Source organism: Phacochoerus africanus, chromosome 3, assembly GCF_016906955.1.
Source record: "Phacochoerus africanus isolate WHEZ1 chromosome 3, ROS_Pafr_v1, whole genome shotgun sequence".
NCBI classification, from domain to species: Eukaryota; Metazoa; Chordata; class Mammalia; order Artiodactyla; family Suidae; genus Phacochoerus; species Phacochoerus africanus.
In genome coordinates, this window is record NC_062546.1 from 8471080 (window position 1) to 8542341 (window position 71262).

The 71262-nt window shown below is 45.8% G+C and overlaps 1 protein-coding gene across 5 annotated transcripts; it reads left to right on the plus strand.

The window, feature by feature from the left end:
- Nucleotides 1-12408: 12408 nt before the first annotated feature.
- ZNF217 (zinc finger protein 217) lies at nt 12409-55336 on the plus strand. Of its 5 annotated transcripts, XM_047770834.1 has the most exons (7): nt 12409-12511; nt 26011-26093; nt 40347-42137; nt 46665-46781; nt 47999-49510; nt 50954-51085; nt 53141-55336. In XM_047770834.1, exons 3-6 carry the CDS (start codon nt 40727-40729, stop codon nt 51061-51063), a joined length of 3150 nt encoding a protein of 1049 aa, XP_047626790.1. In that variant the 5' UTR covers nt 12409-12511; nt 26011-26093; nt 40347-40726; the 3' UTR covers nt 51064-51085; nt 53141-55336. The 5 variants fall into 5 exon arrangements, with proteins under 5 accessions (XP_047626790.1, XP_047626791.1, XP_047626788.1 ...); XM_047770835.1 differs by lacking the exon at nt 12409-12511 and having other exon boundaries at nt 25997-26093; XM_047770832.1 differs by lacking the exons at nt 12409-12511; nt 26011-26093 and adding an exon at nt 29414-29613.
- Nucleotides 55337-71262: the final 15926 nt, after the last annotated feature.

Genomic DNA, 71262 nt, shown 5'->3' on the forward strand with positions numbered 1-71262 from the left:
AGTGATGAGTCAGCTCAGAATCAGGGCACTGAAGAATTGTGAAGTATCCATGAAAAATGATACTTTTTTTCCTACTTGTGGTTGATTTTATTGCTATCCAAACTTGTTTTATAAAAGAGGACATATTACACATGTTGAAAGATTTTTAAAAATTGTATATTTTTTTCAATGTACAAGAAATATTTATGTATACATATAAGTATATTTCTAGTATGTATTTAAAATGCATAAAAGCTGAAACAAAGCTGTTCTTTGTGGACATCTGAGTAACCAGAAAATATAATTAAGTAAAATATATATTTTTGCGAGCATTATGGCTAGATCGAATTTGTTGTTTGGTCGCATTATTGATTTGTTTCTAGTGTGCTTATCAATTGCTGTTTTTTTTTCAAGACAGGAACTCCAAGAGTCCTTCAGCTAGTGAATAAAATCATCTATGTTATAACACTTTTCAGTTTAAGTTTTTTGAGGCATTTAAAATGAATTGAAATGAATCTGGTTGATCAAAGCTAGAGTAAGTAGCACTCACTCTTAAAGACAGGTCTTATGTTCTAGCTTATCTGACTTAGTAGCTAGGGAACCACAACCTGTTGGTGTTGCAACAAATGATTTGGCTCAAGGGTTTAAAGGAAATATTAATGTGTAGAAATGAAGTGCTGATGGAAATCAGTGTCCCTCACCTTCTCTTTTTCAGGGGGTCCCAGCTCTCTGTCGGATGCGAGTCTCTGCAGGAGATTTCCCCCGACTATCACCTATACTCCTGTGACTTTAGGAAAAAAATTCTGCCTCTGGGACAAAGGTCAATGAGCTGACTTCCTTGAAGGTGCACTGCAGGTTGCATTAGTGCCTGGAGGCAGCAAAGTATAATGGGTCAGAGCAGGGCTTCTTGCTGTGTGATCTGGGGCAGGTGAGTTGACATTTCTGTGCCTTTTTCCTCCTCTGTAAAATGGCACCTGCCCCACTGGGCTGCAGTAAGGAGACACAGAGCGAATAGGTATAAAATGCTTAGAACAGCCCTCTGAGACATGGTGATCGAGGCATAAAAATGTTGGCCAATATTACAAAATGAGTGGGTAACACCCCCCCCCCCCCCAGCCCCAGTTGGGAGGGACGGACCTTTGGGGGAAAGTCATTACTGAAAGAACAAAGTTTTCTTTCATGTGTTTTGAAAATGGAATCCTTCACAGAAGACAGCGCTTCTGCAGAGTAAAAATGCCAGTGGAAAAGAAAATGCTGACTTCTCCCAGCCTCTGGCACCGAGGAGGAGGGACTCTTCAAGCCAAAGGGACTTTTAGCTGAGTTATAAAGCAATATTCCTGGTGAACGCTACCCTCTGTCCTTCTCCCTGGATTGTAAAACTCTGTAACAGAATGTTCAAAGTCTCCTAGGTATTTTACAAAAATCACCGGAGAAAGACTGCCCCCACATCATCAATTTTTAACCAGTGCTCCCTGGGCATATTCTAAATAAGGGCTATCTAAAGAACACATTGCTGGTTTGTTTTCTACTGGTGTTAGCAAGAAAATCCATTGTGTGAATTACACCATATGAGTGACACAAAAAAACGCTAAGATAGTTTAAAAATAATTTTTCCCTCGGTAACCAAAAAAAAAAAATCATTGTAAACAAATGTGAAAAATAAATACACATACACAGAGAAAAATAAAAGTACTGATGATTATTCGTAACATGTTAGTAGACAAGAAAGGGGTTTGTTTCGTTTTGTTTAAGAAAAATCCCTCATGCAGTGCAGAATCTGGGATTTTTTTTTTTTTTTTTTAGGTGTCGGGATAAACTAAGACAAAAATAAATTCAAGGAGAAAACAGAGGAAGTCATTCTACTTGAATGGCAGAATCAAGACTGCTTCCTCCTCAAACAGGTACATCCTCTGTGGTGAAAAAGGACCAGGATCTTCAAGGGAAGGGGTAGAAACAAGACTTGTGTATTCCTTGGGAGTTCCAGGGCTTGGAAAGCCCAGGCTTGCTGTAAAAGCAACAGGCATAGGAGCTTGCAGAGTCTGGATGTACAGAAGGGGACATCAAGACTCAGGTTACAAGGCACCAGGCATCCCAGGGACAGGCCAGCACTCTCGGCCAGAAGTCCTGGATTTAAGTTTGAGCTCTGTAATTGACTAACGGTGTGACCTTGGAAAGGTCAAGGTCTCTCTGAGCCAGCGTTTCCTAATCTTTGAAATGGGACAACACACTTCCCCTTTCTACCTTGCAGAGTCATATGAAGATAATCTATCTGTGAAATCCTTTTAGTGGTACAATGCGGACATTCTGTTAAAGAGGCACCATTCCAAGCTCTTCTGTATTGTTTGGATCAAAACATGACTTCCTTGTCTACATTATTTATCTACATGGACTTACTGGTGTTTGCAAAGATGAAGTAAGCTGCTTCCACGGAGCCTGTTCAGAAACTTGGGTTGGTTCAATTCTTTGCAGATGTATCTCAAGTCATGTTTTTAAAAATTCGTCCCTAGAAATACTCTTCCTCAGCTGTCCCGAGGTTAAAACCACCTCCCTCACTGTTTATTCCCGACTCCTCGAACATGGGCTGACTGGTTTTGGACAGGGTTTAATGGCCTAAGCTTAAGCCCTCTTGATAAATGGATCGAGAGGTCCGTGTGTCCTCGCCAAACACATTTTCATCTGGACTCCATCTCTGCCCAAATTCTGTAGGGCTATGGCCATAAATATGTAACGCCTCTTAGGAACATGGACCTGCCTATCTGTGGGCCCACGCCCCTCTGCTGTTCCATATGAAACTTGGAGGCAGGCCAGGGTATGGCCAAGTAACTACCGTGTCTAGTTCATCACAGGCCCTCCAGAGCAGGGGCCGCAGAGGCCCCTCCTCTCTGGACCCGGGTGCTTGGGTGGGACTGTGATCCCCTGGGGCAGCGGGAGCCTTTGTGAAATTGCCACAGCATGGACAAATTTGGTGCCGGCTTCCTGGATTTAGGCCACAGTTACTGGTTGGCTTTTCTGAGCCTGTTTTTGGCACAGGTAGGAAAGGAGGAGAAAAAAAAAAAAATGGTGTAAGCGTGTTTCGAAATCTTAGATCATTTCATGAATGACTCAGTGTTTCCTTTTGGAAAAGTGCAATAATTGGCTTTCATGAATAACTTAGCTTTGGGAAAAAAAAAAAAAAAGGTTCTAAATATTGAGGAGCCTTTTGTGCTATCTGAACACAGCCATCCTTCCATCTTCGTTTTTATAGCTTCCAGAGGAATTTCATTCACTTGATAACGTGAACTTGTTGAAAAACAAACTGTCACATACTTCCTCCTTCAGGCTTCCTGTTCTTTCTGAGAAAAGAATTGAGGTTGCCTTTTCTTTCTCTCCTTCTTTCCTTTTTTTTTTTTTTTCCCATTTAAAAATGTAAAACAGAATGTATCAAATGAACTTGTGCAGTAAAGCTGACACAGTGTTATGTGTCAATTACATCCCACTAGAGCTGGAGAAAATATTCAGAAGACAAAGCTATTACCCTTTATACGATGAGTTCTATTCAGACGAAGAGAAGAGCAAGTTCTTTCTCTCTTGACACCATGAAAATGTCATACGGTGTATATTTCTTTAGGGTACGAAATAAATAACAAGGTATGTTTTCAAATATTATCCTTAATTCATTTGGGCCCAGTTCCGTTTTAGAATTAAACAAACAAACCAAAACAGCAGCCTCTCTCTCTCCTGTCTCTCTCTGCACAGAGAAAACCCTGAAGTTTTAAGGCAGAAGATACCCATTCTTCCGGTATTAGCACTGTTACATCCAGCTTCAGAATATAAACCCAGACGATGTCTCAAATGACTCATTACTGGAATAAATGTTTCTCATGTTAAAGGTATGCAAATAGAGCTTGATCGGTGAAGGAAGACTCTGCAATTCAATAAATAAGGTGGAGAATGTTGCTGTGGTTACTGGGGACTCTATTTGCATACAGGCTTATCTTGTTTTTAAAGCAGTAAGGAAAAGAAAGGAGGGAAAGGAAAATCCCAACTTTCACCACATGTTCTCAAAATACAGTCTTACAATAAGGCAACCCCAGTTCAGGCCCTGTTCATAAGCCAAAAAAAAAAAAAAATGCTTAGTGCGGAAGAATCCAAAACACATTAGAATCATTTTCTAGACTATAGAAAGCAAACAAGGCACTAGCCTCAGGTCATCTTACTGAGAAAATTACACAATCAGACTTTTTGTCACTCACGTCTGGTGGGTTAGACCAGGACAGATTGGGTGACTCCTCTGGTTTCAGGAGTCTGCCCTGCTCAGGCTGTGGGCTAATGGCTATGCTAGTTCTGCAAGCCAGACAGACAGTCACACTGAAATAGAATAAAGATAAAAAGGAGGGAGCCCCCAAGTAGATTCTCATGCTGTCTATCAAATCCCAAATCTTGCCACATTTAACACTGTGAATTAAAGCCAGAATCACTCGTCCTCGTTTTGCAAGAAAAGCTCATATTGTACAAGTGTGTAAGCACATATTAGCGTTATGTGCTCCCCAAGAAACTGTGCTTTCCTGGCATCGCTCATCCATGCGTGGTGGAAATAGTTCAAGGAAATAGATTGGGCAAAGTCCATACTGACTCAGGAAGAGAAAGGATTTAAAGCTTCAGAAAATGTCTGGAGTTCCCTTGTGGCTCATCAGGTTAAGGATCCAGTGTTGTCGCTGCTGTGGCATGGGTTCGATCCCTGGCCCCGAAACTTCCACAAGCACAGCTATAGCCAAAAAATACATAAATACGTAAAGCTTCAGAAAATGTCTCAATTACTCCTGTGGTGGAGGAGAGAGCAGGGAAAGCGCATCACAGGCTGATACAGATGCGCTGGTGCAAGGTGTGTGGCTCCCACGGCAGAGAGCATCTCCCCCTTTGGTGGTTTTTTTTTTTTTTTCTTTTTGGGCAAGGCTAGGGGTCAAACTAGAGCTGCAGCTGCCAGCCTACACCACAGCCACAGCAACACAGGATCGAAGTCGCATCTGTGGCCCGCACCACAGCTCACCACAATGCCGGATCCTTAACCCACTGAGCAGGGCCAGGGATCGAACCCGCGTCCTCATGGATACCAGTCGGGTTTGTTATCGCTGAGCCACGATGGGAACTCCCAGCATCTCCCACTGTGGACAGCAAATCCGACACCCCCTCACCTTCCCACAGGGATTCACTCTCTTTGAGGTCAGCCGTGCACAAGAATGGGTGACAAATGCTTAGAGTAGCAACAAATACAGATGCTTTAAAGACCCATTTCATAACCAAGTGTAGATATTTCTATTTTACGCAGTTAGATCATCTAGCTTCGGGGACGTTGTCAAGGCTGTTCTGACAATTTACTCCTGGACAAGATGGAGCAGTTGTCCTATTTTTAGTAATTGTGCAACCTACCCCCCCAATAAAGTTTGATTCTGAAGTGGAAATTGAGAAAAGAGCACTAATGAGAGACTTAGGTGGTGAGAAACAGAGGTGGTAGGCTGCTTCTTTAATGAACTTGGTCCCTTAAGTCTGTAATACAGACATGCATTACTGTACTTAAAAAAATCTACCTATGTATCTTTGTCCTAGTTCACACCTGTTTCTGCTATCAAGTTCAAGAGGTACAAAGGGGACACAGAGAAGAAACCTGTTCCCCTCCCACTGGGGTCCCCCAGCCTCCCAGGGCCCCTCCCTAGAGGTCAGCACTGTGGCCAGAGTGAAGATTTTTTAAAAAGAAGATAATTACCCTATCAATTTGGTTTTCCTTTACAATGTGAATACCTCTTTTGTGGCCTTTATTCCTGGCTAATTTGCTCTGAAATATCTTAGGATACAAAGGGAAAAAAAGAGTTTCAGTGGTATGGTAATCTTTACCTATTAGGGTTTTATTTCAACTGTCAGTGAAACCTTTTTTTTCTTCTTCTTCTTCTGTTTCACTTTTCAGAGCTGTTCTGCACCCTTCTGCCGACCAGAAGGAGGTGGGGGTGGGTGTGGGGGGAGCCTGTACAGCATTTGTATTTTATACATTTTTATAAGAGAAAGGACACAAGGCCTGATTTAAGAAGCTAACATTATTTACAGCACAGGAGAGAAATCATCATTGTGAATGATGAGGTGAAGAAAATCAGAATAAACCCAGGTACTATGCCATGTTTCCAAAGTTGCACAGGAACGCACCAATTTAGGAACCCTGGTTGTTTCTGAGGGTCGTGTGTTGGGTTTCTGGGTATTTTCTGCATTTTTCAAATTTTCTGTAAAATGAACAGTAAGTCTTTCTAATCATAAACAGCAAAAATTATCTTGTAAGGATTGTGTGCTAGAAGAATGTACTCTCTGGACTTTTCTCGGTGATCACATAAAATTTCAGAACTCCCGTTTTTGAAATATGGCAGAGGAGGAGTTCCTGTCATGGCGCAGTGGTTAACGAATCCGACTAGGAACCATGAGGTTGCAGGTTTGATTCCTGGCCTTGTTCAGTGGGTTAACGATCCGGCGTTGCCGTGAGCTGTGGTGTAGGTTGCAGACGCGGCTCGGATCCTGCGTTGCTGGATCCGATTCGACCCCTAGCCTGGGAACCTCCATATGCCGCAGGAGCGGCCCAAGAAATAGCAAAAAAGGCCAAAAAAAAAAAAAAAAATACGGCAGAGGAGTTCCCTGCTGGCCTAGCTGTTAAGGATCTGGCATTGTCACTGCTGTGACTTGGGTTTGATCCCTGGCCCAGAAGCTCCCACATGCTGCGGGCATGGCCAAAATAAAGGAATAAACAAACAAATGAATAAAACTTTAAAAATACATATAGCAGTGCATAGGCCTAAGAACAGTATTTTTCTACTTATTGTGGAGTTATCCTGAATATTTCTGATTCATCTACTGTGGCCTCCACAATATCCTATTTACTATTTATACTTATTCAACATATAAATATATATTCTATATAGTTTAATCATACAGATAACCTGCACCTATCCCTACAGTTTGGAAGTTAGTATTTTTAATACGATGCAGGTCAATAAATAGAAACTAAATTTGAATATTGAGGATCTGGCCACCCTTCCTTAAAAGGTTGGTCTTAACACCTAGATGAAGCCTGACAATGGATTTCAGACACTTCCTCTAGTATTTTACAGAGACTCTTGGCAGTAGCTTCTTGGCTTGATCGGCTTAATGATTCATTTATATTGTAATGCTATTTTTCAGTTGTATGCCTCAAGTAAAAAGGACAAAAATAAGTTTGAGGGGGGGAAAAACATTTTAATAGCTTTCAAATGTTCCAATAAACTCAAACCCATATACTCTTGCTCAAGAATTTCTTTGCTAGATTATTACATAATTGCTTGCCAAATCTCTCTGGTTTTTTCTCTCTCTCTTTTTTTTTGTCTTTTTAGAGCCGCACCCACGGCACATGGAAGTTCCCAGGCTAGGGGTTGAATCGGAGCTGCAGCTGCCAGCCTGCACCACAGCTCACAGCCACGCAAGCAAGATCCTCAACCCGCTGATCGAGGCCAGGGATCGAACCCGCATCCACTTGGATACCAGTTGGGTTAGTTACGGTTGAGCCACGACGGGAACTCCCTCTCTTATTTTCTTAATCTTAGGAACCATAAAAGATATTGTACTGGTCAGAAAATGTAAATATTTTCAAAAGATTTAAACATTCAAATGTCATAGGAAAGATTTTTTTAAAAAAAATCAAATCTCTCCTTGTAAAAAACAATTCATAGCTGAAGAATCCGAAGATGGCAAAACGATCTGAAGCCCCCAACAAGAAAGCCTGTATATATATTTCACATTCGTGTTTAATTTTGTTATCTTCAACTGTAGTTCCTACTGCAAACATCCCAGTAAACGGCCAGTCTCTATGACTAAGGAAATACTCCAACTTATGATCTGCTGATAGGAGAAGAAATATCAACAAGGCCAGCAGGGCTCCTGCGTCCTTATCTAACAGATGGTGGCACCAGCAGCAGGCCCGGCTCCATGCTGAGGAGCAGTGGTTGTGCCCAGACCATTGCGCTCTGCTAAGATGCCCCTTGAACAACTCCTGGTGGGCTCCACTCATACCGGATCCCAGGTAACCCGAATACAATAGGATGTGCATGAACAGTGGGTGCCCTGTGTTCCAAGTGGAAGCTTTGAATTACCCCATGTTGACACTGCAGTGTTTCTCTGATGCATTTTCTAGTGTTTTGCTGTATATTTGAAAACTCAGAAAGACAGAAAATCTTTAATAACCTGGAGAAATAAAGAGGAGGGCTCACAACTTTGTAAATCACACTTAAAAAAAAAAAAAAAAGAGGTCCCACTGTGGCTCAGAGACAGCAAACCTGACTAGTATACATGAGGACAAGGGGTCTATCCCTGGCCTTGCTCAGTGGGTTAAGGATCCATCCGGTGTTGCTGTGGCTGTGTCATAGGCCCACAGCTACAACTCTGATTCAAGCCCTAGCCTGGGTACTTCCATATACCATGAGCGTGGCCCTAAAAAGACACACACACACACAAAAATAATAATAATAATTTTTTTTGGCCCCATCCATGGCCTATGGAAATTCCTGGACCAGGGATCAAATCTGAGCTGCAGCTGTGGCAACATCTGATCCTTAATAGCTGGGCCACCATGGGAACTCCCAGAATTTTCTTTTAATACACAGACACGGAAGGAAACAAAACCCGAAGGTGAATTCAGGTATCATTTTTTCACAAGCAAAACTCTCACTTAGATATAATCTCTAAAATAATAATAACAGTTTTATTTCAATCATGATTTCTTTGACAGTGAAAGGAGACAGCTTTTGGGGTTCAGGATCCTCTTACAAAGTACTGTTTTTGTTTTTTTTTTGCTATTTCTTGGGCTGCTCCCTCGGCATATGAAGATTCCCAGGTGAGGGGTCCAATCGGAGCTGTAGCCACCGGCCTACACCAGAGCCACAGCAATACGGGATCCGAGCCGCATCTGCAACCTACACCACAGCTCACGGCAATGCCGGATCGTTAACCCGCTGAGCAAGTGTAGGGACCGAACCCGCAACCTCGTGGTTCCTAGTCGGATTCGTTAACCACTGCGCCACGACGGGAACTCCAAGTACTGTTTTTATACACATTATTTTCAAGGAGAAAATCTGGGACATCTTTACACCAGATCCTTAACCCACTGAGTCACAAGGGAACTCCAATACTTGCTTTATCTCGAGGTCTAATACTGTGAGCTTTTCGTACCTATCTTCTTATTTATAGCTACGGGACTTGATAAAAAGTTAAATATCAATCTATCAACCCGATGGTCAAAGAGAAAAAAAAAATCTTTGAAAAGCCAGAGTTGAAGGAAGAGAGGTCCAGAAGAGAAAAACGGAATAATGGCGTCATAGAGCAGATTGAGGACCCCTCAAAGTGCAAAATCATGTTTTCCAAATAGCTTTTTAAGTGCTTGTCAAATCTGTCAATCACCTGCTTAGGGTTATTTTACATTTCTCCCAAACCTCTGAAGTTCAAAGTAAATAATGGTTAAATCCAATATTTACAAGGAGCATGTTTCCTGAGAATTTGACATTTCAATTAAGGTTGCAATGGGCAGCCACTGCCTTTTCAAAGATGATCAAATATATCCCACTGGAAAACCGTGTAATCTCGTTTGGAGCCCTGCCTCATGCTCCAGCACCCTGTAAGGGATCTGCCAGGGAACTCTAATACAAATCAGAACCTTAATTCAAGTAAATAGTACTAAAAAAGAAATCTCTGGCACAGTCCTTTGACTCTTTGGACTATTAATAACCGAGAAAACTGCTTTTCTCAAGCTGGTGCATCGTTCTCTTCTGCTCCCGCCTTGATCTCAATATTTACAGGGTGGTTATGCAGTCGGGAAACAGAGACATGTGTGGTATCATCATGAATTTCTTCAATCTGCAAAACATTTGCGTACAACAGAACACACTGATGGAATGGTGGAATAGAATAAACTAGCAGAAAACAAAACGAAACAAAGAGTAAATTAATAAAGTAAATTAAATAACACTATCTGTGTTGCCAGGCTTGATGGAAATCTTCCACATGAACTCGTGGGGTGTGTTGAGCCAGCTGAGTAGCTGGGTGAAATGGGAAACTCCACTGCAGGAAGTGGTGCTTTTCTGATGCTGCTAATTAAGGAATGTGGAACCCTTCCTTCTGAGTCAGCTTGGCTGGTATGTGGAACTCTGTGCTACTTGCTGCTTACACGATTATGGCATGAAAGTTGGGAAATAAAACCAGAGTATCTTGCCATTTAACACTTAAGAGGCAGGAGGTGGGGTGTGTGTGTGTGTGTGTGTTTAAATGGTTCCTAATCTTTAAAATGGTTTGCTGCAGCTGGCCTTGTTATCAGCTGATCGTACTTACGGCATAGTCTCAGTTAGCCATGCTGCCCACAGAGAGGATTTGAACCATTTATGAGCTCACATTTTAAGGTACCTCGGCTTATCACAACAGTCTGAGGATTTGCTACTATTACACAGCAATAAAAACATCTCTGTGGGACAGTCAGCTCTTTCTCTTTTTAATTTCTTTTTGGTAAAATAAAGACTCCTTGTTTTATTTCTAAGGCAATACAGGCATACAATAGAAAATAATGTGAAGAAAATAGGCAGAAAAAGATTATGCATATCCCATGATCAAAAAACCATTTAGGAGTTCCCTGGTGGCTCAGTGGGTTAAGGACTCAGCATTACCACTGCTAAGGCATGGGTTCCATCCCTGGGCTGGGAACTTCTGCATGCTGTCGGGGCAGCAAAAAAATAAAAAATTAAACTAAAATAAAAATAAAAATTTTAAATAAAAAATTTGAAATGAGGAGTTCCTGTCGTGGCGCAGTGGTTAACGAATCTGACCAGGAACCATGAGGTTGCGGGTTCGATCCCTGGCCTTGCTCAGTGGGTTTACGATCCGGCGCTGCCGTGAGCTGTGGTGTAGGTTGCAGACGCGGCTCGGATCCTGCGTTGCTGTGGCCCTGGCGTAGGCCGGTGGTTACAGCTCCAATTCAACCCCTAGCCTGGGAACCTCCATATGCCGCGGGAGCGGCCCAAGAAATAGCAACAACAACAACAACAACAAAAAAGACAAAAGACAAAACAAAAAAAAAGAAAAAAATTTTGAAATGAATGTAAAAGTAGAGAAAACAGTAAAATGAACCCCCCCATACTCAATACCCAGTTCTGCAGTTTCAAGATGTGAACCACATTTGCTTGAATTTTCCCCTTTTTAAAATTTGCTCAAGTGTTATAAATTCCCATTCTCCTCCTCTTCAATATGTCTCTAAAAAAATGTTCATTTTTTTTTCCTAGTGATTCCTAATGCCCTTATCACATCGAATGAATTAACAATAAGTGCTTGGTACCACATAATGCACAGTCCATACTAAAATTTCCCTGATACGGAGCTCCCGTCCTGGTGCAGGGAAAGCGAATCTGACTAGGAACCACGAGGTTGCTGGTTCTATCCCGGGGGCCTTGCTCAGTCGGTTAAGGATCCGGCATCGCCTTGACCTGTGGTGTAGGTCAAAGATGCGGCTTGGATCTGGCGTTGCTGTGGCTGTGGTGTAGGCCAGCAGCTATGGCTCTGTTTGGACCCCTAGCCTGGGAACCTCCATATGCCTCGGGCGTGGCCCTAAAAAGCAAAAATAAATAAATGAATAATAAAATAAAATAAAATAAAATCTCCCTGATAAGAAAACCAATTTTAACAGCTTTATGTGACAGAACACTGTAAACCAGCTATAATGGAAAAAAATAAAAATCATTAAAGAAACAACAGCTTTATGTGTGCTTTTTGCTCTGTACTCTTTTTGCTTTACTAAGAAAAAGACATAGCTTATTAAAACTATGATTTTGCTTCTTGATCATTTTCCACTTGCTCTCATAGCTCTTTTCCAAAGGCATTATTTTCTAAAACTTTCTACTTGCAAAATGGCCACGTGCAAAGGTGGGGAAAAGTTGCATGACTGGCTATTCCTCTGTGTGTCTCCACACAGACGTCAACCGAGAGAGCGGGCGTGTGTGTATTTTTCTTCCCTTTATAGTAAATCTTGTTGCCACGAATGTCTTTGTTCTTAACACCTTTTCCTGGATTAGGGCTCTTTCCTTAGGATTGATTTCGGGAGCGTCATTGCTGCACCCAAGTGTATGAACATGTGTAAGGTCCTTGGCTTGTCTCACTGAGTTGTTTACAGAAGGACTGTACCAATTTACACTTGCACTTACAAAGGATGAGAGAGCCTCTATTAAAATGTTTAAAGGCAATGCTTTTCAGAGCTCTTATAAATCATTGGCTAAGGCTGGCTTCTGTGTCATCTGGTCATAGCCATCTCAAAATAAATAAATACCCGTTTTCTATAGCCAGAAAAAACCTGGCATGCGCAGACTGCCAAACAACCACAAACCAACTTTGATTAAACGAGGAAACCGGTCTGCTTGTTGAAAATGTGGTAATGAGATAGTTTCCACCCAGCGGGAAGCCCAGTCGTGGAGGGGGAGGGGAGCCTTCTACCCATCCTGGAGAAGGTAGAAACCAACAGGTCAGCAATTTCTTCTTGTCCTTAACGATTTTTTTTTTTTTTAAAAGTAGAGTGTTTTATTTGCTTCCATATGGCTAAATTGATGATGTAAAAATACAGTTGAAAGTGGGCTGAAAACTAGCAGAAAACTTCTGGTGGCAGGCGTTTCCTGTAAACGCATCGTACCGGGTAACAGAGGATTAAGGCAGAGCCATTTTAGCTTGGAGTCCAAATTCGACTTTGTGTCCTTGGGGACACGTCGTTCTTACTCCTTGACTTCAAATAAAACTGCTTCGGAAACTGTTTATTTCTGTTCATAGCCTTCTTTGCTTTAAAGGACACAGCACATCACTTACCAATCATTATAGAGAATTCACTTGTATTAGTTTGGAGAAATTTATGTGACAGATTTTTTTTCCCCCTTGAAGCAGGGAGAAAGAAAAACTATCTTATTACTTTCTTGTTTAGGGGGGAGGAAAAAAAAAAAGGAAGGAACTTGATAAGAAAATACTTCACAAGATGATCTTTAAAAGCCCAGCATTTGAATCTTTAATTCTTTGCTTTTTCTTTTGTTTTTCTTTCTGAAAAAGTTCAGGAAAAATGGTCCTATTATCCTCACTGGCTTTTATACTGTTTTCATCCCACTTAGCGACGCTGAAGCTGTTCCTCAAAGCAAGTGGGAACAAAACATAATCTCTTAAAATGTTTTTAAGAGGACACGCAGGCTTGGTATTTGTGAAAATATGTCAACAAAATGTGCTAACCACGTTTGAAAAAAAGTTTGTCAAAGAAGCCAAGGGGATTGGTTAAGCTGAAGGGCTGTTTTAGGACAGTGAAGAATGGCTAATGTCTTTTTGGCTGCCGTTTACCAAGTCAGTTTTACGATTCCTAAGGTCTCATCTCCATGAGCTCGTTTAACCCTTCACTGCACCCCACGCAGAAAGGACATTATTCGTCCCATTTTACAGGGGAGGCGGAGTGGCTAAATCATAGCGCTGGGGTCTACCGGCAGCTGAGCAGTGGAGTCAGAACTTGGATCCAGCAAGGCGCTGGAGACTCTTCTATTCAGTTCCGGTTTCTGGGAAAACTTGCTGGGTTACTGTTGGGAGCCGAAAGTGAAGTGATGGTTTGGGATTAACTTGACTCCAGACTTTTTTTTTTTTTTTTTTTTTTTTGCTTCTTAGGGCCATATTTAAATTCCCAGGCTAGGGGTCCAGTCGGAGCCACAGCCAGGGCAACACCAGATCTGAGCCTCATCTGCGACCTACACCACAGCTCATGGCAACACCGGATCCTTAACCCACTGAGCGAGGCCACAGGGACTCGGAACTCGCATCTTCATGTTCCTTAACCTCTGAGCCATGAAGGGAACTCCCAGCTGTCTGATCTTAGGTCTAGACTGGGAGATTTTTGGTCACTCTCAGCCTGTCAAGGGCGTGGCTCTGACCTTAATCTCCTCTCCAGCATTTTCCCCAAATCCCAGTTTCCTCTCGGAGGGTGTGGCTTGAGAGCGCACACCTAAAGTCAGGAGACTTGGAGCTGATTTATCCCACATCCTTTCCTGCTGCCACCCACCTCTGACCTCTGCCTCCAGGGGTCCCTCAGGCCTCCCCTGACCTTCACTTTGGAGAAGATGCCCAAGGAACATTGAAAGGTGGTGTGTCTCCGACCTTCTGGGAGGATCACCCAGATTGAGGTATCTTTTTCTCAAAGAATTCCTCCACTTGCTTAATCTATGTTGGGCGGTCTAGCGGCGGATAACTGAGAGCGATTCAGTTCTAGAAAGGACGAATCTGGGTCCGTATCCATTTGTCTTCAAATGGAGCCTTTTTTTTTTTAATATTTTATTTTTATTTTTTTTGTCTTTCTGCTGTTTCTTGGGCTGCTCCCGTGGCATGTGGAGGTTCCCAGGCTAGGGGTCCAATCGGAGCTGTAGCCACCAGCCTATGCCAGAGCCACAGCAACCTACACCACAGCTCACGGCAACGCCAGATCGTCAACCCACTGAGCAAGGGCAGGGACCGAACCCGCAACCTCATGGTTCCTAGTCGGATTCGTTAACCACTGCGCCACAACGGGAACTCCGGGGCCTGTTCTAAACACACTCGCTTCTTTTCTCCAACCTATGAAGAAGTGCCCTGGCGGAGTCCTGCAGTGAGGAGCTTCTGTGACTCTGGGCCATGACTGGTACAATAGCTTGAGTTTTTTTTTTTTTTTTTTTGGCCCTCCCGAGGCATGTGGAAGTTCCCGGGCCAGGAATACCCGGTTGTATGTCTGCGGGTTAAGAATCTGACACAGAGTCCGTGAAGTTCCCTGGGCCAGAGACCGACCCGGGCCACAGCAGAACCCAAGCTGCTGCAGTGACAATGCTGGGTCCTTAACCCGCTGCACCACAAGAGAACTCTTCATAATAGCATGTCTTAAGTAAGGGCTTCCTGGGTGCCACATTCTCCCCAAAGCATTTTATAAGCGAGGGCTTTTTTTTTTTTTTTTTCTTTTCTTTTTTCAAAAATGTTTTATTGGAGTATCGCTGACTTAGAATATTGTATTAGTTTCAGGTGTACAGCAAAGTGAATCAGGTATACATATAGCCATTCTTTTTTCCCACGTAGGTTATTACAGAATATGTGGATTTCCCTGCTGCTATGCCCCGAAGGTCCTTCATGATCTGTTTTGTATATAGCCGTGTGTGTGTGTGTGTGTGTGTTAATCCCATCCTCCCAGGATATCCCTCCCCCTAGGTTTCCCCTCGTGAGTTGTTTTATCCGTAAGTCCCTTTGTATCATTTTTGATTGGATTCCACGTGGAAGTGATATCATGTATTTGTCCTTCTCTGGCTCCCTTGGTACGATCATCTTTGGGTTCCATCCAGGTTCCTCCAAAGCAGCTCTTCCTGATTCCTCTTAAATACCCTTGTCAGGGAGTACTCTTACCTCCATCTGTAGAATGCGGACAACAGAGGCAGAGAGAGCCTCAACTGAGGTGGCGACAACGTCTACCCAGCTGGGTAGCCCAGAGTCTTGGTTTGAACCCAGGAAGTCAGTTTCAAGAGCTCAGCCCTTTAACCACTCCCTCGCTCACCCCTCAGAATTCCTGGTTTCTGATCTGGGGGAAGGTAGCACTGACGGCCTGGGTCCCAGAAACGGTGCTTGCAATGTGCTTGGCCTATCATACGTCGTCCATGATTACTAATTATTATTCTCTGTTCTCCTGAAGCCAAGGTCATTGACTCAGGACCAAGACAGGATGGCATGAGTCAGCATGTGCTTTGGAATTAGACGGGGCTAGAATTTCACTTTATGCTTGTTGTGGAACCTCAAGGAAGATAGAGAAGTTAGTAAGTCAGAAGGCAAGATGACCTCTGATGGCCACAGTTTCTTCATCTGCCACGTGGACTTAAATATAATTTATATAGAAGTTTAAATGTATATGTGTGTATACAAATAAAAAGAAGTTATCTGGAGAGCTAAGCATGACTGGACCCTTTAGATGGGGAGTTAGGACCCTGGCGCATAGCAGAGGCTCAACAAATTGTTTGTTTCTCCTTCTTTTTATCGCTTCTATTATCCTCGTTGTTGTTGTTATAAAAATAACCTGAACTTACGAAGCCACTTAAACAGCCGAGTGATTTCAGCAAAGAAGACTCTCTGCATTACTATTTTAGAAGTGTTCTTAATTTGATCATCTGTTTAATAAGCCTCTTAATACCTGAGCCAGGTCATTATTCCTTTGCTCAAACCATTCAGTGGCCCTGGGGCTCATTCAGATAAAATCCTCTTTACAAAGCCCCAAAGGCCCCAGGCAATTAATATGCACCTCCTCCATTCTAATTTTCTGATTGTCTCTTCTTGTCTCCTCTTACTCTGCACCAAGCCCTAGCACCAACCACCACGCCATGCTGGCTTCATGGCTGTTCCCTCAACCACTGGGCACACCCTTCAAGGTCCTTGCAGGTCAGTCTTTTAGCCTGTAACGCTGTTTCCCCAGAACTCAGCATGGCTCCCACTGTCACCCTGTTCAGATCTTTACTCAGGAGTCTCTACTTACGAAGGATTAGCCTCTTTAACCCCCACCTACCCCCTCCATTTCCTGGCCCCTCTGCCACGCCTTTATTTTTCTCCAAAGCACTTACTTAATACACGATTCAATGTTAACTCCAAGAGGAAAGACATTTTGATTGGTTTGCTTTGCTGCTGCATCCCAGCACCTGGAATAGTGTTTGGTACATAGTAGGTGCTTAGTAAATCTTTGTTGAGTAAGAGAGTAGAGGAAGGAGTGGATGAAAGAATCCAGGGAGCATACTTATTTAGAACAGCCAAACATCAAGACCCTTCCTGTGTGCCCGCAACTGTGACATGAGGGAAACTGGCCTTCCCCTCTAGGGGCCTGCAGTTTATTCAGAGGGCTAAGCATAATGCAGCACATGTCACAAAGGAGGGGCTGGACAAACAGAGTGACTGAACAAAGAGAAGGGGGGTGGCTTTTGGAACAGGAACGGGTAGGATGGCGATGGATTGGCTTTTGCACATAGGTGGCACGTGGGTTTGGAGAGGTTGAAAGTGAAGGTGGGACGGGCAGCCAGTGCAGACCAAGGAGGTGGGTAAGCAGAGAAGCGCTTATCAAATGCTTATCAAAAAGCAGGTGATAGAGGAGTTCCCGTGGCTCAGTGGTTAACGAATCCGAGTAGGAACCATGAGGTTGCGGGTTCGATCCCTGGCCTGGCTCGGTGGGTTAAGGATCCAGTGTTGCTGTGAGCTGTGGTGTGGGTCGCAGATGTGGCGCAGATCTCCTGTGGCTGTGGCTGTGGCTGGCAGCTACAGCTCCAATTGGACCCCTAGCCTGGGAACCTCCACATGCCACGGGAGTGGCCCTAGAAAAGACACACACACACACACAAAAAGCAGGTGATGGAGATTCTAAACATCTTCCTTATTTTTTATGTCCAAGGGATTTAACACAGTTTGGAATTTTTTGTTAGAAGGCATATAAGTCTGCTTTACATGTAAAGAGATTAAAATACTTAGCTTGCCCACATCTGAGAATTAACCAACTTTTATTCGTGTGTTTGTATATGTGTGTATTTCTTTCTTATTTATTTTTGAGATGTCATTGACATCTAACATTATATTTGAAGTTGTCTGGTATGATGATTCGGTATTTGCATATATTGAGAGAGATGATCGCATATATTTTTTATGATGTGTGTGTACACGTGCGTACACATTAAACATGTACACTGTACACACGTGTACACATGTATGTGTAATGCAAATATATGTATATGTGTGAAATAGATTTATATATAATTTACACATTATACACATATACATGTATTCCCTTTAGTTATTTGTTTTGGTCACACCTGTAGCATGTGGAAGTTCCTGGGCCATGGATCGAACTCGTGCTGCAGTTGTGAACTACAGCAATGCTGGATCCTTAACCTGCTTTGCCATGAGGGAACTTAAGACAAGCATTTCCTTTAGAAAATATATTATTGGAGTTCCCGTCGTGGCGCAGTGGTTAACAAATCCGACTAGAAACCATGAGGTTGCATGTTCGATCCCTGGCCTTGCAAAGTGGGTTAAGGATCTGGCATTGCCTGAGCTGTGGTGTAGGTTGCAGACGTGGCTCGGATCCTGCGTTGCTGTGGCTGTGGCGCAGGCCAGCAGCTGCAGCTCCTATTTGGCCCCTAGCCTGGGAATCTCCATATGCCGCGGGAGTGGCCCTAGAAAAGGCAAAAAGACAAAAAGAAAAGAAAAGAAAATATATTATTGTGTGTGTTTTTAAACAAAAATGGCATAGCTTTTTGCAGCTTTTTTTGTTCCACAAGGTCTTGGTGATCTAGCCATCCCACTTCATTCTTTCCAATTGCCGTCTGTATTTTTAAATTTGGATATACCACTCGATAGTGGCCATTTGCCTTTTGGTGAACATATACGTCGTTTCCAAGTTTTCACTGTAACAAACGATGCTGCAATGAACATCCTTGTGTGGGCTTCTTTATGCATCTGAGGGATTATTTCTCTAGGGCAGATGCTATACTTACATGCTTTTCTATTTATTTATGTTTTCATTTGTTTAATGTCTATTTCGGCTATTGAAATATAAGCTCCACAAGGGTAGGAATCCCATTTGTTTTGCACCTCACTCTTTAATTACTACCTAGCCAAGGGCCTGGGACAAAGGAGTGCTCCCAAATATTCCTGAAATGAATCTGGCTGGAAGCTTGGCTGGGGCCATGTGTAGATTTGCATCCTAAGAGAGATGGGGTACTTTGGCTTATTTGGGTAGAACTGTAGATTTTTGCACAGGACAGTAGCAGGATAGTTATTTGTGGGATTCCGGAAAAAGCATTCTGGGTCAGGAAGGGGACAGGTACTGGAGGACCGGTTAGGAGATTACTACGCAGATGAGAATGAAACAAGAGGAGCTCCCGCTGTGGCGCAGCGGGATTGACAGCCATCTTGGGAGCACTGAGACTCGGGTTCGATCCCTGGCTCAAACCGTGGGTTAAGGATCCGGGGTTGCTGCAGCTTCAGCTTAGGTCAAGGCTTCTGCTCGGATCTGATCCCTGGCCAGTGAACTCCACATGCTGCGGGGGCAGCCAAATATGGCAAAAAAAAAAAAAAGAAATGAAACAAGAAACAAGGGCTGTGAAAATAAAAAGGAAAAGGGTGCAGTTGAGCGATGCCTAGAGGAGAGGATCTGTAGATTTGCGAATGATGAGCTCTGAGGGGCGCTGCAGAGGAAGGCAGAGGGACCTGGCACAGGATATTTTCATCTTACAAACATACATTCCCTCCCAGCTCAGCGTGAAAAGCATTCTGCTAATTGCCGTCGGAACATACCTTGCGTGACCTTTCTTCCCTACTTTCAAAGGAGATTTGCAGACGGTTGGGGAAGACAGGCTGCGTACACAGGTACAGCGGGAACCCAGGCAGGGACTGAGGTGAGAGGGGCCCGGCCCCTGGGCCACTGGGTGAAATACTGCTGTTCCAGAGTGGGGGGAGGGGAGAGGCGGCGTCTTGGGTGAGGATGTTTCAGCCTTGCCCCAGAGCCCCACACGGCGGACTGCTGAACACGCAGGAAACGGTGTCACATGTGCATTGGTGTTGATTTTGAGAAGGGAGGACACTGAGGTGGGTGACAGCTGGGGTTTGACATTGGGTTCACAGGGCCCGTGGGTCTTGGTCTGGAAGATAGGGAAGCAGACGTAGCTGTGTGGCCTCCTGGACTCTCCTGAGCCTGTTCCCTCTCTGAAAAGGAAAGGCAGTGATAACTTCAGGGGTGAAGACGGATCAGCGGATAGCTAGCCCAGGGCCAGGTGTAGCCCTCAGTGACGGCTCTGATTCGGCGACCTTGGCACAGGAGAGGGAAACGCAGGCTGGAAGTAAGAGGGTTGTGACCTCTTCACATTTGCCGTGGCCTCTTTGTTTAACCAGGATGAGATCTTTCAGGAGATAATCTCTCGAGGAAGAAAGGCTTACTTGAAGTTTGGTGGTTCTTTCAGTTTTACTTCTGTTTTTGTGTCCAGCGGCATTCCAGGGCTCTTGGGATGGATCCCACAGTCTGCACAGGGCCCACCAGATCCTGCTAGAGATTTTGCTTTTTTTCTCTTGCTCTTTAGGGCCACACCGGCGGCATATGGAAGTTCCCAGGCCAGGGGTCGCATCGGAGCTACAGCTGCCGGCCTACACCCCAGCCACAGCAACGCAGGATCTGAGCCCCAAGCTGAGTCTGTGACATACACCACAGCCCACGGCACAGGATCCTTAACCCACTGAGCGAGGCCAGGGAACAAACCCACAACCTCATGGTTCCTAGTCAGATTCGCTTCTGCTGAGCTTCTATGGGAACTCCTGAGTTTTGCTTTTATTCCAAGAGACACTGGGGGTTTGGGGCTGGGTTCTGATGTGATTGGGTTTGACTTCTCAAAAGATCAATGCTGATTTTGAAGAGCTCAAAGTGACAGAGATATGGTTGTCTGCATGGCTGCTGGAAAGCTAGCTCTGCAAGCACAGAGGTCACCTTCCTTCCAGCTGTATCCCCGGCATATGGGAAAATGCAGGCCCATAGTAGGTACGAATTCTATTGATTGAATGCATTTTTTTTTTAATGGCCAAATCTGTGGCATAGGGAATTTTCCAGGCCAGGGACTGAATCTGAGCAGCAGTTGTGACCTGCACTGCTGTTGCACAGGCAACCCTGGATCCTTTCAACCACTGCACAGGACAGGGGATTGAACCACACCTCTTGCAGCAACCTGAGCTGCTGCAGCCAGATTTTTAACCCACTGAACCACACGGGGAACTCAGAATGCATATCTGACACCTGCATTTCAGGCAAGACCCAAGGAGAGCCACTTTATGAAGTTACTAGGAGGTAATGAGAGAATAGATGGCAAGTGCTTACTTAGCGCATGGTGCATCCCGAGTTTAATGAGCATCTGTTATGTCCAGGCACATTTCAGGGTCCAGGGGATACACCATGAGGTGGTGGGGTGAGGCTTGGCCAGTGTCAGGAGGCCCTTGTGATGAAAGACAGCGAGGGAGGGAGGGAGGGAGGGAGGGAGGGGAGGCAGGGGCCTCCGTGGATGAGGACAAAAGCCCAGATACAGGTGTGGATTTCCATGCCCAGCTCTGCTCCTTATCACCAGCCACTTAACCCTTTGTGCCCAGGATCGTCATCTATAAAAATGGAAAAATAGAGGCTCTATTCTGCAGGCTCTTTAGGTGGGGTAAGTGAGTCACAAAGTGAAAAGCACACACGTTAGTGCTTATCAGCTAAGCCCCTCGGCATGCCAGCCTTGCTTCTGGTTTAGGAGTTTTTTGAAGTAGTGCCCTAGTCCACCCAGCCTATCAAGGCAGAGACGCAGGAGACAATGGGTGTGACTGGGGACAGGTCCCTGCTCTTGATGGAGTGAGCAGTCTGCCTCAGACCAAAAAAAAGAAAATTCCTAACCAACCAACTATACAAACTGCTCACAACACCACTTATCCAAAAGGGAGAGATGCAGAAAAAGAGAAAAGTGAGGTCAAAGGGTTTGAATGTTTTTCTGGCGAAGTATGGAAACCCTTGGGTTTCAGGTCTGATATACATGTCATCAGGGGAGCTGAGTCTTTTTTTTCTTGCTTTCTTTGTTTTTCTTTTTTGGCCGCCCCGCTGCTCAGGTCACCGCAGCTGGGGCAACGCAGGATTCTTTAGCACACTGGGCCTGGGATTGAACCTGCGTCCTGGCGCTGTAGAGACAATGATTCTATTGTGCCACAGCGGAAACTCTGGAGAGCTGAGTTTAGAGTTTCAAGTGTATTCAAAAATGAGTCCTCACAAAAGCGGAGCTCCCGGAGTTCCCGTCGTGGCGCAGTGGTTAACGAATCCGACTAGGAACCATGCGGTTGCGGGTTCGACCCCTGGCCTTGCTCAGTGGGTTAAGGATCCGGCGTCGTTGTGAGCTGTGGTGTAGGTTGCAGATGCAGCTCAGATCCCACGTTGCTGTGGCTCTGGCATGGGCCGGTGGCTATAGCTCCGATTAGACCCCTAGCCTGGGAACCTCCATATGCCGAGGGAGCGGCCCTAGAAATGGCAAAAAGACCAAAAAAAAAAAAAAAAAGAAAAAAAAAGCGGAGCTCCCTTCGGTCAATACTCAGTAGTCACAAGAGTCATTGTAAAAGCTACCCTTTGCTGTCATACAACACAGAGCTTTCCTGTGGTATGACATGAGGCGACCCAGTCATAGACGTTAGATGCCCATTCTACAGATGAGCAAACTGAACCAAGACACCCCCAGTGACCGAACATCCCTTTTGGCCGGATCTCACTGGCTGAGTTCTGTGCATTAATATCATTTCCATACTCGTGTGTGGAATGCATTTATTGATCGCTGCAACAGGCAGACATCATTTGGCTTGGAGCTACAGCAGACGCAGTGCAGTTTTCTTGTTTGGAGTTGAGACTCCAGTGGGAGGAGGCCAGGCAGGAATAACTACTATAATGCATGATAAGCATAACTGCATGGGTTTGAGCTGGGGGCAGGGGCACCTGGGCGGGGTTTGTGACCCGCGTTTGGGGCAGACCCATCTCTCTACCTCCGTTTCTTCTCCATCTACATTCTTTTCCTGGAGAGCCTGCAATTCCGTATCTTCAAATATCCATCGGCGGTGGGGGATTGTGGGAGAAGGTCTGTGATTGAAATCTAGAAATACTTTTTGGGCATCTCAATGCAGATGGAGTAGACAGCTGGAAATAATGTTTGGGGAGTTGAGGGGGAAGGACTGGGTGGGAAACAGATTCATTTAGGAGCCTCGGGGATGGCGTTTGGAGCCCTTAGACTGGATGAAACACTTAGGGAATGACTAGGGGAAAGACCAGGCTCCAGCCCTGGGCCCTGGGGGTCTTTGGAGTCTGGAGGTCGGGGGACAAGAACCCACAGAGGGGATGGGGAAGGGGTGGCCAGTGAGGACTGGGGGGAAGTCAGGAGAATGCCATGTCCCAAGCGGAGGGTAAAGGATTTCAAGGAAGAGGAAGGGAATCGGTGCTGCAGTTGTGACCAATAACACGAGCATTGCATCAACCATCGCCGAGAGCCTAAAGCTACTACTAGAATCAAAAACTAGCCCTCACCTGTGTCTTTACAAGGTCCTGCCTTATTTCCCTGCTCCTCTGTCTGTACTCCATGCACTGGCCTCCCTGCAGTGCTTTTGCCAGGCCAGGGTGTCTCCTGCTCTGAGCCTTCTTACCTTCTGCTGCCCGTCCTAGGAAGCCTTGCTGCCCAGCTTCCTGGAGGAAGCTGTCCCCTCTAGAAGATAAGCTCCAATGGGGAGAGACCTTTGCTGACTGTAGGGTCTTGCTCCTGCCCCTAGAAAATGCCAGGCCCTGCAACGCTCTGGCCTTAGGAGCTTTACGCGGTGTGTCTCAATTCTCCTGAGTCTTAGATAAATAGAAATATTATTTATATCAACAATATATATTTCTTCCAGTTTTATTGAAAGAGGAGTAACTATATATTGTATAAGTGTAAGTGTGCAAGGTAGTTTGATATATAATATATATTTTTTGAAATATATTGAGTCGATCATGGATCAGTTTTGAGAGCATATATCACCTCATATAGTTACAGATTTTTTTTCCTTGTGATGAGAATTTTCAGGATCCACTTTCTTTTTTTCTTTTCTTTCTTTTTTTTTTTTTTTTGTTTTTGAGGGGGTGGGCTGTGGCCCCCAGCATGTGGAAGTTCCAGGCCAGGGATTGATGATGGATCCTTACACGCTGCGCCACGAGGAAACTTTTTTTTTAAATATCTCCACAAGGTTTTTTTTTTCCTTTAATCTCAACAAGTTTTTTTGGAAACTTCTTATAATGACTTTTTAAAATTATTTTTTATTTTATTTTTGTTTTGCTTTTTATGGCTGTACCTGCTGCATATGGATGTTCCCAGGCTAGGGGTCAAATCGGAGCTATAGCTGCTGGCCTACACCACAGCCACAGCCGTGGGGAATCCGAGATATGTCTTCAACCCACACCACAGCTCACGGCAAGGCCCTATCCCCAACCCATGGAGTGAGGCGAGGGATTGAACCCGCATCCTCATGGATACTAGTCGAATTTGTTTCCCCTGCACCACAACAGGAAGTCCCCTATGATAATTTTAAATGGAGTATCATCTATAAAAACTTTGAATCACTCTATGTACACCTGAAACACATCATGTTATGAATCAACTATACTTCAGTTTAAAAAATTAAAAAGACAAAAAAAAATTAAAAAGATTTACTTTTTTCACATCAGGTGATGACTCGAGACTTGAAGCCCATAGAGGTTAAATAGTGCTGTAGGATTAATGCAGCGGGCAAGGGGCTGGAGCAGGAATATTTGAGCCCAGTATTGGCTCATTGGAGGGGAGACCTTCCAGCACCTTTTCAGAGGGCCCCACCCAGAGAGCCTGGGAGTTTAAACCTTTCAGGACTAGCAGAAGCTGTTTTCCTACAAGAGCGGGGAGTGAGAAGGAGGCAAGGCAAGCACGGGGCTGACGCCTCTGGGTCAGAGAGAAGGCCCCATGGCTGAAGCTTCAAACCCAAGGGACGGGCTTGCCAAGACTTGAGGCTGGAGAGTTAGGCAGGGGCCAGATCGACTGGGTTGGCAGGCCAGCTCTGAAGTTTGTTCCTTTTTCCTGAGGCAATAGGAAGCCATTAAGCAGGGCGGTGACACGATCTGATTTATACCATAAAAGATCTCTTGGGCTATGGGTGGAGAACATATTAAGGGAAACCTAGAGAGGAAGAAGCTTGGAGACACCTGGCCTACTCTGTGTTTGGAGAAGAGAGGGAGCAAACGTGGTGCCCTGAAGTAGCCTCGTTAGAGAAGAAGGTGAGCGGGCACATTTGAGATACATTAGGATAGAAATTATAGGGCTGCTGATGGATTAAGGATGTGTGTGGTGGGGGGGGGAGTGGAGATGAAATATCAGAATATCATAGTTTGACTTCCAGGTTCTGGCTTAAGCAGGTGGGCGGAAGGTAGTTCCATTTACTGAGATGATGGTGAAACCTGGATTTCAATAGGTGTTCGTTGCCATCCTCTGCCGCCCCTCCCCCACCTCCCCCGTTGCAATATTGGCTGAGCACAGAGGCTTTAAAGAAGTGCTCCAAGCGTTTAAGTGCCCCGTGGGATTTATTTATTTTTTTTTCCAGTTTTCTTGTGATATAATCAATGCACCTGGCACAGGCACGGTATGAGGTTCAGTGTTCAGCACGGTGATTTGATTACACATCATGAAATGATTACCCGGCTAAGCTGAGTGAACATTCATCATCTCACATACTTACGAAATGAAAAAAAAAAATTCTTTTTTTCCCTTGGGATGAGAACTCAGGATATCTTTCCTCTTAACTTTCATATATGACATACGGAAGTGTTAATTACAGTAACCACATTGCATATTTCATCCCTAGGACTTATTTATATATATATATTTAATTGAGATATAGTTGATGCACATTATATAAGTTTCAGGTGTACATTATTATGATTCATAATTTTTAAAGGTCCATTTACAGTGATTATAAAATATTGGCTATAGCCCCTGTGCTGTATAATACATCCTTGTGGCTCATTTCTTTTATACGCACACCAGTTTGTGCCTCTTAATCCCCCACCATCTTAGCTCCACCCCCTCCCCCCCCCTGGTAACCACGAGTTGGTTCTCTATATCTGTGAGTGTTTCTTGTTCATGATATTGCCTAGTTTGTTTTATTTGAGACCCAAGTCATTTAAAAAAAAAAAAAAACCTTTACACTTACATTTTGACGGGAGGCAACCTTGGAAAACCCATCCAGGATATTGGAGGAAGATGCCAATAAGTTGTGCTGGTAAAGGGGGGGCAGGGAGGGCACTCACCAAACTTGCCAATGGGACAGATACAGTCAAGTGAGCCTTCATCCAAACCTCTATTTATATTGAGCCTTATTCTTGGCCCCTCCCTTTTTTGGTTTGCTTATAAAAACCAGCAATCACATCTCTTCCAGTATTGTTCCGAGTCAGGTGGACCAGCCAACTCAGGGAGAGAGAAGTGTCTCCAGGCTTCAGACCCTGCCTCCACTTCTGAAAGGTAATTTCTGCTCTTTATTTTTATCATGTATTACTATGATGTTTTATAGGGTGTTTAAATTTGTGACATGACTTGAGTGGGGTCAGGAAACTTGCTAGAAAAGAGAGAAGTTTGGTGTTCCCTGGAGTCGTTGCTGTTCCCTACCTCATTCAGGGCATTCAGTCCCATGAAAAGAGCTGCCCCGGTTTCCTTCTCAAATGTCCTTTGTAGTTTGCAAAGCTGGCAGGTTTGCCCAACTTTTTCATTTTCTTTTCCTGCTAACTCCTCACTGCAGTTTTTCAGGTTTTCCTGCTCTGAACACTGAATTCTTTTAGGTCTGTGTTGGCTCCATTTCAGCTCCAGGGATTTACATACAGTTTCCAAATCGAATAGTTCCACAGTAAGATAAATACTTGAGAAATAAGAAGATCATACTGGCATTTTCTTCTAATTAAGGCTGTCTCAAAAGATGATTCCAGTGAATGTTAAATATAGCAAATTAGAAGGTTTTTTTTTTTTTTTTGGTTTTGTTATTAGATCTGAGACTGCAGTGGCAGGCAGGAGCTGGGGAGAAAATTAGAAGTTAGCTAAAGGCAGAGGTCTCCTATCACTAGGATTAAATCAGAGCCAATGGCGCGATTTTATAAGCATACACTGGGTAACATATCTTAAGGAGGGCCGGTCTGTTTGGATAATTGTGAAATATGAGGTGTAGCTGATGTTTGCTGCATTACAAAGAGATGAAGTGGGGTCTTTCGTCCTCTCCCCGGATAAAGTGTGCAGAGCATCAGCTCCCATTTGAAGGGACATTTCTAGTTCCATTGTTTGTGTTGCCTGCGTCTCAGCAGCACCTGACTCTAGAGATAGCCTAGATGGGGGCGGGGGGAGGGGGGACGTGGGGCGGGGGGGCGATGGCAAAACAGGATTACGCGAGGGCGGAGCTAAGTATATGGAGATCAACGTTCGATTTTCATTTCATACTAACGAGTTCTTAGCTTTACTACGAAACCAAATGCTCCTAGTGTCCTCCTGTTGCTTTTGGAGTTTCCATTCTTAGTTGTTTTAACTAGACATACTTTCCAAATAAATCTTAAGTGTGAGTCTCCACCTTCTAAGAGGCGAATGTGTCTCACAGACGCCCGAACCGCGCATTCAGATCACTCTACGTCCATTTAAAAACACAGTTTGTGTTTGCAACCCAGGACTCGGCCACTGGCAGAATTTTGCAACGACTTCCCAGTTTTGTTGGCACGTCTCCAGGAATAAGGTTCTTTGTAATTCTTTGCTCAAACGTAAGGATCGCCTATAAAACTCTTAGCAGATAGATCAATTCATGCAATTATCTTTCAATTTTAAAAGCTACAACATAATGTGTTTTTTTGTTTTGTTTTTGTTTTTTTGTTTTTGCTGGGCGCGCGGGGGGGGGGGGGGCGGGTGGCAGAGAAGAGAGAAACAGTTACTAACAAACCATAGGATGCTATTATGCTCACAAAGTGGTAGCTCTGTGAAGGCATAGGGAAAAGCACCCCCCCCTTTTTTGCTCAGAAAATAATTCAGTAGCAACAAGGTCTGAGAACCAGAAGCCTCATTGTTCTTAGTTAAACGATTATTTGTCAAAACATTTGATTGTTTCCCTATTTCTACTGAAAAGTTTGGACTGTTCTTTTTGCTCTATTTTTGACACTAGGGTTTTTAACTATCGGTGCTATTGTGTTTACAGCATTCAAGGTTTCAGAGTTCAAAGGTTATCCATTAACATGTAGAGTGAGGCTGCACTAAGTGAAGACTCAATTTGGTTTCACTTGTTCATAGTTTCTTTGTTTTACAGCAATGCCAGAAGTCATTTGTTTCGATAAGTTAAATGAAGTTTCTTGTTGAGGAAGAGTGTGTCTTTGGACTGTTTTTGGGCTGTGACTATTGATAAGGCTTTAAAAAATATATTAAAGAAAGATGTTCATCTTCCCTGAGAAAAGAACTCTGGTACTAGAAGCGATCAATATTAGTATACTTGAGTGAAAAAAAAAAAAAAAAGAGTTCTGGCCTAAGAGTCTACTTCTGGCCCTGCTAATTAATTGTGAGAAGTAGTTGGTGTGCTTCCTTTTTAACAAAGACTAACCAGACCATATGTGGGGTTAGGAGTTATACATAAAATGACAGCAAAAACATCACACTTGGCAAATTCTTCCCCTTTACTAAGAAACTGTCCCCTAAACTCCATTTCTTATTTATTAAGGATTGCATTGCTCACCAGCAGAGCATTTATGTAGGGCTTTTTTTGGTCCCGACTTATTAAAATATATGCTTTAAGTGCCTATCTTGATATATTTTAAGTTTTCCCCTTTTGGATACACTGAAGGCCAATACAAAAAAAAAAAGAAAAAAGAAAAAAAATCCAAAACACTTCGCTATTTTGTTTGTGGTGACTCGCATAGCTCCCTTTTGTGTTTGTATTTTGGGACAGAGAATTTGGTGGATGTGATTGTTACTTCTGTGGTTCCTCGTAGGGGCTTATTTAAATGGGGTAATATCACTGGCCTTCGGAATCATAACTTTCTCTTTTTTCGTGAGCAAATAAAAAAAATGGTTGAGAAACGCTTTACGTGAGGAGGGGGAAAGCTAGTTTTTGTTGTTGTTGTTTTTGTCCCCAGTTTAAAGCCTGGTTTCATCCACGTGGATTTCTATCAAAGCCAAGTGGATTCTTGGAACCTAGGCCAAGTTTAGAAATCTCAAGTTTTTACAGCAGCGCAAGCCCTTGCCCTTTCAGAAAACCAGCAACAGTTAAAGGATGCCTTAATGGAGATACTAATTTAAAAATATTTTAATAATCTTTATTCATCGACCTTTCTCATGCTTGAAGAAAATCCGAAAAAATATTGTTTGTGCACAGCTGTCTCCTCACCTACCCAAATAAGTGTAAACGCTTTTCGCCTATTAGTAATACCGGATGACCCAGGAGTTCGGGCAACCAGCCCCTCCCCTCGCCCGGGCACACCTTGCAAGGGAGGGGGAAGCGGAGAGGCAGAGGCCTGGAACTGCGCCTGCGCACTGCCTTCGTGGGCCCCCTCCCCGCATACCTGTCACTGGAACTGCCGGGCGCGCGCCGGCCACGTTAAGCCGGATGGCGGGAGGCGGGGGTGTAGGGGCGGTGAAAGGCGCGCGCGTGCGCGGGAGTCGCAGGGCGAGAACAGGGAGTGCGCGCGCTCCTCGGCTCGCCCGCGTTCCGGAGGCGGAGTCCTCGGCGGTGGGCGGGGCAGGGGCGCGCCTGCGCAGATCACGTGGGTGAGGGGCGGGCCCGAGGGCGGGGCGGCCGGTGAAGGCAGGAGGCGGGGCGTCTCCGAGCTGCCGGGCCGAGGGAGGGCGCAACAGCTGCTCCCTGAGCACTTTCTGACCCAACAGTCCCCCTGCGCCGGACGCGCCGCGCCCCGGCGGCTCTAGGGACCCCCCGCGCCTGCACTGTCCCCGCGCGGACGAGTAGGGGGCGCCCGCGCCTTTGCCCCCCGTGAGCACCCCCCGCCCCGCTCACCTTAGCCCCGCGCCCGAGGTGAGCCCGGCCCCCAAATCTTCCGGGCGGGGGTGGTGTGGGGGTGGGGGCGCTGCTTTTGGGGGGGTCTTCAAGGAGTGAGGCGCTGAGGCGCCCTGAGGGATAGCCTCGCCCCTCGCCCTGTGGCCCCCTGCCTCTTTTGGGGGCCGGTGCGGGCGCGGAATCCGGGAGGTGTCCGCACAAAAGGCCGAGAGAAACTCCCCGTCGCCTCCCCTCCCTCCTGCCTTCCCCGCCCCCTCCCCTCCTCGCCTGCTCCCTCCTCATTCAAACCTCGGCTCGCTCGTGTGGTGTCAGTTCAGTCCCGGCCGCCGCCGAGCGAGGAAATGGCCGAGGAGCCGGAGCCGCAGGTAAAGGGGGCGCGCCCCCCCGCCCGCGCGGGGCCTTGGGGGGCGCCTCGCCCTCGCCCCTCCGGCGTCCCCCGAGCCCGCCCTCGAGTCTCCGGTGCTCGTTATCTCGCCCCCCTCCCCAGATTGTCTGCCCGCCCCGCCCGCCCCCCCATCCCCACTCTGTATTCGGCTCCTCTCGGGCGCCCCCTCCCCATCCGGCTTCTGAGCATTTCCACCGGAGAGAAGGTGTCGGGCGAGCCCCCGGTGTGTACTGTGTTTGACCATCACACTCACTCATGGAACCAGTCAAGATGGCTTGGGGGCGGGGGAGTACCCCCCCTTCCCTAGGTCGGGAGAGAGGGGCCCGCCGGAGGGGGCCCGGGGGCTGCGTGGGTGGCTGGGTGGGGGGCTGTTCCTGAAAAGTTGGGTGGCTCCGCCGGCAGGTCTCCGCGTTTGCCCTCTCGGCCGTGGGGGGCGGGCGGAAGGGAGCGGGCCGGCGCGGGGACCCCTGCGATGGCCCGGGAGGGGCCCGGGCAAGTTGGAAACAGCCAAAACAATGCGTCCTAACAGGCGTCCCCCGCAAACAATGGCCGGGACCGTCCGCACGGGCCGGGCGGAGGGCGCGTCTATAGGGGCCGAGGGAGGGGGCTTGGCCTCGCCGCGGACCCCGACGCGCACCCCAGCCAGCCCCCCAGGTTCCCCTAAATCCGTCCCCGGGAGTCCTGATCCTCTGCCCATCCCTGAGCAGGCGGTGCACCGGGCTGCGTTTCCTGGGTGTGTGTGTGATAAGGTTTTTTTTTTTTTTTTTAAAGATTTTTTTTAAGAGAAAACTTAAAAAAAAAATAGCCCTTAAACGCTTTAAGAATTATCTTTAATCACTCAATTCTAGTGGGAGACACAAAGCCAGCTGGAAGCAGAGCTAGGAACTCTAAGGGGCAGAAGGGATTGAAATGTTAGCCTAAAAGTGTTTCTTTCTTTCTTTTTTTTTTAAAAGGGAAGTTTCTGCCAGGAGGCGCTGAGTGGCGAAACCGCTCAGTTTCAGATGTAGAGCCCTCTTCACTCTAGATTTGGCCTCAAAATGCGAGCCGCACAGAATGGGAGGAGGGGTGGGCGCTACTGGGGGCTCCAGGAGGCTGGATTTGTGGCGGCCGGGGCGGTCCTGCCCCGAGGGGGTCAGACCTGGCCTGCGGGGTGCACCGGCCGTTACCTGCGTCCAGGGGGTCGGGACGGACGTTCAGGTCCCGAGTGGGAGCCTTTATTTTAGGATTCGGGGTAGGGCCACCGAGGACGGGAAGCCGTATTCCTCGGCGGGTGGGTGGGGGTGGGGGTGGGGTGGGCGGGGGGGGGTAGTTTTCCCGCAAGGCGTAGTCAGGAGAGCAGGAAAGGGCCACCAGTGGCCACTTCTGGGACCCCAAGTAGCCTGTTCACACTTGGAGCAGTGAAAACTTTCTTTTTTCTCTTGTTGTTTCTCCCAAGAAAAGGAGAGTCCCTTCAGAGTTTTTAAGGCCTTGGAGTGTTGTTCCCCTTTGAAATTCCTTGAGCCTCAGTTTATCTTTCTGGATCAGCCTATAGGGCTTGGAGCGTTGAGCTTGAACATTCCTTAACGTGTATTAAAGGTATGGCGGGTACGGTGGTTCTTTGGCCCGTCTGGGATCCTGTGTTACTGACCACCGTGCATACTAGCTGGTTTCCTGGTTTTCTAGATTGTTGGGAACCATTAAGCTGTATATTTTAAGAAGCCTAGGTCTGATTTAGTTCAGGTTGATTCAATTATGTCTTCATCGCTTTTGAGTTGGTTGAATGAGTTGACATGAGATTAAGCTCAACAAAAGAAAAGGCAGGGTAACAGCAGCTGCCGGCCGGGCCTGGCCACTAGGTAGGGGTCTTGAGGAGGCCTTTCACCTTCTCTTTTGTATGTGTCAAGAAGTACATTTAAAATGTTCTTTACTGTACTTTCCCCCCCCCCCCCCCCCGGAATGGAGGGACTGCCTTGATTGATAACCAATAGGACTTAAAATGCTGGATTTTGTAATACTTTGAGAATGAGTAATAGATCTAGATTTTCTAAAAAGCCTTTAGTAGAGAAGTGACAAGAACAGAATAATAACCTAATTGCTTTTTGTCTGAAAAATATAACAGTCTAACCACTAGTTTGTGCTTGCTTAGTTAATGTGTGCTAAGAACTTTTAAGGTGTGTCCTTAATGGTAGATTACTTTTTCTGAGAAGTCCTGTTTATTTTAGATACTGTTTTGTTTAGGATTCTAAAGACTGTAGTTGTGTGTGTGTTTGTGTGTTTGTGTGTGTTTAATCCTGGTGTTTTAGTCAGAGAGGACCCCCCCCACCCCAAACTGCTGCCATTTTAAGTCAGTTATATTTAAGTATTCAATTCAAGAGGCAATGACTTATTTAAAAAATTTCGGTTGTCAGTAGCTGCAAGCCAAATTTATCATTTATTTAGCTGGTTTGGTAGAATAGGGTTAATAATCTGATTGTTTGGAATTTTAATTATTTGGCTGAGGAGGGAGGCCGCTCCTTTAGAATTGCACATTGATTTGCATGCTGGAGGAGGAAGTAGAGAGATCATGCCTTTTCTAGGTAAAGGACACATACTTTTCTTTCGTGTCCAACTTTTCAGTCCTTTTATCTTCCCAGCACCATCTTAACACTGCAGTTTGACCTTTGCTGTGTTTTTAATAACTTGTAAGATCGAAGTTTAGTAGTTGTCTTGGGTTCATATTATTCCCTTTCACTTCTTAATCAAAAAAAAGGAACTAGTGCTCCACTTAGATAAAACGTGTAGAAGATATTTCCCCCCTTCACCCTGAAGAATTGATTTAGATAACAGCTTGATTCCCCCCCCCCCCCAAGTATGGGAGGAAGAAGGAGGGGTGGAGACATTGAGTCTGCCTGGAAAGGTTTGAGGTGGAGGTAGGTCTGCCTTCTCTTAGGGAGCCTCCATTTTTGGCAGTGGGACTTGAGGGAGGATCAGCAGCTCCTGTTTTCATAAAAGCCCCCTCCAGTGGTCCTTTTCAAAAGGAAATCTGAACATAAGACTCAATCAAGTCACTTACAAACGGATGAAATAATTAAGGAATATAATGGCCTGGCAAGGACAGAGTCCCTCTATCTCCTCATTTCAGATAAATGCTAATCACTTCTCTCTCTTTTAACAACATTTATGATGAAATGGCATGTTTTTGCCACAGCAGGGTTGCTTTCCCAACCCCGGAGCACTCTTAATTCTGACACGCTTGATTAGAGCCTCGGGGGTCCCAAAAGATGGACTGTTTTCCCACTTTGTGAAATTACATTCTTTTCTCACAGTTGTCGCAAACATGATATTGGTTGATAAGAACTTTCAAGCAGTTTTAATGACTCTTGACTGCTTCCAGTCTACTAGTTAAAAGAAAATAGAATGTCATCTCTCTGGACTGTAAATGATTGGGCCTTTTTTTATGTTTTACGTGAACCTTTGTTTCTGTTTGCCCAAAAAAAAATTTTTTTTTTTTTTCTTCAGTTCAGATCACTCCAGCTCAAGGATGCCATTAATGGCCTGTAAGGGTGTTTTAGGTTGCTGAGTATGACTTGTTTTCAGTGGCTCCTTTCTAATTTCTTAGGTCAGTTTAATCATGTAGCAGTATGTTTAATAGGTGAATTGGAAAGATGAAGTCAAAGAACTGAACAATGGCTATATATTTTCAAGCTTCAGAATTAATGCAGTAGGAATGAAACACCTGGGACAATTGGATAAACTGATGCGTATTCATTCCAATAGCAGAAAATAAATGTAATGAGATTGTAAGATAAATGACTTCATTTGGAATATACAGAGTAGCTCTCACGTTGCTAAGGTGTGTTACAAAACAAAAAACCTGGGCGGTATTTACAGGACAGTCCCGAAGTGGAATTAAAGGAATCCCAATCATATTAAATATTCTGAATAGTGGAGGGTTTAGTTACAGCATATGTGAATGGAAGTCGTGGCAGTGGAAGAGTCTTGATTTGTCTGCCTTCATTGCCAGACCTTTGGGGGAGGGTGTTGGCGAGTTGAAACACGCATGGAAGAAAGGATGACTTACACAAAGACAGCAGGAAATTTCTTAAATTTGGGTGAGGGCCGCTTGATCATTATTGCTGAATGGCCTCATTCTCAGGGCTGTACAGAACCTGAAATGTTGGTGAGAGGCTGGCATTTGGCTGTGAGGTGAGCAGGATTATTTTTCCCCAGCTGATACTAGCGTTAGGCACATTTGCAGCGGTATGTAGGGCGGAGGATTTGGAATTGAGACCATGAGGGCAGATAGAAATCTGACTGAGGGAGTGGGAGGACAGGGGCCATCCTTTCCTGAAATTTGCAGCTTGTGATGAGTAAGCACAATTCTTCTATAAATCTGTCTTCCCAATAAATAGAGGGGCAGCCCCTGTCAACCAAGGGCCACCACAAATTGCCCATTTATGCTGAATATTGGAATGCTTGTTAAAAAAAACTGTATATTTGAGCATTTGTTGACAGACTGTTCTGAACATCCCCTTTACTTCCTGCCCAGGGTAACAACATAACTGAGTTACTGGAAATTTGGGGCCAGTTTGGTAATTTTATGATAAAGTTGAGAAATAAAATTACTAAACCCGAGAAGACAGCTGAGTAAGTTGTACGGGAGAATTAGTTTAATTCTTTAGGCTTTGTTCTCCAGCTTTGCCAGAGTTGCTTTTGACCTACATCCTCCTCTTGGGGAAGGAAAGTAACCCCTGGAGCTGCTAGTTTTTTAACGGGTTCGTGGGCATCTTGTGTATTGGAGTTCCTTAGTTTCTAGGGTGTCAGGAAAGCTTTTGAATTTAAAATATAGTTTTATGTCTGGAAATTATCAAGTCCAAATCTATTTTGTTTCTGAATCAGTATTAGGAGAAACACTTGTTTTTATATTTCCTACCTGTAGCAAATCAGGATAACTTCAACACAGCTCAGAGCAGGAGTGTTTTTTTTTTTTTTTTGTATCAGTAGATAAGTTCTTTCCAATTGAGTATATGAAATCTGCTGAACAGTGATTGTATTACTTGAAGAGAGACTTCCCCCCCCTTATTTTTAAAAGCAAATAGGTGATTTGTAAGAGCCAGACACACAGCTTTAGTATTTACTCAGCAGAGATAGGGAGGGCAATATTTAAGTGTGGCTAAAGAAAGATCACATGCTTTAAAAGGCATTGCCCATGTTTATATATAATCTGAAGTTGGTTAAATTGGTTATAATTAAGAACACTCACCATTTGGCCTGGTGGAAAAAGAAGTGTAGGTGTGTAGGGTAGTGGGTGATATAATGGTTAGGGTGATGTGTGTGTGTGTGTGTGTGTGTGTGCGCGCGCACGCGTGCGCGCGTGCGCCCCCCCGTGCAGTGTTCTCTTTGTAGAGAGTTAAGGAATACAGGTAAAGATAGAATAGTTTTTTTTAGTTTGTGGAAATCTCTCTGCAGTTTGTCCTATTCACAATCTTTTCACAGCATTTAAAATCGTACTGGTTAAGTGGTGATAATAGAAACTCACTGATAGGAGTGCTTAATCTTGCCTAAATGTTTTAAAAATTAATTTCCCTTATAATTCTCTTTTTCAGGTCAGGATGCAATTTTTAAAAGCCAGTTTACAGACCACAGTATCTGTTAATATTGATAATACTGAAACTAAAACTAATATGTGGTGCTTGTAAGTTCACCTTAAGGTCCCGTAACTGACCTTAATTGATTTAGGAGGAATGGGCAGAGTTCTTAATCATGACACCCACATATGCTGGTCTGATTATATTTTTTTATTACACGTTCGCCTCTGATCCCACTGAGAACTGAGCATCTGCATACAATTTCAAGAAAATGAGACTGTCCTGTAGGATTTTTACAAGCTTTGCTTTTGAACAGTCATTTGCTTTTGAATAGTTGAGGTTGTAATGTTGAATATAAGCCCCTTGACTATTTTAATCTTTTTCTCTTACTTTTTAAACATCCTTCCACAGCTATAATTAGGAAAGTTGGGTTGACCATTTAGTTCAATGGGTGTGACCTTGGTGATTGCCTTGAAATAGAGTTGAAGGGTTTAGTTATAGGTTTTGATTGCTACTGTAGACTACTATGTAGAGAGTTCTCTTTGCTTGTCAGATTAAGGAAAAAGTAGTATGTGTAAAATATAGAAGGGAAACCTATAGAAAGCCCGTCAATTTCCTAACCAGATCTTGGAGATAATTTTGAAGTTTAAAGGATACAAACGAATTAGTCAGAGCCTACTAGTTTGTTTAGACTCCATGTTTTAACGATCATTTATTTGGATAACTTGGGTGGTGGTAGGAACATTGGAGGCATACTGCAGATAGAATAAATAGAATTTGTGTGTTTTTGACAGATTGTAAGGACCTTGAATACCTTACTGCTCCATACTCTGGTTATAAATATTTCATACCCGGCCATATAAGATAACCCGTTCAGTTGAACGGGTTATGTGTAGCCTCGAATGGTAACGGTTTGAGTGCCGCCTGACATAAAGAACAGGATTTCCAAGTTGCAGCTGTTGTCAGCAGGATGCTGTTTACTCTGTTTTGTTGGTGCTTTTCACTAAGCGTTGTATAATGGGTAGCGGTTGCTAATTTCCAGGTCTGTAGGTATGACAGAATTCATGGTAACTTTACTCACAAATGAAAATGTTTTAAAAAAAATAGAAATGGACTAAAGGCCATCAGACTTAGATTTCATGTGGTTACTGCAGTGTGGTTCCCATTCTTTTCCAAGCTTATGTTGTGGTAAATTGAAAAGTGTCTACTTAAGTGATCACAATGTAAATTAAACCCTGGTTCTTCTCTTCAAATATAAGGTTCTACGGAATAACTTCTTGCTTTGGGTGCCTTAGGTGTCTATGGCTGATGGTTAAGTGCTGTCATTAACCTGAGTAAAGGTTAAGAACATTTTTTTTAGACCTTGAAAAACACTCTGGCTGAGTCCCTTTTAACGAGCTCAGTGTGTGAGCTCAGTGTGTTCCGAAAGCTCACTTTTCTGCAAGCTAAAAGCAGTTGAGACGGGAGGTGTTGGCTTATATCGCCCTTGCCCCCCACCCCCAGTTCTTTGTCAGGACAATCTACTTTAACAGCTCTGCCATCGCTGAGCTGCTGGCGACCGTGTGCCCCCACGCTGCTGCACACACAGAACGCGAAGGTTCTGGGAAGCCTGTGTGCACGCACACTCTTCTCGACTGGCATGGTGGTTGGTCATTAACAGTCGTAATAGGTTAGCATGTCTGTTTGGGGTTAGTTCTGTTATTATTAAAGTCTTTATTATTACAGGCACTCTAAAGATTTTTGATTTTTGTTTAGCAGATTGGTTTTAAGTAATGTGGTTATTGACTTATAGTTTAAGGAAGTGTTTTGCCTGAGTCAAGAGTTGAGGGCATTTGCTCGGAGAGATTTCCATGGCATGCCTGCATTTTTGTTGTGGGCCTGTAAGGAGAGTGGTTATAAATCCAAATGATACAGTTTTGCTTGTGCTAGTCAACTTTATGGTATGATTGTATATGATTCATTTTTTATTATACTCTTAACATTGCAGAAGATGGTAATTAGATGACAGCCACAGAGAGCCATGGAGAAGTCTTGATGAGCATTCGCATTAATTTAATATCAAGTCATGTTGGTGACTGTGGCCAGAGATTCACACACTCACTACACTGTATTGATTATGTGGTGTCTCTTTTATTCACCAGCTGTTTCTTGAGGGCCTAACTAACCCTGTGCCAGAGACCCCTTGTAGACACTGGGGGGCAGCAGTGAGCCAGGCCCACAGGGTTTCTGCCCCAGGGATCTGCCTTTAAAGGAATGGCTCATGATTTTTCTCAGATTTGGGAGAATAGTAAAGCTGTCGTGACCCCAGGTAGTCTCGTGCTAGGGCAGGTCATGCCTATGAGAATCTGTCCCAGAAGCTTCCCTGGAGGAAGCAGTCCTTCAGTTCTGCCTGGGAGGGTCTTCTTCCCCATCTGACTGCGCTACAAGACTCGCTAGCCTAGGACATCCTTCCTGCATCCTCAGGCCTCCATCCTATCCTGTTCACCTTCCTGGGCAGAACTGAAGCTCTTTCTCCTAGGATTTCCCCACTGTGTCTTGTGTTGGAAGCTGATGACGACTGCCTTAGCCCACATGGTTGAGCGTTTCAGAGATAAAAGTTGAAACCAAACCGTCTTTCTCACACCGGAATTTCTAGTATATGCTGTTACCTCACAGGGAAAATAAGAGGGATGTACCCAAGTCATGTTTCTAATCCAGAGACTGAGTTTAGGATTGGTCTTTTGGGGAAAGATTATTTATAGAAAAGTGGAGTTCCCCCATACTTAAACATGTCACAGCCTAGGCAAATTTCTAAAATAATAATAATAATAAATAGTTCCCTGGTGGCCTAGGGATTAAGGATCTGGTATTTGTGGCACGGGTTTGATCCCTGGCTTGGGGAACTTGGGCATGCCGCAGGTGCAGCCAAAAAAAGGAAAAGTAATAATCACGTTGAAGTCTGATGGGGGACTTTGATTTTGCCAAATTAGGACATTAAAAAAAAAAACAACCACCAAAACTCTGCTCTTGCCAGCCACACTTCCCTTTTATAAGAAAGGTATGTTGGCACAAAAAGTAGAAAGGACCTCAAATAAAGGACAGTCTTCATTCAAAATTGAAATTAATTCATGTAGATTCATGTACTTTGTGTAAAGCTCCTTAAGTTGTTTTTCTTTCTTTTTCAGCTGTTGGCCAGTGAAGACAGTGTTGTCAGGGTTTGAGAACTGGAGTATGTGTTGTTAAAATGTTACCCAGGACACTGGCACTCAGTAAATATTTGTTGAATGAGTAAACGACTACACAGAAACCTAAATTATCAGCCACATATCCAAATATCATTCAATGTCTTGATGAACATAATCTTGAAATACTCTTTTGAGTATGTGTGTCCATAAATGTAGATCCAACACTGGCACTCTGCAGGTCACCGTATAATTGAACCATCTGCGTTAAGCAGACGAGAAAGAGGGGGAGGTGGTCGTGACAGCTTTAAGGTTGTGACTTAGGACTAGAACTCGGGTCTCTGGAGTGTTCTATCATATCCTGCCCAGCCAGCCGGTAGCCGGCCCATGTGTTTATCCATTGTGATTGCAACAAAAGACTAAGAAATCAAGATAAAACACTTCTGTCCATTCTTTCTTTATCCTAAGCTTTGATCAGCAGTCTTATTTAGAAAAGTTTAATGTTAAAGAGCTAGTTTATTCAAAACTAAAGATAACCAGGAGTATGAGAATTTTCTTCTTCTGAGTGTAAAGAAGAGGAAGAAATGTTTCCTCCTCTTCTGAGCCTACAGGCCTCTGCTCTTTGAGGAAGTGGAGAAGGAAAGGAGAGTTTTGTGTGTGTGTGTGTGTGTGTGTGTTTATTTAACGTTGACTGTGGTGGGAGTAGTTTGCATGTCTTTTTGTTTTCTTGTGTGGAATTAACTGACTTCTGTTAAAGTTGCTGGGACTAGTTAAAAACAGTTCCTATGCCTGCTGTGAAGGTGGAGGGTATTGGTTTTCGAGGTTAATTCTTCTCCCAGAGTGAACATTAGCTTCTGAATCAGCCTGCAGAGTTAAATCAAGTCATCCATTTTTCACCTAGCCCAAGCATAATGTAGCATTCACAAAGTAGCTTTGTGTATGTATTTCCTTATTTGTCGTTTGGGCAAGGAAGCCCTACCCTGATGCCTGTTGAAGGCAGAAGCAAACTGGGATTTGGGCCATACAATAGGTTCAGAATATCCAGGGAACCGAAAAATATCAAGGTTCCCCTTGGCCAAGATGAGCAACCATTCTGAGGTATGTTTCTTGAATGGGGATTTTAGGAAAGGTTTCCAGTTTTTGGGTGCTTTTGTTGACCTGTGTGTGTGTAATCATCTTTTAGGCATTGTGTGGGTTTCCTTGTATGGAAGACAGTGTGAATCTCTGGCTTTTAAAATTTTACCTAAAGCGCTTTCGTTGTCACCTTATTTTTCACAGTTCTTTATAATCTAGATTTGTAGAGGCTGTTTGTAAGGATACACGTGCCTTTTAGTGGCAGTTAAAACAGACTGAGCTGAATTTAACAATTTCTGTCCTGAAACTTTACATTTCAGATTTTAAGTCATTAAAGCACCATGTTTTAAGTTTCTTAACCAGCATGAATGTCTAGCATTTTGATAAGGGTACTGATTGGATAAAATGCTAATGATTTCATTAACAAGCATGTTTAACAGGATGCACTGTATTAGTTAAAAGTGAAGCCTCCCAATTAGGTCCCTTCTCTGCTCTCCGTGGGAAGGACCACGGGGCGTCAGCCACCATCCACCCGCCTCTCTTTCTCTGACTGGAGCTGACCCGTTGCTATTTTTTTCCCTCTAGGTTTTGGAAATCCCTTGTCTCCAGGTTGCTGGAATTGACTTCTTGCTCAACTGAGTCACTCACTCGATGGAGACAAAGAGAACTAATGCTTTGTGCTGACTCATCTCTGAATCAAAGCACCAGGGAGTCTGTCTGCCTCGTTTGTGGAAGGATCCAGTGATAGCCTCTATCACTGAGCTTCCTAAGACTTCTGAAGATAAGAAGTTGGAGGAATACACATTTTCTTTTGCATTTTTATAACAAATCTTTGCTCTAGTTTTGAAGCCTCGGGCTGCCGGGTGCGTGCTGAGTGACAAGTCTTTACAAGTGGCCTTATTCCAACTCCAGAGATTCCTCAGCCGGATTCTTATTTTATATACAATCCTGAAGAGACAGGAAACATGCCAACGCAGTCCCTCTTGGTGTATATGGACGGACCAGAAGTTATTGGCAATTCTCTTGGCAGCCAGATGGAGATAGATGATGCCATGACAATAAAAGGGGCCACCACCGTTCCTTTCAGAGCCACGCAGGAGAAGAACGTGATCCAGATGGAAGGCTATATGCCCTTGGACTGCATGTTTTGCAGTCAGACCTTCACACGTTCGGAAGACCTCAATAAACACGTCTTGATGCAACATCGGCCCATCCTCTGTGAGCCCGCCGTCCTGCGTGTGGAAGCCGAGTACCTGAGTCCTCTTGACAAAGGTCAAGTGAGAGCGGAACCTCCAAAGGACAAGAATTGCAAGGAAAACGAAGAATTTAGCTGTGAAGTGTGTGGGCAGGCGTTCCGAGTCGCTTTCGACGTCGAGATCCACATGAAGAAACACAAGGACTCGTTCACTTACGGGTGTACCGTGTGCGGAAGGCGATTCAAGGAGCCGTGGTTTCTGAAGAATCACATGCGCACACACACTGGGAAGTCGGGGGCCAAGAGCCGGCTGCAGCAGGGCCTGGAGAGCCCGGCGACCATCAACGAGGTGGTGCAGGAGCACGCGGCCGAGAGCGTCTCATCTCCCTACAAGATCTGCATGGTTTGTGGCTTTCTGTTTCCAAATAAAGAAAGTCTCATTGATCACAGGAAGATGCACACCAAAGAAACGGCTTCCTCCGGCGGCGGCGGCGGCGGCGGCGGCGGCACGCAGGCGGAGTGTCGGCTGGAGGGCGCGCCGTCCCCGGGCCAGGAGTTGCTGCAGTTTTTAAACTTAAGACCCACGTCTCACCCCGAGATCGCCAAGAAGCCGGCCAAATGGATACCCCAGCTGGACCCGTTCACCACCTACCAGGCCTGGCAGCTGGCCACCCGGGGGAAGGTCGCCGTGTGCCGGGAAGTGAAGGAGCAGCCGGGCCAGGAAGGGAGCACGGACAACGATGAGTCCTGTTCAGACAAAGAAGAGCTGGGGGAGATTTGGAGCGGGAGTAAAAGCCATCCCGAAGCTTCTGCAAAGTCCAAGACGAGCAAAAGCGCTTGTCCAGGCCTCTCGCAAGATAAGGAGAAGCCTCGACACCCCAACGGTGAAGTGCCTTCCGCCGACGCCGACCCCAAGGTATCCACTAACAAGGAGAAGCCGACGCACTGCTCCGAGTGCGGCAAAGCTTTCCGAACCTACCACCAGCTGGTCCTGCACTCCCGGGTGCACAAGAAGGACAGGAGGGCGGACGCCGAGTCGCCGACCATGTCAGTGGACGGGAGGCAGCCGCCGACGTGTTCCCCCGACCCGCCCCCCAGCCTGGATGAGAATGGAGCCATGGATCGAGAGGGGGGCTCCGAGGATGGGTCCGAGGATGGGCTTCCGGAAGGGCTCCACCTGGGTAAGCTGCTGCGTGGCCGAGACCCGACCCCCGCCCCCCCCCAACAGTCGGCCCCAGGGAGCGCCGGCAGCTTGGCGTGGAGAGCTGGCTTAGAGGCCTGGCTCTTTGGGGTTACCTTCTTGGAAATCGCTTAACCTCTTGGCCTTACTTTTCTCATTTCTGAAGCAATAGGCTTGAGTTAAAAGGTCTAGGGAGGTTTCTTCCTGTTCTAAAATGATGATTTCATATTTTGCAAAGTTCACAGGTGATCTCACCTCGTGCATCAGCCTAAAGCAGTGCTGCTTCATGGGGCGGTTTGGCCCCCAGCGGACACTGGCACTGTCTGGAGACTCTTTTGGTTGTCGACACTGTGTTGGTGTGTGTGCGCCACTGGCCCCGGTGGGTGGAGGCCAGGGATGTTGTTAAAGGTGCCCGTGTGCAGGGTAGACCCCCCAGCAGAGAACAGTCTGGCCCCAGGTGTCAGTAGTGGCAGGGTTGAGAGACCCTTGCCTTCCATTTCCCCAGCATTCCTGATCTTAATCTATAAAAGCAAGTTATCCGTAAATGCAGTAAACTTCCCTTTCGGTCAAGGACCAGCTTTCAGTCATTTATTCCACAAATAAATGGTCCCAGACACTACTGAGAATGGCTCTCAACCAGAGCTGAGAGATTGCCGTTAGGCCATCTGGTGCTGCCTGGTACCCTGTCCTTTATGTCTGGGGCAAGTGTCCATTCACAGTCAGCCCAGGAACTGAAGCAGTTTGTAAAGCATGTGAACACACCAAAGATGTTTGAAAGAAGATCTCGCTCCTTTGCTCAAATTTCTAAGGTACTAATGGCAATTAGAGGAAGTGGAAGCCATCACTGAAGGCTCGTTGATGTATTTCTTGAGTCCTGGCAAAGGATCCGCCTGTGGTTCAAGTTCTGCCCATCTTCGCTTAAACCACAGCTTCTCGTATCCATTTAATAATATTTTGTTTGACCAGAGGATTCTGCTGCTGGAGAACAGTTAATAAAGCCCTGCATAATCAACATGTGAATGATGAGACATAAGTTAGTCTTGGAGAAACTATTTGTCAGAGACGTGGTCTTGGGTTTAGACAAATGCTGTATGTTGATGTCTTCTAAGAACTCTGTGGATGAGACACAGGATGAATGTGACCTATAGATAATACATCGTCTCTTGAGCCAGTGCCCAGCTTTTTTTTTTCTGATCATGTGATGGGTGTGGGAGGCGTAGTTTTCATATCAAATATTTAGAATGTTTTGAGTTTCCTGGGACACGGGAGAACCTAGCACTTAGCTTGCTTAAAATAGTCCCTTTCCAGAAATCTAGGAAATGCGTTATGGTGTCTTAATGACATCATAAAAATGACTTTAAACACAGACCTCCAGTCTTCAAGTGGTTCCTCTTAGTGTCAGTGCTGTTGGTGGGCCTGCAGTGATGGGGAGATAATGAGGCCTTCGAGATGCCCCAGTGCCCTGAAAGAAGAGGGCGGGCTGGTCTCATCCACCAGGTGGTATGGGCAGAAGAATTGGATGGCAAACTTGGGCCCAGCCAGCAGGCAGATAGAATAGCCCATAATAGCTGGGGGCACCAATACTTGCATCGAGTCTGGTTCTACCAGGGTATTGTTCTGTGACCCATTACGTGTTGCTTAACCTTTCTTTGCCTGATTTTCCTGTTTGTCTTCCACCACCCAAGGATGATTTCAACTGCCTATTTATAAAAAATCCTTTGGAGGACGGCACAACAAAGTCAAAGGTGATGCTTAGGAGCAGGAAGCGGGTAGATGTGGACATTTCATGTCCTTCGTGTTAGAATAAAGGCATTTCATAACCTTTTGGATATGATGCAACATATCATGAATCCTGACACATAGTTGGAAGTAGGAAATTGCAAGGAAGTGCAAGTCCAGTTACAGACTCAGCTGCTTGGGAGGGACTGTGAGAAAGAGAGCTGGGCATTCTGCGTTAGGAAATGGATTTTCCTGAAGTCATGTTATGATGTGAGCTGCTCTAGGGTTACCTTATTGTTATTTACTATCAATCTGGCTTTCTTTAGGTTTATTTTAAAGAAGATGAAAAAGCAAAATATATTTTTATTCATTTCAGTGTTTATAAATACAAAGTTTAGTAGTAGTTTTGATGTCAATTATTTTTTAAAGTCTTCATGACAGCTTTTTATTTTATTTTTCCTTTTCATTTTATTGAAATATAGTTGGTTAACAATGCATGGCACCTTTTTAGACCAAGGGCTGCCTCTGCTGCTTGGAGTTTAGAGGTTTAGAGGTGGTTACGTTGTCCTCAGGGAAGTTTAGGGGCCACAGATTAAACAGTCCTGTATTAATTGTAGCTGGAGGCTCACTGTGGTTTGCTTATAAGCTGCTTTTTAAAATCAGTAAATCTGTAAATCTAGACTGCAGAATGCGGAAGGAGCCAGGAAGAGGCCATTTGGTTGGAAATTATAGTTTTTCAAGGCAAAATGACCAGTTATGGTAAATTTAAAGAAATGACCTGACTTGGGTTGTAAGGATGTTGTAATGTATGTAATGTGGCCGACAGTAGGAGGAGGGCCACTAGGACTGAAGTGCTCATATTTGGCTGAGCGGATGCTGAACTGCAGCATCTCTGGGGTCAGGGAGGGCTGGTGTGGGAAGTACAGTCTATTCCTTTCCTTGGTGTTCCCAGTGGGCCTTTATTTACTTCCTTGCACACCGGCTACACCGTCTCGATCACCCTGCAGAGTGAAGATTAACTTGACTTTGTCATGCGGGGACAGATTTTAATTCTACAGGTCCATTTTGCCCACGTGAGTGCTTGTGGACCATATAGTCTGCTTTCCAAAGCAGCGCTCGATTTTGACAAACTTTCCTAGGTGTTTGCCCAGGATCGAACTTTTAATTTTCCGTAAAGATTAAGCTGTGCTTGCTACCCTCTAGTGGTGACTTGCCTCAGCTTAAGATGAAAACCTTCCTCTGGTGGGTGGGAAAGTTGGTGAGTTGTATTGGCGCAGTTTTCTAAACCCCTGTTCTGGAGAGGCTGGTTAGTCCAGCCCGTATGCAGGTCCTGCTTGAGTTTGCCAGATTCTGCTTGTCTCAGACTTGTTGGGAGAACAGGAAACTGTTCGTGCCTCTCAGTCTGTTAAATGGCCTTTGTGATCAAGCACATGAAGAATTGAATCTTTAACAGTGAACTCTGCTGTGCTCAGGAAAAAAAAAACCCGACTCACACATACTGTGATAACTACAGGCAACCTCAGAACAACATCTGGCGTGTTTTTAACCTTTCTAGTTTACCCCAACACCTAACATAAAAATTATTTTGTACTTTCCAAAAAATGTTTCTATCATGAATGTTTTTCTTTTTTTTAAATTTTATGATTTTTATTTTTTTCCATTAGAGTTGGTTTATAGTGTTCTGTCAGTTTCTACTGTACAGCAAGGTGAGCCGGTCATGCATATATACACACACATCCTTTTTCTCACGTTATCCTCCATCCTGCTCCATCTTTTTTTTTGTCTTTTTTGTCTTTTTTTTTTTTGTTGTTGTTGTTGTTGTTGTTGCTATTTCTTGGGCCGCTCCCGTGGCATATGGAGGTTCCCAGGCCAGGGGTTGAATCGGAGCTGTAGCCACCGGCCTACGCCAGAGCCACAGCAATGTGGGATCCGAGCCGCGTCTGCAGCCTACACCACAGCTCACGGCAACGCCGGATCCTTAACCCACTGAGCAAGGGCAGGGACCGAACCCGCAACCTCATGGTTCCCAGTCGGATTCGTTAACCACTGCGCCACGATGGGAACTCCCATCCTGCTCCATCTTAAGTGACGGGATATTGTTGCCAGTGCTATACAGCAGGATCTCATTGCTTATCCACTCCAAAGGCAATAGTTTGCATCTATTAACCCCAGATTCCCAGTCCATCCCACTCCCTCCCTCTCCCCCTTGGCAACCACAAGTCTATTCTCCAAGTCCATGAGTTTCTTTTCTGTGGAAAGGTTTGTTTGTGCTGTATATTAGATTCCAGATATAAGCGATATCATATGATATTTGTCTTTCTCTTACTTCACTTAGTACGAGAGTCTCTAGTTCCATCCATATTACTGCAGTTGGCATTATTTGTTCTTTTTTATGGCTGAGTAGTATTTCATTGCGTATATGTACCACATCTTCTTAATCTATTCGTCTGTCGATGGACATTTAGGTTGTTACCATGTCTTGGCTATTGTCAATAGTGATGCAGTGAACATACAGGTGCATGTGTCTTTTTCAAGGAAAGTTTTGTCCAGATAGATGCCCAAGAGTGGAAATGCTGTGTCATTTGGTAGTTCTGTATTTAATTTTCTGAGGTACCTCCATACTGTTTTCCATAGTGGTTGTACCAGTTTATATTCCCACCAACAGTGTAGGAGGGTTCCCTTTTGACTTGTTAACAATGGCCATACTGACAGGTATGAGGTGGTACCTCTCATGAATATTTAAGTCAGCTTGCCCTTTTCACATATTAGAGCTGTCTTCTTATATGAATATTTTTGTTTCTATTTTAAGATAAAAATGATGATGGAGGAAAGATAAAGCATCTTACATCCTCAAGAGAATGTAGTTATTGTGGAAAGTTTTTCCGTTCAAATTATTACCTCAATATTCATCTCAGAACGCATACAGGTAAGGAACTTCGAGATTTTTTTTTTTTTTTTTTTTTTAGGGCCACACCAGCATATGGAAGTTCCCCCAGACTAGGGGTCAAATTGGAGCTGTGGCTGCCGGCCTATGCCAGAGCCACAGCAATGCCAGATCTGAGCCACATCTGTGACCTACACCACAGCTTGTGGCAATGCTGGATCCTTAACCTACTGAGGGGGAGGCCAAGGAACGAACCCGCATCCTCATGGATACTAGTTGGGCTCTTAACCTGCTGAGCCACAACAGGAACTCCTATAGATTTCCCCCCCCCCCACAGCGTGCGTTAGTTCAGAGGAGTATGATGTAGTTCTGTGTCAGATTTTTGTTGTCAGAGCATCTCCTGGACCTTTGGAATAGCCTGAGATGGAATATGTAGTGTCGATTGTAGCTGTCACTTTTGATTCCATTAAGTGTCATTGTCTTGAATTGTTCCTGTGTTCAAGTAACTTAAGTTCTGATTTCATTTCCTTTTCTCCCCTTTTTTCTTTTTTAGCCACGGCATGTGGAGAAGTCCTGGGCCAGGGTCAGATCCAAGCCACCATTGCCCCCTGTGCCATGGCTAAGGCAATGCCAGATCTTTAATTCTTTGTACCCTGCCAGGGACTGAACCTGCATCCTGGCATTGCAGAGATTCTGCTGATCCTGTTGTGCCATGGCAGGAACTCCAAAACTGCTTTAGTATTTTTTAATGCCATAGTGGGTTTCTTTGTATTAATTTTTATGATTTAAAATGAATATATTTAATAGTCTTTTTTTTTTTTGTCTTTTTAGGGCCATACTTGAGGCATATGGAGGTTCCCAGGCTGGGGGTCAAATCAGAGCTGTAGCTGCTGGCCTCCACCACAGCAGTGCCAGATCTGAGCTGCATCTGCAACCTACACCACAGCTCACAGCAAGGCTGGATCCTTAACCCAGTGAGCGGGGCCAGGAATCGAACCCGAGTTCTCATGGATACTGGTTGGGTTCGTTCCCACTGAGCCACAGTGGGAACTCCCTTTTTCATTTTTAAAATTAAAGGTGTATGTTCCTATTTTCAAATATTCAGTGTGGAAGGCGTGATGAAACAAACGACTCTTGACAGATGTTGGGTTGGAAGATTAACGGACGGAAAGGGAAAAGGAAGACCCGCGTTTCCTCTGTCTCTTCTATTTCGATGCTTTCCCTAAACTTCTGTAACAGAGTGACCTCTCTTGTTGTAGGTGAAAAACCGTACAAATGTGAATTCTGTGACTATGCTGCAGCCCAGAAGACCTCTCTGCGGTATCACTTGGAGAGACATCACAAGGACAAGCAGATCGACGTCACCGCCGACGTCAAGAGCGACGGGAAAACCCAGGAGACCGAAGATGCACTTACAGCCGTTGACAGTGCGCAGACCAAAAATTTGAAAAGATGTTTTGACGGTGCCAAAGATGTTAAAGGCAGCCCACCTGCAAAGCAGCTGAAGGGGGTGGCCCCTGCCTTGCAGACCGTTCTGGGCAGCACTGTCCTCGCACCAGTACACAAAGATACTCAGGATTTCAGGAAGAATTCAGCTGACGACAGTGCCGATCAAATGAGCAAAAATCCTGCTCCTGCTTATTTGGACAGGTTAAAAAAGAGAACAGCCATTGAACCTCAGGCAAACAACCTCATCTGTAGGACAGACGTGGACACCCCCTCTCCCCCCGCGGGCAGTGCTGCCCATCACGGCCCAGCCAGCCACAGAGAGAAGAAAGCGGAGGTCTCGGACTGCAAGTACCAGCCAGGCCCAGACTGTCAGGAAAAACCCTTAAACTTGTCCCTCGGGCCGCTCCACGGTTGCCCGGCAGTTTCTTTGGGTAAAAGTGTAACCACAAGTACCACCTGCCCGTTTTGTACCTTCAAGACGTTTTATCCAGAAGTCTTAACCATGCACCAGAGACTGGAGCATAAATACAATCCTGAAATCCAAAAAAACTGTCGAAACAAGTCTTTGCTGCGAAGCCGGCGGACAGGATGCCCACCTGCTCTGCTAGGAAAGGATGTGTCCCCCTTGCCTAATTCCTACAGGCCCAAGCCCAAGCCCACCTTCCCGGCGCAGCCCAAACCCCTGCCCGCCGAGAAGGCGAAGCCGGCGCCCCCGGGGCCTGGCGGCAAAGCCCCTCCGACTTCAGGGATCGACCCCAGCACTTTAGCCCCAAGCAACCTGAAGTCCCATCGGCCGCCGCAGAGTGTCGGGGGTCCCGGAGCCCCGGCCACCAGGCCGGCCTCCGAGATGTTCGCCAAAACCAGCGTGTCCCCGGCCCCGGATAAAAGCAAGAGGCCCGAGCCCAAGCCCAAGCCTCCCGCTGGGGCCCCAGCTCCGGCCGCCCCGGGCGCTGTCAACGGCTGCGCCGACCACCCCCCCAAGAACGACGGCCCCTGGGCGCCCCCGGCCAGAGACTACTTCTGCGGCCGGGCTGGTGCCGAGCTGGGCGAGCCGCTCCCCAAGAGGCCGCGGCCGGAGCAGCCCGGCCCCCACTTCCGCCGGGGCTTCGACCTCCCCAAGTACCACGTGGTCCGCAGCCTCACGTCGCTGCTGCCCCCCGAGTGCGTGTGCCCGCCGCCCACCATGCTGCCCGCCAAGCCTCGCTTCCTGGGCGCCGGCGAGGCCGACGCGGCTGGGGTGCTGACCGCGCAGAAGCCCTTCGCCGGGGCCGGCCTGTATGCCTGCGGCCCCACGGGCCCAGTGGCCGGCGCGGCGCTGGAAGGTGGGTCGCCAGGTGGGGGCACCCCGGACCAGGGGAGCAGGGTTTCTAAGAGGGTGAGACGTGCTCAGTTAGATGGGGCACTAAAAGCTCAGGAAAAAAGCTTATTCCCCAGGGATGCCTTTCTCTTCCTAAATTTAAGTTTGGGGGGATAATGGAAAGTAGTGGAGGACCAGGAGTCTGAGCCATTCCTTGCCTTGCCGTGGGCATCTCAGGTGTCATTTCCTACGCCCGGCTCAGCTCACTTCCCCACGGTCTCGATGTCTCCTTTGCACGCTTGTGGTGTGCCCAGCGCTCCAGCCCGGCCCCAGCCTCCCAGGTGGGAGGCGGGGCACTTGGGTCCACGTCTTAACCACCCTTACTAGGCTGTGAGCTCATTCAGGACAGAAAATGGCATTTTGTACACCTTGGGTATGCAGCCTGGTCAGTGCCCTCCGCCGTGGGGGGTCCTTAGTAAATACCCAAAAAGGCCCTCCATCCGTAGGAACAGACGGGGTGTTTTGAACATCTTTGCTGTAGTGAGGATTTACAGAATCATATCACCTCATTTAGCCTTTGTTAACTACTAAGCGAATTGTAAAAGCAGTTTTTCCCTGTATTGCAGAGTACTTGTAGGTACTCTGGAGTTCTCTCTCCCCGTGGAAATGTTTTTGAAGCCCCTGCCTGCTCATGGCAGCGTTTTGTAGAGGTGTCCAGCACATACTGTGCATGTAAAAACATAGATCAGTGTCCTGGGGACCTGTCCCACTTGGCAAAGTAGATTCAACCACCACCCCGCCTTTGTCAGATGTAAGATCTGCAGGTTTGTTCGCCCCAAAGGTACAGATTCATTCTAAACTTTCAGTTTGTATTAACTCCAAGTTAAAGATTCTGGGTGGTGACAATACTCTGTCAAGGATGGCGTGATGCCAGTTGATCTCATAGGAATAGTGACTTAAAAAGCAGTTGCTTTCACACACGCCACTGACTTACAAAAATTGTGATGATAAAATAGTTTTTGCAACCTTCTGCTTAAAAGTGTCCATTTTTACCTCCTTGGTGCTTAAAATGGACATGAGTTCTATGACTTTGTCTTTACTTGGAGAGGAATGGCTCTGTGTTGCAAGTAAATCAGTTTTTTTTCCCTCCTTTTCCACAGGGTTTTGGTTCATGATGCACAAAGGTTTAACATTTTTATGTTGCCATTTTATTTTGGCTTTTTACTTCTTAAAAATAACCCTCTAGTACTTCGATAATTTTAGCACAAGTGACTTAAAGTTCTGTGCTAAGAAATGTCCTCGTGGCACTTAAAAACATTTCACCTATAACTTTTAAACATGTGTGTCTCATGTGTTCTGATCGAAGTATCAGTTAGGAATTTTGAAAATTGATATCTAACAACCCACATGTCTTACCTAATTGTTGAGCTTAATCCTAAATGCCTCTTTATGCTTTTTCTTCAATCAGGAAAAAGGCCTGTGTCCTATCAACACTTGTCTAGCAGCATGCTACAGAAGCGAAACTATGAGAATTTTATTGGGAACGCACATTATCGACCAAATGACAAAAAAACTTGATTTCCTGTTTTGGGGACAAAAGGTGAGCAAATGTAATGTATTTATTTTTTTAAAACAACAGTCTAGCTTATCCAGTATAATAATATTGAGTAGATTTGCTTTTAATTTGAATTTCGAAGTGTTTTAAAACAGAGTCCTCAGGGTCTCTGGCTATCAGTGGGTTCCGGTGATGGTGAAAACAGTAATAGCAACTGGAATTTACTGACCGTTCATTTTGTATTTGGTGTTGAATGTTTTATCATCTTGAGCCCATTTAATCCTTCAAACATCAGGGGCACTAGTCAGGGGTTAGCCAACTGCCCACCCCTGCTTTTGTCAATAAAGTTTTATTGGCGCACAGCCATGTCCATTCCTTCACATAGTGTCTGTGTCTGCTCTGTGCCACCACAGCCAGAGATGGGTAGTTGTGACAGGGACTTTGTGGCCTGTAAAGCGGAGACTGTTAACCACCTGGCCCGTTACAGAAGCAGTTTACGGACCGCGGGCCTGGGAGGTCCCGTGCGCACTTCGCAGATGTGCAGACTGAGTGCCTTGCTCTGCCTGGTTTTGGTCCTCGGCCTGCACCATCCAAGGCCGTGCCCCACGCCTTCAGTCGAAGCGCTTGTGCGAAGTCCTTAGCTGTTGGTGGGGGTGGGGGATGGGACAGAGTAGGTAGAGCAGGGTTTATTTTGACTTTGGTTCACATGGCACATGTATCTACCCTCTAGGAACCCCAGAGTCTCAGGTGGGATTCTCAGAGGCGCCCACGTGCTAGGTGATTCCAGGTTTGGGCAGAGGGCGTGAGGTCCATGTGTGTTACACTAGGGCATTTTTAACCATAAGTTGAATGAGATATTGGGGCTCAAGGACAGATTTAGTCCCTCTGGGGGTGGTTCTTCTCCTGTTAAACCAGCACCTCGTCTCACGCTCTCACCACGAGCAGTCTTGGTACCGAGGCGCCTCTGAGGATCCAGGGCAGGATTTCTCCCTCTTTGACGGGGCTGCTCGGCACACATCAGCCCGTGCGGTTCTGCATGCTTCTCTCTGGCTCGGATAGCCTCAGCACAGGAGGGGCCTCATCACAGAGCAAGATGAAACCCACTCTGCCTTAAAGCATAAAGACGAGTGACGGGCATCACCCGCAGCACGTGACACGCACTGTGCGCGGCAGCCAGTCAGGAAGAACAAGGGGGCTGCTCGGCTTGGCCAGCTCTGGCCTCTTCTTGAAGACTCTGGGCTTCGCTGCCTGCATCTCCCTTTATCGGGAATATCCTGCACCCTCTTTGCCACCCAGCCTCCTTTTGATCCTTCAGGACCAGAATGTCTGTGGGGAGCTGGGTCCTCTCCGTTTGTGTCTCCTCTGTGCCCCGTTTTCGTACCCTCTGCACTCACCTCCTCTGTGTGCCGACTTCCACCCCAGCTCAGCCCAGGCGGTGGCTTCATTTGGTGCCTTACCCATTGCTGAGTATGTCATCGATTAAACTCGATGGACGTTGGCAGTTATCATGGGTGAGAGTTCCCGCTGTGGCACAGTGGGTTAAGAACTTCATGACAGCGACTCAGGTCGCTCTGGAGGCACAGGTCCAGTCCCGGCTCAGTGCAGTGGGTTAAAGGATCTGCATTGCCGCAGCTGTGGTGTGGATGGCTGCTGCAGCATAGCTTGCATCTGCAGCTCGGATTCAATGCCTGGCCTGAGAACTTCCTTAGCTGTGGGTGTGGCGATTAAAAATAAAACAAAAAACCCCCAAAGTGATGGAGGAGGTTATTCTAAGTCATCTGCTGGGTCCTCCTGGTCCATGTCATGTATTCTCCTCTCATAAGGTGTACACTTCCAGAGTTTCTTATGGGTGGCTAGTCATAGAATGATTAGAATGATAGAAATTCTGGTTCTTGATCAAATCATTGCCAAGTGGGTCTTAGCACCTCCTCAGTAGCACCGCTCATCTGCTTAGTCTCCCGAGACGTGGATCGAAACAGTTAAGCTTAAGTGGAACCCACTGCATTTGAGATTCCTGTAGTTCTATTTATTTGTTCTACTTTTTCCGAAACCATATTTAGTTATTTCCAATCATTCTTAAACCTTTTTTTCCCTCTTTAGGTCTTGATGGATATAAGTGTGTACTCTCCACGGAATCAAATCAGTTCATCCTTTGGAAAAGCACCTGGTGAAAGCTACTGAAATAAGCTGTGATTGTACTGTACATACAACATACAAGGAACACTACGGTTTTGCAAAGTTGTTCTGTTAACTTTTGTACCAGATAGCAATAAAAACTAGTTGGAACAGCTGGGTTGTACACAAATGGAGACCGGGCATCTCTGTTTTGTCCTGAATAATATTTTTTTTAGAATTGACCAAAAAAGAAGTTTTTTGCATACTTGAGCGCTGCTGAAAAGAAATCCTTTGGGGCGGGGGGTGGGGAGAAAGTATATACTGCTTGCACCTCAGGTAAAAATGTGTAAATATATGTTGTAAACCTGCTTGTTTAAATACTGTGTGTATTCTTTTTCTCTAATGTAGCTCATCACGCTGAGCAAGTTTCTGCTACTTGTCCTCTTTCATTTAAAAATGTACGTTTTTTTAAAAAAATTTCTCAATGATTTGTATTATGTTAAATCCTCCTCAGTCTATTGTCTTAACAAAAAAGTGTAAACGGAAGCATCGACCATCTGTGAACACGTGCTGCGCATACTGAGGTCAGCTCTTCTGAATTTGGTGCCCTTTTCCTGCACATTTCAGTCTGTCTGTCACCTGAGAGAGGCCCAGACCCACAATCCTTTGCTGAGGGGACCGGTGGTTCGTGGGGAGTTTTACAGTGTGTGCGTCTGCGGAGAAACTTCCCTCCGCCAGGCCGGCCACACGTGCGGTAAACGTACCAGAGTGCATACGGAGTTGCTGAAATTGGTTTTCTATCCAATTAATCATTTTTGTTGGACAACTTGTGGGGCGTTTGTTTGGCCTTTGCCTAAATTAGCATGTTGAAATAGAAATGCTCAATTCTACCTGTGACTGACTTATATTGGAAGCAATTTTAAAAGCAATGAAAGTTCTGGGGAAACGGTAGGTTTGTACTTGGGCGTCTTGGTGTGTCTGGCGATTGGGTTAACTGGGCGTGTTCAGGCTCGTTGCAGAGACACGGTTCTGCAGGCGCCAGGCCCGCTGGCCGAGCGCTCGGGCCCTCTCTCGGGCTGCCTGAGCCTGCTGGGCCTCGGGGAGGAGGTGCCCTCTTTTGAGAGCTCGGCCGCCTGCCCATTCCTGGTGGTTTCCCGCGGCGTACCTGCAGTTGGAGTTCCATGGAGAGGCTGGCCACCAGCTGGCTCGCTGGCTGTTTTCAACGTCTCTTCCCGCGATCCACTGTCCGTGGCTGGGTATAGGGCAGTACCTGGGGTTCGCGACCACAAAATACTTCATTAAGAAACCTGCTTCAGACATAAATTTGCACTGTTCGTTTTTCTTGCCCTGCCCTTCTCCATTAGAGCGAGGGTAATGTCCTAAAAGAATCTTGATTTTTGTGTTTATTTTCATTATGCGACACGACTCCTACTTGACAGAGACGTCTTAACCCCCTCGTGAGAAGGGAGGCCTGACTTGAGACCGTCTGCTGGCATCTGCAACAAAGTGCTTTGTTCCAGGAAGGCGTACACTATCGACCTGTTCTCCTGTTCACAAGCTGAGCCATATGTACATAATCTAGATTTTTGTTTTCATAGTTTTGCACTTTTATAGCCTATTTTTGAAGATTAACACATTTTCAAGATGATTGACCCTGTCCTTACCTAATCCAATGAGTGTTACAGAGAGCTTGCTGTGACGAGAAGTATAAATCTTAAAAGGGGATACATGATAATAGAGGGCTGAAATTTAAATCTGTATTTAAAAAAAAAAAATCACCAAATCTATTTGAAAACAAGTCAATTCATGTTATGCTGAAATTTTGGGGGCTTTCAGATTTCTCCTTTTTAACCACATTTCTGAGTGAATAATAAAAATAAGTTTTGTTTTTTTTTTTTCCACAGCCCTTGTACTCCAAATTTTTTTTTTTTTTGGTCCATCAGTATTAACTATTGGGATACTACTGGTTTTGTATTTTTTTTTTTTTTTTGAGACAGCAGTACATATAATAGAGGTACAGTGCGTTGGATTTTTGTTTATGTATTTATTTCATTCCAGTTTGATTTATTTTAATTGTCGATACTTGTCAAACAGTAGACATTACTTGTTTTATTTATGATATATTTCAGCTTAAAGTTATGTTATTATATGTGGATGTAAATATAGATTTGGTGTTTTGCAGTCTTGGGTTTTGGTCTTTATTGTGTCCCTGGTGTCTGATTTTAACTTCTTACGAGGACAGTTGTAAACGTGCACAATCGTAGAGAGCTTAGAAAAATGCATCCCCTTGCGCTCCCCAGCAGCATCTTGCCAGTGTTTTTTGCAATTCCCCAGCCCTTCTTCCCGGGTGTTTTAAAGCAAATCTTAGACTTGATTTAATTTCATCCCTAAAATACTTCAGTGAGTATCTCTACCAGGTAAGGAAGGGCCTTACCTGCTCACATCTAAGTGGACAGCGATTTCTCCTAAGCAGCCTCTATTGTCCACACTTCCTGATTGTCTCAAAAATGTCGTCTAACTGCTGAGTTGCAACCAGGATCCAGACAAAATCTTTTTACTCAGTTTAGTTGATAGGTTTCTTTAGTCTATTTTGATATAACCTCCCCGCCCCCATGACATATTATTTATTGAAGAAACTGGGCCATCTGTCCTACCGAAGTTCTCACGTTCTTGTTTGGGTTTATTGTACATTTGTGGTCTCATCTAACCTGTTTCTCTAGCCTCTCTTTATAGTCGTATAAACGAGTAGAATCTGAAGTCTAGAGGTGAAAAGTAGGTTGGAGCTCAGTCTTGGGGAACAGCGGGCTTCTCTCTCCCATTGCACAGTGTTTGGTTTTTCCAGCCTTGTAGTGCTACTGAATTTGATCCGTGGGTCAGACGTCAGGCTGACCGGCCGTTGTGACGTCCCCACCAGCCTTTCCCCTTTGGACTTTAGCAGCCGTCGGTGAACTGGAATGCTGCAAAAGGTAATTTTTTTTTTTTTTGAAGAAGTTCTCATGTATTAGTTGGAATTGCAGCAAGAAAGCCTCACTTGAGATTCTTTGGTGACCCTGAAATACAGCTTGAACAACAACAACAAAAAAAGCTTGATTCCCCCTTGATTAACCAGCTTTGAGGACCGCCGAGTGGGTGGCCAGCATCCACCAGACACGAGGGGTTGAGTGAGCTTTAAAATGTTGTGTTAAAATGATGTGTTTTGAGCAATTGCAGGCGTCGCTTCGAGGTCCAGGGTCTACTTTAAGTTGGCTCAGAAAGTTTTGGACAAATCAAAGGGCTCGAAAGATCTAACTTGGAGAGGTGGAAGTTGGCGGCTTCTCTTGCTGTTTTTAATCATGGAGCACATCTTTCCTGCCGGTGCGGGTGCTGGGGAAGTGTGTCCAGGAACCAGCTAACGTTCTCCTGGGGGCGCTGGATACACACTGGAAACTGGTGCACAGACCCATTCAGGACCTGTCCCAATAGTGAGAGGAAACCAAGAGACAGAGGAGCACGGAGAAGGGACACGAGGTGGGTGGTCAGGCCAGGTGCCGAGCAGAGACCCCCCAAAGTAAAAGTTGCTGGCCGGGCAATCCGAGCCTTTGATACAGAGCCTGTAATAAAGCAGGGGCAGGACCCTGGAGTCGGGAAGAGCTCCGTGTGTTGGGAAGATCTGAACGGGGTTCAGTGTAGCTACAGGACAGAGGTCTCGACCTTGGCGCCCGTGACGTGTGAGGCCAGATCAGTGTCCTGGGCACTGTAGGATGTTGAGTGGCATCTCTGCCTCCAGCCACCAGACACCGGTAGCGCTCTCCTCCCCCGGTGCTCGCGGCCAAAAGTGGCTTCAGGCGATGCAAGGGTCAAGAGTCCCGCTAAAGGTCAGGGAAGACTTGGGATGGACCAGGCACAGTGCCAGGTCTCAAAAGGGTTCGGATTGGTGTTTTCGGGTAACTGGGCAAAGCAGGCCAGAGGGGCGGGCATGAAACCAGAAGCCCTCATCCCTCAGTGCGTCGCTCCTGCAGTGGTTAAAAGAAGCCAGAAAAAGTGTGACCGCAAATTACTTTTCTGTATTCAAGCCTTTTTTTCCCCTTCTTTTTCACTCGCTGAAGTGGAAATGGCTAAATTTTTGTCTGGATATGCTGACCACACTGGATTAGGCAAGAAAGAAGGAAAAAGAAATAAGGCGGACCCCCCCCCCACTCCACCCCTTCCCGTGGCTGTGACATGTCACAGGCCCAGGGTGAGAGAGCTGGGCTTTCAGAGGCTGCATCTGACCCACTCCAGACAGATGAGGAGCCTGAGATCTCCAGAGGGCCACATGTCCCCAAGGCCAGACAACTTTGCCAGGTGCCGTGAGGGAGGCGCTGGATCTTTTGGCATCTCTTCTGTCAACCCTCGGCTCTCCTATCAAGGGTCAGAGAGAAGCGCATCATTTCAGGTTCGTTTTCAGACTTCGTCAGACCCAAGCCTGTCCTTAGCACTTGGCAGTTTGTGGTGCCTGGGTGACATCTGTGCGCCAGTGTCCAGACCGGGGGGGACCTGATGGTAATCCGACCGTCTGTCCTTTCGATGAGGTTCTCCTTCCTAGTATGAATGGGACATAGTCATGTGACAAAAGATTATTAAAATATCCCTGAGCTTCGTGCCTCACAGGCACGCTCGTCAGGCCTCGCTGCGTTCTCAGGGCCCTGGGGAGTTTCCCTTTAACCCCCACCCTCCACCCCCGGTCACAGCAGGGATTTTAGAGCAGGGGGCTCTTTTCCGTTCACGCCTGACACGGCTGGAGCCCTGGGTTGCATTCGTCCAACCTCAGGACCGTCTCAAGCCCCTGAGCCCAGATGTGTGGCTCCCTGCTGCCTCTCCCACATCTGCAGTAACGCACCCGACGAGCATCCATGAGGACCCGGGTTCCATCCCTAGCCTCGCTCAGCGGGTTAAGGATCTGGCGCTGCTGTGAGCTGTGGTGTAGGTTGCAGATGTGGCTCGGATCCTGTGGCGGTGGTGTAGACCAGCAGCTGCAGCTCTGATTCAACCCTTAGCCTGGAAACTCCCATATGCTACAGATCCAGCCCTAAAAAGCAAGCAAGGAAGCAAACAACGACAAAAAGCCCCCAAAACACATCTGGACATTTGGCCATCACCTCACTGCCGTCGCCCCAGCCCTAACTTGACCTGGACGATGCCCCGCTTTCCTCTTCCGCCTGGTCCCTTTCAGTCTAATCTCCAGAGGCTGCCAGAATGACCTCTGACTGGAATTTGACCCTGTCCTTGCTCAAACCCTCCCATAACCTTATGTGACTCAGAATGAAACCTAGCCCTGGCCATGGCTTTGCTTACTGGGGCTGGCCCCTGTTCCCCCAGACCCCTCAGTGATGACAGCAGCCAGAGGGGACTCGGTTTTTCCTCTGGAACCTTAAGGCGCCTTCTTCTTTCTGCAGCGGTGCCCTTGCTGTTGCATGCCTGGGATGATTTTGATCTCAAATAATCCACATTCCATTGCTCATGCATCATTCAGCCCCCAAGCTCTTCCAGTGCCCCCTCTCTCGGGGTCTGGCCTGGCCTTATTTGTCTCCATAGCACTCAGCACTACCTGCTATTACAGTTTGGTTGGTTGGTTTTCTCACTTGAAGGTGAACTCCCTGAGGGCAGACATTTGCTATCAGTATCCCCCAGCCCTATGCAGAGCTTGGCACTCTTTATTTATTTAGTCTTTTCAGGGCTGCGCACGTGGCATGTGGAAGTTCCCAGGCTAGGAGATCCCAACCGCATCTGCGACCTACATCACAGCTCATGGCAACGCCAGATCCTTAACCCACTGAGCAGGACCAGGGATCGAACCCGCATCCTCATGGATCTTAAGAGGAGGATTCATTACCGCTGAGCCACAACAGAAACTCCAGAGCTTGACACTTTATTTTTTTTTGTCTTTTTGCCTTTTTCTTGAGCCACTCCTGCAGCATATGGAGGTTCCCAGGCTAGGGGTCTAATCGGAGCTGTAGCTGCTGGCCTATGCCAGAGCCACAGCCACGCGGGATCCGAGCCGTGTCTGCGACCTACACCACAGCTCACGGCAACACCAGATCCTTAACCCACTGAGCAGGACCAGGGATCGAACCCGCATCCTCATGGATCTTAAGAGGAGGATTCATTACCGCTGAGCCACAACAGAAACTCCAGAGCTTGACACTTTATTTATTTTTTTTTGTCTTTTTGCCTTTTTCTTGAGCCACTCCTGCAGCATATGGAGGTTCCCAGGCTAGGGGTCTAATCAGAGCTGTAGCTGCTGGCCTATGCCAGAGCCACAGCCACGTGGGATCCGAGCCGTGTCTGCGACCTACACCACAGCTCACGGCAACGCCAGATCCTTGACCCACTGAGCAAGGGCAGGGATCGAACCCGCAACCTCATGGCTCCTAGTCGGATTCATTAACCACTGCGCCACGACAGGAACTCCAAGATTGACACTCTTAATACATATTGCTTGGATGGTTGGATGGATGGGTGGGTGGATAATATGCATGGGTTATCCTAGCCTAGCAATTCATTGATGACAGAGAGGTAGTGGCCGAGAGTGAGCTTAGAATAACCTCATACCTTTGAAGTTATTTACCGAGTTCCTTGACATAAGCATTTTCATGTCTCCATGACAACAGATGTGAGGCACACGCACCATTGGTTGGTTTATAATTCCTTAGACATCTTTATACCATGTGAGAGGAGTTTTCCAGACAGGGTGATTGCGGGGTGGACGGGTATTTCCTTTTGGGGGGAGGACAGGTAATTTAGGAGGAGTGAAAGGTAGGTAGGAAGGGAGAGCTTTGGTTTGGAAGACTTGAATGATAGTTTTTCTGCAGGGTGGGCTGGGGGTAGGGGTGGGGTTGGTGTGGAGTGGCTGGAGGGCAACACTTGATAAGCAGTTTGTGGGCAATAAGAGAGAGCGCTTGGAAAATGGTATTCTTCACATCTGAGACATTTAGCCATTCACAAGTTAGACATACAAAGAGCAAAAGCTCGCCTTGGCCTCTGTCAGACCAAGGAGATATCATGTAACCTTTCTTGGGACTTCTGGCTCCAATCACTTTACACTCTTCAAAGTTCTTCAGGGCCCTCAAAGGTTTCTGTGTGTTATGACTATTGATAATTACCATATTCAAATTTATTTTATTATTATTATTATTATTTTAGGTCTGCATCCTCAGCATATGGAGGTTCCCAGGCTAGGGGTTGAATCAGAGCTGCAGTGGCTGGCCTACACCACAGCCACAGCCACACGGGATCCAAGCCGCGTCTGCAATCTACACCACAGCTCATGGCAGCACTGGATCCTTAACCCACTGAGCAAGACCAGGGATTGAACCTGCATCCTCATGGATGCTAGTCAGATTTGTTTCTGCTGAGCCATGATGGGCACTCCCATTTCAAGTTTAAAACAAAACTTTTTTTTTTTTTTTTGTCTTTTTGCCATTTCTAGGGCTGCTCCCGTAGCATATGGAGGTTCTCAGGCTAGGGGTCTAATCGGAGCTGCAGCCACTGGCCTACACCACAGCCACAGCAATGTGGGATGTGAGCTACATCTGTGACCTACACCACAGCTCACAGCAACGCCGGATCCTTAACCCACTGAGCAAGGCCAGGGATCGAACCCTCCACCTCATGGTTCCTACTTGGAATCATTAACCACTGAGCCACGATGGGAACTCCTAAAACAAAACTTTAATTCAAGAGGAAAAGCAATACACCCACTACATGTTAATATAAATGACATATCTTTTTACGGTCAGTAACGACATTTCCAAGGCAAAAACACTTTAGGAGAAGAGTGGTGGCGTTTCACTGTTTTGTCACTGTGACAAGGGTCTTTCTGCCCCCATTCGGTTCTTTGGGACATCACACAGCATGTGGCCCCTGAGAGTGTGAAGATCAGACACCTTCCTAGTATTTGACCTTTTGACCCTGGGGATCCCCGGCAGGAACTTCTGGAATAATACAGGGCATGGAGGTATTTGCTTGAGAGCCTCCTATGTACTCTGCAACAAAACGAATTTTGCACAAAAGGACAAATCCTATAGGATTCCACTTAGAACAGTCCAATCCATAGACAGAAGGTAGACCGGGGATTGCCAGGAGCGAGGGGTGGGGGAGGAGGACGGAGTTTAATGGGGACAGAGTTTGGGTTTGGGAAGATGAAAAGTCCTGGGGATGGAGGATTGTCATAGAAGCACGACAGCGTGAATGCGCTTCGTGCCCCTGAATTGCACACTTAAAAATGACAAAAATGGTAAATTTCGTGTATATTTTGCCACAATACAAAACTCGCCTGCTTGAAAAACTGCAAGCACTCTATGTGAAAAAGCAAACTTCATGTAGAGCTACAGTGTGGAAAGTGAAGCTTCCCTCCTCGGAAGATAAAACACCTTTGGGATTACCCATTGTGGCGCAGTGGAAACAAATTTGACTAGTATCCATGAGGATGCGGGTTCGATCCCTGGCCTCGCTCAGTGGGTGGGGGATCTGGCCATGCCATGAGCTGTGGTGTAGGTTGCAGATGCGGCTTGGCTCCCAGGTTGCTGTGGCTGTGGCTGTGGCTGGCTGATTTGACCCCTGGCGGGAACTTCCATATACCGCAAGTGCGGCCCTAAAAAGCAAATAAGGAAAGAAAAAGAAAAAAGAAAAACAAGACCTTCAGAATGAAGCAAATGACACCAATTTTCTGAAAAAAAAAAAAAAAGAGAGAGAGAGAGAGAGAAAGAAAGGCGTTGAGTACCGACTATGTGCCAGAGACAGCACTAAAGGACTTCACATGTATTATCTTAAGGTGGAGCATTTATTCTCACTATTTTACAGACAAGGCTGCTGAGGCTCAGGGTAGTTAAGTAACTTGCCCACGATCCCCCCCCCCCCAGTTTTATTTATTATTTTTTTAAAAGTAAAGTATAGTTGATTTACAATGTTGCGTCAATTTCCGCTGATAAAGAGGTTGAGCTAGGTCTGTGCTTTTAACACACAGATAGGTAGCTGGCTAGATTTCGTGCCTGAGGTTTGAAAAATGTGGGTATTTCTGTGAACCAAGCTGAAGCAGTTACTCAGATTTGAGTGCATTCGGCACCAAACCGGTCTCTAGTCATGAGGAAGATGATGCGTACAAAACACTTCTGCCAAATTGTAAGTGAGAGGTGCGTTCTTGAAGATTGTCGATAACTGAACACTTTGAATAATTCAAGACTTTACCCCATAGAACTAATTGACTAGACCAGGGACATTTTAACACTGCAAAGTGTTAAACTTTGCCACCAGGTGGCGCTGTTGTAAACAAACTTCATTTCCTTGGTCAACCAGCTTTTTTTTTTTTTTTTTTTGTCTTTTGTTGTTGTTATTGTTGTTGTTGTTGTTGTTGCTATTTCTTGGGCCGCTCCCGCGGCATATGGAGGTTCCCAGGCTAGGGGTCAAATCGGAGCTGTAGCCGCCGGCCTACACCAGAGCCACAGCAACGTGGGATCCGAGCCGCGTCTGCAACCTACACCACAGCTCACGGCAACGCCGGATCCTTAACCCACTGAGCAAGGGCAGGGACCGAACCCGCAACCTCATGGTTCCTAGTCGGGTTCGTTAACCACTGCGCCACGACGGGAACTCCCCAACCAGCTTTGATATTCAACTATTTGGGAAAAAATTTCAAAGACAGACAAATAATGATTTGTGTCATTTCATATGAGACTCTATTAATTTTATTTTGGGGGAAATATTTAATATTTTTGTAGTTCAACATCCCATGAACTAGTTCTGTTCATTGCCTCGTGCTTGTATTTACACTGGAGCAGAAAGACACCACTTCTATTTGGTGTTTATTTCCAGGAATGCCCCAAACCTGGTTTAATTTTTTAAAAAAGGAATAAACTGGTCACCGTCGTTTCTCCACTCTGCCTCTGATGCTGGCTTCAGAAAGAGAGCTGGGGCAGGATGGTATGCCTACTGGTTGGCAGGGAGGATGTGGGGGCAGGAGGGTCCAGGTTCAAATCAATGATCCCGATCCTGGAGGTGGGGGGGCGAAGTCCTAAAATGAAAGAAAATCTAGTCCTGGAGGAAGGCTGCCTCTTGATTCCAGGGAGAGCAGAGTGAGCCTGTGTCCTCCAGCCTCTCCCTCTTTCTCCATGGACCTCATCCTGCTTTCCTGTCTCCCTACTTCTCCTTCCTCTCCCCGCCCCCACCCCCACCCACCCCCCAGCAAGGTGACTCCGTCAAGAACTTTCAGAAGTAGATCTGGCTGTGGAAGTGTTTGGCTTTTGCTCTGAGCCTGATGGGGAAACACGGGGGGCTTTGAGCCGAGAATTAAGCTGACGGAGTCACAGCTATCATTCCAGCTCCTAACAAGGTTTGGGATATCATCACTGAACCACTGATGTTACCTCCAAGTGAGGTCGAGCCTTCACGCAGCACAGACCCTGTGGGGCTGCTCTTCCTGCCATGTTGAACTTGATTCCCATTTCTGGAAGGTCCTACCTGTAGGTGTATCTGACTCCCATGAGGAGGGTCAGGAGGGCTTCCTGGAAGAAGTGCCATCTAATCTGAGACTTGCACATGGAGCTGAGAGGCTTTGCACCTGCTGTTCCAACTTCCCTCTGGAGGCTGAAGGCAGCAAGACCCACTTCTGGGGTCATCCATGGATGGGATCCACTTCAGTGGAGAGTTTTCCGCCAGGGCAGGGTTGAGGAGACTGGATAAGCCCTGGTTGGCTGGTTAAGGAGTTTTCATCATCTTGTGGCCAACAGATGCAGGGGGCAAAGTTGAAGAATAACCAGATCCATGGTTTTATTGCCCAGAAGCAGCAAGGCAATGTCAAAAATCAACGGCAAGACTTGATCTTTGGGGTGAACTTGTATGAACTCTCCCTCATTATTATTGGTTAGATTTTTGAAGCTGAGCAGGCAAGACTAGCGAATTGGAAAATGGACTCCTCTAGTGACTTTTTAAAATTGCTTTTTGCTGATCCTTAATCTAAAGCAAGTAAGCATAAATCACAGCCTGCTCGATGGCCTCCTTGCACTTGCCACACAAACGTGGCTGGGGGTTGAGAGGTTTTCAGATTTTCACCCTGACTGGACCCCAGCTGACTCAGCCAGGTCTTATTTTATGCAGATTTGAATTATGCAAATCTAAAATTGCGAACCGGCAACTTGGTCCCAGTTTCATTGTACGCACCACGTGTGCAAAAGCGTGAATGCCAGAAAATTCGAAATCGTAACTGCAGGCAGTGTCCCGAAGAGCCGGAAACGGCATCGCCACAAGGGGGCGCCCGTCATCAGGTAAACAGAAATGCGGGCGCTCCTTTGTTGTGATGAGATGTGGCTTCAAAGGAGGCATATCCTTCCCTTGAAAACCAGGCAGCTGCTCTGTAGTTCCAAAGCGGATATGCCTTTGAAACCAAAGGCCATGTGGCATTAGCAAAGATTTAAAACTTTCAAGTGTAAGATTGTAGCCGATGGTGGTTCCTTATGTCCTGGCCCTTTCCATACGGTTGACGCCGCCATTCATGTAAAAATGAGCATTTTATGCAGATGGTTAAAACCACCAGGCAGTATTTTAATGAAAAATGAGGGTCTTGTCTGCGCCGCCTCCCCCATCCCAATCTTGCTCTTCTGCTACAAGACCGTTTTGCCAGCTTCTGTTGGCACTGCCAGCGACACGGCTGTTGGCTCTTGTTTCTCGAACCCTCCCCACTCTGACTGCCAGGACTTTAAGTCTGCGGTGTTTCTCGGTGGGGACCCGATGTGCATTTTGAGTGATGGACCGCTAGTAGTCCTGTCCCCAGCCCCACCCCAACTGGAGGCTCTGCCTGTTAGAGAGGAAGATATTTCCAAGTGTCCTTTGGGTGAGTGGTACCTCCTTCTGTTGAGAACAACAGCTCTACCGCTGACCTTCCAAACCCTAAGCGGTGAGGTCTCATTTTTGTTTCCTCATACTTAGTATTTCTTGCCTCCCCTCTATGTAGGATGATGGTGATAATGGTACCTGCCCCATCCTATCACATCTCTGCTTCCACATCTCAATTATTATTATTATTATTACTATTTGTCTTTTTAGGGCTGCACTTGTGGCACATGGAGGTTCCCAGGCTAGGGGTCTAATCAGATCTACCGTTGCCGGCCTATAGCACAGCCACGGCAATGCCAGATCCTTAACCCACTGAGCGAGGCCAGGCATCCAACCCACAACCTCATGGTTCCTAGTTGGATTCGTTTCTGCTGCACCTCAACGGGAACTCCTCCACTTGTCAATTTTTGTCACTTGTACTTTTCCTGTTCCATGTTCAAGACTGGCGACACTTAACTAGGGTTCCGGAACCATAAGAAGTGGTCCATCCCCTACATAACTTGATTCCAAAAGCTGAAAAATCAGCAGTTATAATGTGCAAATGTCTCTCTGCATTTTCCTACTCTGGATATTTCATATTGATGAAATCATACAATTTGATGACCATGTTTGGAAGGTTCATCCATGTGGCAGCATGAATCAGTGCTTTTTTATGGCTGAGTAATATTCCATCATATGGATAGACCACATTTGTTTATCTTCTAAACAAAGATTGTTTGGCAGGCATTTGTGTTGTTTTCCCTTTTGGCTGTTTTGAATAGTGCTGATGACATTGCAATTATACCTTTTTTTTTACTACTGATATTTTAATGCCCGGAACTGTGATAAACAGGAGGTGCTATATATATATATATATATATATTTTTTTTTTTTTTTGCTTTTTAGGACCACACCCGCAGCATATGAGGGTTCCCAGGCTAGGGGTCCAATCGGAGCTACAGCTGCTGGCCTACTCTACAGTCATAGCAACGCTAGATCTGAGCCGAGTCTGTGACCTACACCACAGCTCAGGGCAACGCTAGATCCTTAACCCACTGAACAAGGCCAGGAATTGAACCTGCAACCTCATGGTTCCTAGTTGATTCATTTCCACTGCACCACAATAGGAACTCCAGATAAATAAATATATTTTGAGTAAATGAATGAATGATAGTCACTGAGGCAACCCTTCATGACAGATACCACCAAGAGTCCTATGGTTCTAGTCAGCGTATTTGTACTTTATTAATTATAATATTTGAAAAATTGTTATATACGTACTGTATATGCTGAGCTAATAATTGAGCATCCACAAGGAACAAATTATACTAAATGCTTACTGATCGTTTCATATCAAGGAGCATAGACTGTATTTTGGTTTGGGGTGTTCTATCTCAGTCTCATGAATTATGTATGAGGTCTGCTGTTCCACTTTACTGCTTAGGAAACTGAGGCCTGAGAAGGGGGTGTCCTCTCAGCAGTGGATCCTAGATTCACACCCACAGCTTAGAGAGGTCTCTGCTTAATTGGGTTATGTTCTCTGGAAAGCTCTGGAACACTCCAAACCCTGACACAGGGAGAGAGGGCACTTGAGTTTTATTAGGGAAAGCTCCTTAGAGCGACTTCCTTAAATGGTGGCCTCGGGAAAGGTTTTTCCCAGGCGATGGCAACGCAGCCTCTGTCCACGCGGGGGCAGTATTCGCTAAGAAGAGCAATTGGAACAAAGGCGGCCGGCGCCAGCAGCCAGGCAGGGTTTCTAGGCCAACTTGAGGAAATTCATCAGCAACTGCAGAACGCTGGGTAAACAAATAGAAAACAGGCCAGGCATCAGCTGCAAAAATCACAGCGAGGAGTCTCACCTCTTCCATGGGAGAAAGGGGCTCCCAGCACACGCTCCCGAAGGTCTGTGGGACAGGTGCCTGCAGAGCTGTCCGGACGGGGCCCCTGCGTTTATGGCTCCAGACAAATGAGGACCCAAAGAAAGGGCACCGGTTCCCGCGGAGGAACTTTCTAGCTCGTCTCTTTCCGAGCGGGCAGCCCAGTGCCTGCAAACATCTCAAGAGCAGCGCTCCAGGAAGCCTTGTTTTGGGGGCAGGGTGCTCAGATTTTTGGAATTCATTAACCAGTAGCATTGAAAAAACCAGCGTCGTCATAGGGGTGGATATGAAGTTTTGAGTTTACCAGTTAAGGGAGTGAAAAGATACAGTTGGCATTTACAATCACCATCAGTTCATAAAAGAGAGGACAAGACAGCAGAAAAATATATTTGAAAACTAAAGGGTAATCCTTTCAATTACCAAAAAAACCCCAAACCAAAAAAACTTTCATGAGAAGCAGATCAGTGAAAACTTTCTTAAGACCAGGGGAGGCATTAATCTAAAGGTATTAACTTTTTTTTTTTTTTTGGTTTTTAGGGCCGCACCTGCGGCATATGGAGGTTCCCAGCCTAGGGATCGAACCAAGAGCTGTAGCCGATGGCCTACATACACCACAGTCACAGCAACTTGGCATCGGAGCCACATCTGTGACCTGCACCACAGCTCATGGCAATGCCGGATCCTTAACCCGCTGAGCGAGGCCAGGGATCGAACCCACAACCTCATGGTTGCTCGTTGGATTCCTCTCAGCTGAGCCACGATGAGAACTCCAAGGTATTAATTCTTTTGGTTTGACAGAAACTTGTTAAGGAAATCAAGGCAGCCAAAGCTGGCTAACTCATCTGAATTTCCCTAAATTCATTGCCTGTTTCCATCAGGCTGGAGGAGAACTCACCTTTCCTGACCATATGCAATGGGCTGTGCCCCCCACTTCCTCCCTCCCTTCCTCTCTCTCTTCCCCCCCATCCCCCCCTTTTTTTTTGGCCACAGCCATGGCATGTAAAAGTTCCCGGCCCAAGGATTGAACCCACACCACAGCAGAGACAAAGCGAATCCTTAACCTGCTGGGCCACCAGGGAACTCCTCTTTTTTTAGTTGAAGTATAGTTGACTTACAATATTAGTTTCAGCTGTGCGACATGGTATTTCCATATTTTTATTTTCCTTGCACTGACCTTTAATTCTTATGACTCCCCTTGGAAATAGCAACTTTTTATCATCCCCATTTTGCAGGGAAGAAAACCAGACCTGAAAGAGTTTATGTAACCTGCAGACAGCTGGTGAACCCCGACTGTGGCAACAGCTTCCCCTCCCCCGACTCCACCTAGCCACTTGGCCACACGACTTCGCTGTTCGCTGGTTGCTCCAGGTTGCTCTGGAAAGAAAAGACATGGGCTTTCTGATAAATTAACAAGTGAACCATGCTGTACAGTAGAAAAAAAATTGTATTGGGGAAATAACAATAAAAAAATCAATGAATGAATGAATCAATCAAAATAAAAAAAACCCCAAATGACCACCACCCCAGTACACCATCAAAAAGGCAATCATCTAGGAGTTCCCATTGTGGCTCAGACGTAACAAACCTGACTAGTATCCATGAGGATGCAGGTTCGATCCCTGGTCTCGCTCAGTGAGTTAAGGATCTGGTGTTGCTGTGAGCTGCGGTATAGGTCGTAGAGTCGGCTGGGATCTGGTGTTGCTGTGGCTGTGGTGTAGGCTGGCAGCTGTAGCTCTGATTGGACCCCTAGCCTGGGAACCTCCATATGCCATGGGTGTGGCCCTAAATTAAAAAAAAAAGAAAAGAAAAAATCATCTGTTCTTTCCCAGTTTTGAGGCAGCTAATGTGTGAGCATGGTTCTTTTCATTATTTTTTCTTTTAAAGAGTTATTTTTTGAGGTAGAGCTTTAGAAACAAATTTACATCCTCTGGGGCTCCCTTAACAGTAGAAAATAGAGCATTCTTCCCAGTTCTCCGTGGCCTCCGTGGGCATCATTGTTGAAGGTTGCCCCGTCTCCCCTTGATGAATGAAATGTGTATTTTGACACTACTACCCTGTCTTAGTGTCTTGGTCTGCTCCTGCTGCTGTAACAAGATGCCACAGACGGAGTGGCTTATAAATAACAGAAGTTTATTTCTTGCAGTTCAGGAGACGGGAGACCTGTGATTGGGGGGGTCCGTATGGCAGGGGGAGGCCCTCCTCTGGTTACAGACTCACGCAGGTGGAAGGGGCTAGGGTCTCCTTTGCAAGGCGGCTCCCACCCAGGAAGCTGCACCCTCATGACACACCCCTCCCGAAGGCCCTGACTTCCGCATATGCACTTTGGGAGAACACAAACCCTCAGACCACAGCACTTACTTTAATTAATTAATTAATTTTGCTTTTCAGGGCTGCACCTGTGGCCCATGGAGGTTCCCAGGCTAGGGGTTGAATCAGAGCTGCAGCTGCCAGCCTGCACCACGGCCACAGCCACAGCCACTCAGAATCCAAGCCACGTCTTCGACCCACACCAGAGCTCACAGCAACGCCTGATCATTAACCCACTGAGCAAGGCCAGGGATCAAACCCACATCCTCATGGGTCCTGGTCGGGTTCGTTAACCGCTGAGCCAGGATGGGAACTCCCCACAGTACTTACTTTAATTGTCTCCACGTGTTCACTGTTTATAGAAAATATCGCATGGGATGTCTTTGGGCATTTAGCTTTTTGTACATTTCGGATTTCCTCATGGTTAGGTTTTTCAGAAGCAGAATTATTGGGCCAAAGGCTAGAATATTTTATTTTTTTCTTTTTTAAAAAAATCCCCCCAGTTCCATTGAGAAAGAATTGACATATCTCGCTGTATAAGTTTAAGGGGTCCATCGGGATGGCTTGATTTGCACAGATTGTGAAACGACTGCACAGAAGGTTTGGCCAACATGCGTCTTCTCATAGAGATCCACTCAAGTTTCACGGGAACACAGCGCCCTCCTCTGGCTATGTATTGTCTGTGGCTGCTTTTGTGGCCACATGAACCCTGTAACCCACCCAGCCTAAAACATTTACTATCTGGTCCTTCACAGAAAAAGCTTGGGGACCCTGGTCGAGCACCTTGTTATTGTATTTATTTATTTTTATTGAGGTTTCATTGGTTTACAATATTGCATTAGTTTCAGGTGCACAATGTAGTGATTCAGAATTTTTGTAGATTATATTCCATTTATAGTTCTCATAAAATATTAGCAAGATTCCTTGTGCTGTATGATAGATCCTTGTAGCTTATTTATTTTATACATAGTAGCTTGTACCTCTGAATCCCCTACCTCCATTGTCTGCCCCCCCCATCTCCACTGGTGATCACTAGGTCATTCTCTGTATCTGTCAGTCTGTTTCTGTTTTGTCCTATTCATTCTTATTCATTTTTTTTTTTTTTGGCTGCTTCTGCAGCATGTGGAAGTTCCTGGGGCAGGGATTGAACCCACTCCGCAGTAGCAACCTGAGCCACAGTAGCAACCTGAGCCACTGCAGTGACAACACCAGGTTCTTAACCTGCTGTGCCGCAAGGGAACTCCCATTCATTTAATTTTTTAGATTTGACATATAAATGATAACATACTCGCAGTGGTTGTCTTTCTCTGCCTGACTTAGTTCATGAAACATAATACCCTCAGGCCCATCTGCATTGTTGTAAAGGGCAAAAACCTCATTTTTTAGGGCTGAGTAGTATTCCATTGTATGTTTATGGCACCTTGTTTATCCATCATCTGTTGATGGAGACTTAGGTTCCTTTCCTTTCTTGGCTATTGTAACTAATGCTACTCTGAACATTGAGGTGCATGTAGCTTTTCAAATTAGTGTTTTCATTTTCTTTGGATATACCAGCATCTCGTTTGATGGCCTATGAGTTCCCCTAAAAATATAATTCTCAAAGAAACTTTTTGAATATTATGGTAACGAAGCAGAGTCTGAGGTAGATAGTTATGTCCAAGAAATACGTTCAAATTTCTGTTTTAAGGCCTTTGTGAAATGAGGCAGAGCATAAACTGTTAATTGTCATAATAAAGGTCACATGATTTAATCTAATATATGTAGTATGTCATCTATACATTTTCTTATGAGGGAAGAGACAGTATCTCTATTTAGTCATTTCTGGTGTCTGTCTAATCAGAAACATTTAAAAAAATTATGTTTCACTTTTGAGAAAAAAATCTGAATGTAGAGAGAAGGAGGCTTATTTTTCAAAATCTCAGCATTCCACAGCCAAAATACCGTCAACTGGGTGAGCTTGAACAGCAAACATTTATTCCTCACAGTTCTGGAGGCTGGAAGCCCCTCATTTATAAGTATCTTAGTGACAACAAAAAAGCTGGAAGCCAGAGTTCCCGCCGTGGCGCAGTGGTTAGCGAATCCAACTAGGAACCATGAGGT

Bases quoted from the DNA above. Each gene is read 5' to 3' on its own strand.
- ZNF217 (XM_047770834.1), top strand. From the start codon at position 40,727: ATGCCAACGCAGTCCCTCTTGGTGTATATGGACGGACCAGAAGTTATT. The intron at 42,138-46,664 runs GTAAGCTGCTGC...TTCTATTTTAAG, and splicing joins TCCGGAAGGGCTCCACCTGG to ATAAAAATGATGATGGAGGA. The intron at 49,511-50,953 runs GTGGGTCGCCAG...TTCTTCAATCAG, and splicing joins GGCCGGCGCGGCGCTGGAAG to GAAAAAGGCCTGTGTCCTAT.